The sequence below is a fragment of the Dromiciops gliroides genome, chromosome 6 (assembly GCF_019393635.1).
Source record: "Dromiciops gliroides isolate mDroGli1 chromosome 6, mDroGli1.pri, whole genome shotgun sequence".
Classification (NCBI taxonomy): Eukaryota; Metazoa; Chordata; class Mammalia; order Microbiotheria; family Microbiotheriidae; genus Dromiciops; species Dromiciops gliroides.
Window position 1 is genome coordinate 254,966,718 of NC_057866.1, and position 72,089 is coordinate 255,038,806.

The window sequence follows — 72,089 nt, forward strand, 5'->3', positions numbered from 1 at the left end:
TGACCTAAACGTTTTGTTTTGCTTTTTAACACTGGAAACCTATGACAGGATAGAAAACAATACTCAGTCCAATGAGGCAATCTTTTGCCTGGTTCAGTAAAGATGACTGATTGGCAAAGGGGCAGGGGGAGGGGACAGAAGTTGCTAAGATTCAAAGTATTGTTAGACTTTCCACAAACATTAATTGAATTGTTGACAGGTTAAAGTGCAAATTTGGTTCAATGGCCAGTTTGCTGATAAACTACTAGAAAAACTGCCCCATCCGTGTTAATAGCCTTCCTTTGACTAAAATTCAGAAGACAGAAGTCATACCTGAATAGGATGGTTAATAATAGTAGCTAGCCTTTATATAGTGCTTTAAGGTTTACAGAGTATGTTGCACATATCTCATTTTATCTCCATGACAACTCTGAAAGTCAGGTGCTATTATCATCCCCATTTTACAGATGAAGAAACTGAGGCACACAGAGTTGAAGTGACCGACTTGTGCAAAGTCACTCAAATGTCTGAGGTTGGTTTGGAAGTCATGCCTTTATGACTCCACAGGGCAGATGTGGGTAGTTTTCCACCTCAAAACTGTGTCTCTGGAAAGGCTAAAGAGGCAAAAATTCCAGGGGCGAAAAGCAACATATACTATTGGTTTGATTGGGTTATTTTTTTAATCACAATTGCTCTATCAGGTGGCTAGAGTGCTGACAGAAAAAGATAGACAGAGCAGAATGTGGAAGAACTGGTGGGTTCTTATCCCTTTCCTGGATCTTAATTCATCTGAGTGTGATTAGAACCTGTTTTTTTTAAGTGTTATCTTTTATTCTGCTCAAGACCTCATCTGACTGATATAGTCTTACTTAACATAAACACCTGTGGTTGATCCTTTCCTTCGCATCTCTTTCTGTCTTTTTGACCATGACACAACACTGGACACCTCTGGTCCTTGCTAGGAAAGGTGTCCTATGACCTAAGGTTCCCAGAAAAATTGTTTATTTTAGCCACCAATCTTGAACGATCTATCACACTAGACCTGGAATCACAACTGGAACACCTAGCGTGGTCCTCTAGATGATCCTCTTTGTGGATGACATTGTGCTATCTGCATGAGAGGTTGCCCAGGGTCTCACAGATAATAATTCTGAGGCAGAATTTGAATTCAGCTTATCATCCAGCTACAGGGGAAACTAGCAGAGCTGAACTGTCACTACATATACCTTAGATAGCCATTCTGGGCTGACTGAGTTAGACAGAGAAAGGAACGGGAGGAGAGTAGGTTGGGTTACATTTGGGAGATTGTGCGGTGATTTTTTTTTCTTTTTCTTTCTTTTCTTTTTTTTTTTTTTTTGGTTTTGTGTTTTGTTTTTGTTTTATTTTTGTGGGGCAATGGGCGTTAAGTGACTTGCCCAGGGTCATACAGCTAGTATGTGTCAAGTGTCTGAGGTCAGATTTGAACTCAGGTACTCCTGAATCCAGTGCTGGTGCTTTATCCACTGCACCACCTAGCTGCCCCTGTGCAGTGATTTTAATAGACCCCAAAGCTTCCCCATGAAGCAAAGACATTTTAAACAGCAATATTCTTCCAATGATGATTGTGAGTACACATGGATGTGATACAATGATCTTCAAAGAATTAAAAATGTGTCAGCCAAAGAGTGACATGAAGAGACACCTAGAAGAGGTGAACAGGCGAGGCATTGTCCCTGAGATATGTGACTGACAGATGGAAGGAAGGGTATCTTTCACATGTGATAAGTTTTGCTAATGGAAAAGAACAGAAAAAGTACGATTGTAAGAGAAACCCTGAGAAAGCAGCTCCACAGAGAAAAGACACCAATTCGGGATGGCCAAAGTATCCTGCTTCTCAACATCTAACCTGCATATAAGTTGCATAAGAGCCAATAGCTAGGAAATCTTGATTCCTATAACTGCTTGTCGACTACAGGATAAGCGTATATTGCCTAATTATTTTGGAGATAGAGAAAAATGAGAATTTTGGTTTATCAACTTGAGTTAGAAGGAAATCTTCTCTCTGAAAAGACACTTCTTTGAAGCAGTGAGATAGCTCAGGTTTCAAAGGGGATTCAGAACTCAAAAGAGCAAAGTTCAGAGAAGAGGTGACCTCAGGAATGACCTCCAGTGAGGTTGGAGAAAAGACTTCAATGCACTGAGGAAACCAAGGACCAGATACCTGCTGCTGGAGGAAGAAGAGTTTTCACTTTATTGTAACCTCCTACCTAACAGACAGAAACCCCTCAGGGCTCAGCCAATGAAGCTGACTTGGAAAAGTTTTGTAACTCCTAGACTCATGGTTTCTGGGTTTGGTATAACATAACCTCAAAACCCAAGCAAGGAAAAAGTCTCAGAAAAGCTGTCTAAAGGGGAAATGGGTAACAATCAATTGGAGGATAGTTAAATAAATTATGGCATATGAAGGAAATGGAATGTTATTGAAATGATTGATGATGCAGTTTCAGAGAAAACTGAAAAGACTCAAATGAACTGATGTACACTAAAGGGAGTAAAATCAGGAGAACAAGTTATACTCTGATAATAATGTGATATTGTGAGGGTTATTCCTCATAGGTAGCATATCATTGTTTAGCTCAAAGGGAGACAAAACCGATATCTCTGGTTTCTTCCCCCACTGTTCTCCAAGGGAGACTGCAATTCCTACCAGGAGGGAAAGCATGAGGTTGAGTTCAGAAGCCTGGCCACTCTATTCTCCTCAGAGAGAGGGGGTACAAGACTAGAATTATATCTATCTACTCCCTTACATACCATTAGTCTAGATGTGATTTTCAAGTTCGATAAAATGTCTGATCTGTTTTATAAAGCAAGGGAAAGCAGGATCCCAAGCTTTATAGACAAGAGGACTCCCTTCCCACCAAACACCAATTACACAATGAATATCTATAGCAGATAACAAACACATTGATTCCAGTTGAATAGCAAAAAAAAAAAGTGTCATGGGGAAATAGGGTAGGGGGTTTGGGTAGAGTTGGGGTTTGGGGTCCTTAGGAATTCCTCTTTAAAGAATTACATCCTCTTTCACACAAATCCAATAGAATAAGATAATAGTTTATTTAGGGGTTGGGGAAGGGAAACCAAGAGAGAAATCCTTGGACTTCTTGTCATGGGGAGAAAGGCATGGCATAGAGTGTAGCTCTGAGACATGTGGTAAAAATTATTTGTGGTAAAGAGTATTATTGCAATTTTAGCTGAATCATTTGGGAGGGGCCACACCTGGCACACCCCGAGGTTATGGATGCTACTGAGGTCAGAAGGAGAATTCTCCATAGACAGCTTTTGAAGGACCTCCCTTTTTGGGAGGGGAGGTTGAACACTCCCTGAAGGGAGACAGGCTACTTCCGCAATGCTAGGCATCTTCTGGAACTTGGTCCTTTTCCTTCTTGGCCCTTGCACTGGTGGCATGTTTGCTCTCTGTCTGGCAACTCTCCTTGTGGTGGTGTGCTGGCTGTTCTGGTGGTACGAGCAACTGTAGACTTTCAGGTTTGGTGAGCTAATTACAGAAAACCCTAAATTTCTTTGAACTAGCTTAATTCAGAACAGTCTGGGCAGTGAATAGGTTAAGCTTAGAGTTAAGAATATGTATCTGTATTTCTATTTTCCTATTTCCTTACCTTTGATTTTTTATTAGTTTCACCTTTGTTGTGTAATTAATTCCCAAGTAATAAAATCTGATCCTTTTGTGAACTCCTTTATTATTGGCCTGGGAGAAATATCTAAAAAGGTCAGTTCAGAGCAGAGGGAGAACCTAAAAGTTCGCTCATATTTCCGGGACCCCAACATTAAGGCGAGTCACCCAAATAATGCTCCATAGATCAAATTTTCGCCCTCACAGATACCAATCTCCTCAAGCAGGAGACAGGCAGATACTTTTATAGAAGTCCAATGGTGGTCCAATGAGGTGATCATCTGACTGTGGAAAGTTCCCCTATTGAGGGAGGACCAGCCCCACTGGTGGTGGCTGGAGGAGTTGGGTGGCTGCAGATCTCTCAAGCCATTTCTCTCTCCTCCACAAAGGCTGAGCAGCCACACCTAATCTTATCTCTCCAGGGGTGAGGGAGACTGAAATGAAGGGTGGTGGTCCTGGGGCTAGCTCAGTTCTGATCAGGTTCCATTTATCTCTTTAGGTTTGTCTGTCCTTTAGTCTAGTTAGAACTTCTGGGGTGCTCTGGGCCCATAACAAAATCATAAGAAGTGTACTTTGAAGAATAAATACTAGACAATACAGAGTGAAGGAACTCTCCCATTGGAAGAGAGGTAATTCAGCTGAAGCAAGGGAACCCTAACTCTTACCCAAGGGGAAATGGCCTGATTTTCTAATGGGATAAGGACAGAATGGAGACTGGCAATTCTTACGTTGTCTTCTTCCCAGAGTGTTTTCCTTCAACAACCTGAAGTGGAGTTGGCATCTTCTCTCTCAAAAGTGGAAGCCAAAAATGCCTGATGCCCCCAAAAGAAAGAAGAGTCCAAAGAAACTGTCAAGCTCAGAGAGAGAGAGAGAGAGAGCCTGGCCTCGCTCCTAGTCTTGTCCACTCTACCCACTCACAAGGGCACAGTGAGGAGAGACTCCCATGCCAATGCTTTGGGACTTGAGTAGTAGTAAAAAAAAAAAATCAACTTTGAAGAACTTAAGAAGTCCAAAGAACTGATGAAAAAACATATTACTCAACTTCTGACAGAGGGGTTATGGACTCATTGTTGGGGCTGAAATTTAATATATGAATCATTAATTGGGTGACTCACCAAAATATTGGGGTCCTGGAAATAATGATGGACCTCTAGGTTAAAAGCTTTCTCCCCTCCGAACTGCCCTTTTAGATATTTCTCCCAGGCCAATAAGAAAGGAGCCTTACAGCTTCTTTTTCACAAAAGGATCAGATTTTATTACTTGGGAATTAATTAAACAACCAAGGTGAAATTAATAAAAAATCAAAGATAGGGGGCAGCTAGATGGCGCAGTGGTTAAAGCACCGGCCCTGGATTCAGGAGTACCTGAGTTCAGGTCCGGCCTCAGACACTTGACACTAGCTGTGTGACTCTGGGCAAGTCACTTAACCCCCATTGCCTAAAAAAAAAAAAAAAAAAAAAAAATCAAAGATAAGGAAATAGGGAAAAAGAAATATAGATAAATCCTCTTAATTCTAACCTAAGTCTATACAATCCCCAGATTGTTTCCAATTAAGTTAATTCAAAGGAATGCAGGGTTTATTGTGTTCACTCACCACTCCTGGAAAGTCTGCTAGCTTTCTCACATCACCAGGAAACCAAGCAGAGAGAGAGCTGCCCAGCAGGAGAGTATTCTCAAGGTGACTCCTTTCCTCCCCTCAATGAACATTTCAATCTCCCTCCCCCAAAAGGAGAGGTCCTTCAAAAACTTCCTATGGAGAGTTCTCCTTCTGACCTCAGTAGCATAAGTAACTTCAGAGTGGGCCAGGTGTGGCCCCTCCCAAATGAGTCAGCTAAATTCCAATAATTTTTACCACAAATAATTTTTACCACATCATGGTAAAGAGTGAGCCATACATTTTTGTATATGGTAAAATTGATTATTAATTTGTTTTACTTGACTATGCTTATTAGTTGTAAGGATTATGGGTACTTTTCTTTTTTGTTGGGAGGACACAGCAGCAAGGGGTCATAGTAATTGGGTTTCAAAAAAAGTAAAAGAAAGAAAAGAGGGTTATTGAAGCACTTTTTAAATCCGCAGAAGAGAACTGAAGGAAGTTCAAAAGAAAACATCAAGAATCAGGATAAATTGTAATAAATTATAAATATATATGTCATATAGGTATATATTATATAAACTATACAGTATATAAAATATAATTATTTCTAAATTATGAGTGCATAATTATAATAAATTGTTATAGATAATGTGTGTATTATATATGTATGTGTGTTTCTTTAAACAATAATTGCTAACTTTTTCTGATCCAAAAAAAAGATCTTACCTATTGGTGAGCTACAATCCCTAGGATTTGCTAGTTTATGAAAGTCTGGTCAACTCAGGGAATAAGTTAATATAAAGGAGATACTTTCCAAAGACCATTTTTAAAAAATCACAGTAGGGGCAGCTAGGTGGTGCAGTGGATAAAACACCAGCCCTGGATTCAGGGAGAACTGAGTTCGAATTCGGGCTCAGACATTTGACACTTACTAGCTGTATGACCCTGGGCAAGTTGCTTAACCCTCACTGCCCCATCAAAAAAAAAAAAGTCACAGTAAATCTAATTGAGACATATGATCTAGAATAGAGCCCTGAGTTTAGGATCAGGAAAGACTTGCAGATAAATCCTGCTTTGACACATACTGGCTATGTGACCCTATGTAAGTCATTTAGTTCTCAGTGTTCCAGGTAACTCTTTTAGACACAAATTGCAGAGTGCTTCTGAATCAGTAGAAGTTTTATTATTGGGAAGTCCCTAAACCAATGAAGTCACTGTTCTGTATTAAAAACAACAACAAAACTAGCTGATTACTCTTCCCCAAATGCCATTTTTTAGCTATTGTTTAGCCTACCAAGAAATGTATGGAACTTTCAGAGAGTTGGGATTGATTTGGGAAAAAAACTTTCCCACAATTAGAATTAGCCAACATTATAATGAGCTGGAAGTCTTCAGGTTCTTGAATGGCTTAAAAAGGATATGTGTAGGGGCAGGTTAGTGGTACGGTGGATAGAGCACTTGCTCAGGAGGACCTGAGTTCAAATCTGGCCTCAGATACTTGATACTTACCAGCTGCGTGACCCTGGGCAAGTCACTTAACCCCAATTGACTCACCAAAAATTAAAAAAGGGATATGTATACAGGTACTAGTTGGACAGAGTATCTTCTAAAATCCCTTTTAAATCTAAGATTTTTTTAATATGTAAAATAAATGATTGACTATCCAAATGGATGGGGCATCTAGGTGATACAGTAGATAGTGCCAGGCCCAGAGTTTAACAACAGGGCTTCTAAAACTTTTTCCATTCATGACCATTTCACCCAAGAAATTTTTACATGACCCTTGGTATATAGGTATATAAAATAGGTATAGATAGCATTCTACTGTTGCCAAATTTTTCACAACCCCCACATTCAGTTATGTGACCCACAGTTTAAGAAGCTAGGGTCAAGAAGACTCATCTTCCTGAGTTTAGGTCCAGCCTTAGACACTTACAAACCTGTGTGACCCTGGGCAAAGTCATTTAACCCTTTTTACCTCAATTTCCTCATCTGTAAAATGGGCTAAAGAAGAAAATGGAATACCACTCCAGTGTTTTTGGCAAGAAAACCCCAAATAGGGTCACAAAGAGTCAGTCACGACTGAAAATGACTAAACAACAACAAATCCAAATGGACCTCTTTGCTGAACTCTCGAATGAGAGAATGATGGATAAAACAATGGTGAGAAAATCCAGGGATGGCCACTTTGGGTCAAAGGAAAAAACATTTTTTACTAAGTAGAACTATCTCAGCATCTTGCCTTAGGAAATAGCAAGTTTCCCCTCTTATTTAGATTGTACTAAATGGCCTCTGAAATGCCTTCTGTGATTCTGTTAAATGCCTGGGTTAAGACTAGGGGTGGGTAGGGGCACGATAGTTATTAAGTTATCCCTTGTTAATGGATAACTCTATTTAATATTTATGAATGAATCTTTCTGTATCTATTTTAATTACATCAGAATTTATCAGAGGGGGGACTGTTAGAGGATATCAATATTGATTTATGGGGTTCACGCTTATGGAGGGATTATTTAGAAGAGAGGAAAAATTGGGCTTCTGTACCAAAAGAGACATACCCCTCAGAGGACATCATGACATTATGATTGGGACAGAGGCACAAAATGACATGCCTTTGACAAGGCACAAACAGCTGTTTCACATCGTGTACAGAAGTTTTATTTGGCTGGCTTTGTCTTTCCTTCTTCCCTATGGGGAAGATCACTTCATGTTCAATGCCAAAGCAAGCTCCCTCATGACATTCTGAAATACTTGTCCTATTTTAACAGGAGCAGAGTCAGCACCTCATGGGCATATTGAGTTCCCCTTTTCCATCCTTTTTCATAAAGCACCAAAAATGGCTCCCAAGTCCAAAGACTCATTTGCAGAGCCTCTGCCTTGGGCTTGTGGAATAGGGTGTATTTGTTGGGAAAAAAATGGATAAACAAGACTCAAAAAGAAGAGAGAGACCCAAAATAATCTGGTTAAGCCACAGGCTAAAAACTAGAGGAAGTTTGGAATTATACTTCTCCCCTCCAAATCAAACTTCAGTGTTTAAATGAGCCTCATTCCCCATAATTCCATCTGCCTCCCACCTCTGCACATTACACACACAATCAGGGCCATGCATGCCCTATTAAATGCCTACCAGAGGGTGATTTAAGGCTGGTGTGAAATTAGTACCAAGCATAAACATAACTCCAATCTGTAACATCCAACATCCCTGAGCCCAGGAGACTTTTGTTTTTAAGATGTTATTATCACACTCTCTGAATCCCCTAATTGCCATTAAGGTGGTTCTATAGAGATTGTGCAATGTAGATGTATTTGCTTTGTCTATCTATCCATTAAAATTGACTAAGCACCCACTAGATGAATGGCACTACAATAGACAGTGTGTACTACAGCTCTCCAGACTCATTTTGTCTCCAAAGGCAAAGCCTATACAAGGTTTAGGCAGTTTTTAAAATACTTAACACTATTTAAATAGGAAAACTAGTGGGTGATAGTGGATAGCGTGCTAGATTTAGAATCAGGGAAACCTTCAAGTATGACTTCACTGCTGTGTGATTTTAAGAAGCGCAGCCTCTCTAACTCTGGGTTTGTTCTTCAACAAAATGGGGATAATAATTTCTGTGGTATCTAACAGGACTATCATGAGATTAAAAATACTTAAGCTCCGGGGAAACAAGGTGGTGCAGTGGATAAAGCACAGGCCCTGGAGTCAGGAGGACCTAAGTTCAAATCCAGTCTCAGACACTTGACCCTTACTAGCTATGTGGCCCTGGGCAAGTTACTTAACCCTCATTACCATGCAAAAATAAATAAATAGACAAAAACAAATAAATAGACAAATGAATGATTGGACAAATAAATAAAAATAAATAGACAAATGAATGAATGAATGAAAATACATAATCTCTGTAAAGTAACTAGCAAGTAAGCAATCATAAAGCATTTTTCACAATTTTATGAACTGGAAAATCACCAACAAACATGAACATTTAAAGGCATGCTGCCCAGTCAAAGGGTTTAGTGACTTTCCTCACGATTCCAAATTTCAGAATGGTCAGACCAATTCTAACTCTGCTAGAAGCATATTAGCAAGCCTGTAAACATATACAAAGAAGACATGAAAACTAGGATTGAACAGGAAATGGTAAATCTGTGACATAAAACTCACTTTTAAAAAATTATTTTAAACTTAATGTGGCCGTACCAACACAGCCCTGATTATCTGGGTTCCCTTCTGAACTTTTTGCTCTCTTTATGTATTTTTAAATATTTCCTTAACAACCCACCCCATTTTTGCATCACTATCATTACCCCTAATTCTCTTCCACAACTCTCTTTTCCTACTAAAATAAAGCCCTCCCTTGAAATAAATACACATCATCAAGGAAAATAAAATTGTGTCATACTGGATATCCCTGAAATTGTCTCATTCTGCACCTAAAGTCCATTCCCTCTCCACCAAAAGATGGAAGGTATATTCATCTTCACTTTTCTGGAATTGTGATTGTTCATTCCATTGACCAAGTTCTCAAGTTTCTCAATGTGGTCTTCCTTCAGACTGATGTAATAAGTGTATATTTTTTTTCTCCTGATTCTGCTTCCTTCCCATGCTTATCTCAATCCATCCTGCTCATTTTTCTTATGGGTCAGCAATATTCCATTACATTTAGATACCATAATTTTTTCAGCTATCTCATAATTGATAATTACCTCCCTTGTTTCCAGTTCTTTGCTACACAAAAAGCGCTGCTATAAATATTTCTGTACAAATGAATCTTTTCCCTCTGTCTTTGCTCTCCACAGAGTATTTGTCTAGTAGTAATATTGCTGAGTCAAAAGATATGTACAGTTTAGTGGTTCTTAGGGAATGATTTCAATCATTTTCCATAATGTCTGGGCCATTCATGGTGCACCAACAGTGCATTAGTGTTTCTGATCCTCCACCACTTTTTCAACAATTGTCCTTTTTCTTTTGTTTGGAATCTTTGTTAATCTGATGGGTGTGGGTAATCTGAGCTTCTGCTCAGAGGTTTTTTTAAATGTTTTTTATTCAGAACATATGTGCCAGGGCAGCTAGATGGCGCAGTGGATAGAACACCAGCCCTGGAGTCAGGATTACCTGAGTTCAAATCCGGCCTCAGACACTTAACACTTACAAGCTGTGTGAGCCTGGGCAAGTCACTTAACCCCAATTGCCTCACTAAAAAAAAAACAAAAAACACAAAAAAACAAAACAGAACATATGTGCCATAAAAAGAATATTTCCATATACATGGCAACACATACAGAATTACATATGAAATTATAACTCTCCATCCATACCACTTGCTTAAAAGAAAGATGATTCCATGCATGGCTTTCAAAACTGTCTTGTCTGTCATTAATTCTTTCTGAATTTCCTTGTTTTCCATTCTTGCATGTTTAAAAATCTCTTAGCTGCCCCCACTGGGGAGGACATCACTTAGAAACCAAAAGAAAGGAAACTCTTTTGACAAATAAGCATAGTCACGTGAAAGGAAGCCATATCCATTGGCCATATCCAAAAAAGTCACCACCTCTCTGACAGATGAGTAATATATTTCATCATTGGTCCTCTGGAGACATAGTTGGTTGTTCCTTTGATCATAGTTCTTAAGGGCTTCAAAGTTTTTATGCTTTGTTGTCCTTATATAAGTTGTATTCCTGATTCTGCTCACTTCAATCTGAATCGATTCATACTACCCAGAATTCTCCAAACTAATCTATTGTGCCATTCTTACAGCATGATAAAATTCCATTGCATTCATGCAACAAAATTTGTTCAGTTATTCCCCAATTGACAGGCAGATTTGTATTCTTGGTCTTTCCTTGTTTTCCTTTTACCTCCCTCCTTCCCTCCTCTTGCCCCTTTCAGGATCAGGGAATTTGCTTGTAGCTATTCCCTCTCTGGTATTTTTTTCCCTCTTAACACCATCACCACCACCCCCATCCTTATTTGTTTCCCTGTTGAATCTGAAGTATTTCTACATCAAAGTGTTTGTGCATGTCTGTTCAACTCTCTTCTGTCTATTTCTGATAAGACCGAGGTTGTTTTGAGATCTACTTCCCCTAGTTCTTCCTCTATGTTTGTATGTTCATGTCACATGCCACAATTATGAGAAATAGCAAGTTCTACCTTGTTTTTTTCTATCCTAGCCCTCCTTCTCTTCCTCCACTTAAAACCTTCAGAACAGAACTAATACCCATCAGGTCTGCTGTTTTCATATTGAAGTTCCTCAATACTCATTGAAGACATTAAATTTCTAAAGGGACAATTTTTCTCTATTAGACTGTTCTCTACATCATCATAATGCTTCTTCCAATTGCTCTAATAAATTTATATTTCTAGGTTTCTCTTGACTGGTATTTGTGATTCAAAGTTCCTACTCAACTCTAATCTTTTCATCAGAAATGTTAGAAAGAGTTCTGTTCAACAAAAGGTCCACTCTTTTCCCTGAAGTTTTATATTCGGGTTTGTGGAGTGAATTATTCTTGACCATAGGCCAAGATCTTTGGTCTTTTGGAAGACATTCCAATATCTTCTTCCATTTAAAGTAGGAGCTGCTAGAGTTTGTGTTTTCAGAGATCCCTTGGTAGTTCAGCTGCACCTTTCTGGATGCTTGCAATATTTTTCTCCTTTGATAGGAGAACTTTGATTTGCGGTAAGATATTCCTAGGACTTTTCTTTTTGTGGTTTCTTTCAGGAGATCATCAGTGGAGTCTCATCTTCACTTTCCTATCTGATTCTAATGGATATAGGCCACTTTCATTTATAAATTCTTGGAATACAATGACCATTTTTTATCATGGTTTTCAGGAAATCCAATGATTCTTAAATTATCTCTCCATAACCCAGTTTTAAGATTTTTAATATATCAAATATCTTATATTTTCCTTTTTTCCCACTCTTATGAATTCTTTCTAACTCATGAAATCATTGATTTCTATTTGGTCCATTCTAGTTCTTAGAGAGCTTGAGTATGGTTGACTACTTTCTCTTCAAAACTATCATTCTCCTTTCAATTCTTTCCTTCAGAGATTTTATTTAATTGTTTATTTCTTCATTTTATTCAAGATATTCTTGTAGGGAAGTTCAGTGACTTGTCCAGCATCACACAACTAGTAAACATCTGAGGATTTGAACCCATTCCCTTGACTCCATATACAGTACTCTATCCACTGCTATGCTGCCTCTAAAAAGTTAAAATTTTGGGATTAAATAATTAATTCCAATACGAAATCTAAACAATAAGTCCAAAAGCATTTTTTTCAAAAAAAGGTGTTCCTTTATTCTTGTAGAAAATCCATTTTTTTTCTTTAAGTCTCTGCTTTTATTTGTTATGGAATTATTCCTTTTAATGGCCTCTCGATCTACGTAATTTTTCATACTGACTGGGGTCTTCTTTGATTTTTTAAAAATTTCTCTGGCTTTCATTCCTGAGTTGGACCATTGCACCAGGACCATGTTCCACACTCTTCTGCACTTTTGGGTGGTGGTGGAAGGTGGTTCTGTTTGTTCTTATTTGGGGTCCACTGGCTGATATCACCCAACACTGGGGCCTTTTGAACTTTGAGATTCAAAGTGCTGGATCTTCACGGTCCTCTCTTTTGTCTCAGAACAATTTGTTGGGGACCTCTGAGCCTCAGTGTGCCTTGGCTGTCCCAGTTCAAATGTGGCTGTGCCACTCTGTGGGGTAACTGCTGCTTCCTGGGGCTCCCGAGGTCCCCACCCTTTGGCTTTGTGTCTTCCTTAGGTCTTTCTCAGGAGTCCTCTACTCTTGCTGCCTCCAGGCAGACAGCCTTACAAGCTGAACTATGCTGAAGGGTGTGGCTATTGATGATAAGGCTTGAAAGGTGAGCTTCCTCATCTTTTCAGTCCTTTGCTCATGGGCCCTTTGATTTATGGGTGACTTTATGTGTGGTTCTGGGATGACATAAGTCACTAACTGGTATTGCCCACTGGGTTTCTTGAAAAATCATTGGGTCTGGTATGAATATCAGGGTTTTAGGGGATAGGTATGAGGTAACTGGTTCTGTTTAGATAGACATCTTTGGAGTTTTTAAAATTACATTTTTCTTATTATTTAAAGCACTTTTACATATGGTAATTAAAACTTGGACATTTTTTCTTGAGAACTGTAAATTCCTTGACAATCTATTGGAGAATAGTTTTGGTCTTACATATTTGAATTGATTCCCTATATAATATGGATATTACTCTATCAAAGAAATTTATTGCAAAGATATTTTTTCCAAGTTTGTATAAAAGCCTTTTGAATTTTATTTAATTAGAATTGTTCATTTTATCTCTTGTGATTATCTCTATCCCCTTGTTTGGTCAAGACTTCTTCCTTTATCAATAATTGCAAACAGTAATTCTATCCCTTCTAATTTATTGATGATATGACCTTTTACATCTAGCTCATGAATCTGCTTGGAGTTTATTGTGGTATATGGTATGAGATATTGGTGTAAACCTAATTTCTCCCAGATTATTTTCTAAACTTTCAATAGCTTTAGTTGAATGGTGAATACTTATTCCAGTCATTCTGGTCCCTGGGTTTATTGAGTCCTATGCTACTGGTTTGTATGTGTAACCTGTTCCAGTGATTTTATTCTATTTTTAAGCAAGTACAGAATTAATTTTATAATGACTACTTTAAGGTAAATTTTGAAATTCATTGATTAGGCACCCTTCCTTCTCATTTTGTCTTATTACTTCCCTTGATATTTTTGACTTTTATTCCTTCAGATTAATTTTGTTATAATTTTGTTTAGGTCTATAAAGTAATCTCTCAGTTGTTTGATTAATATGGCACTAAACCAATATGTTAAATCAGGTACTATTGTAATTTTTATTATATTGCCCATGACCAACCATAAACAATGACTTCCTCACTAATTATTTGTCATCCTTTAATTCTTTAAGTAATGTTTTATAATTTTATTCATATACTTTCTCTTGGTAAGTGGACTTCTAGATATTTAGTATGTACAATAGTAATTTTAATAGAATTTCTTTTTCTATCTCTTTTTTTTTTTTTTGCGGGGAAATGGGGGTTAAGTAACTTGCCCAGGGTCACACAGCTAGTAAGTGTCAAGTGTCTGAGGCTGGATTTGAACTCAGGTCTTCCTGAATCCAGGGCCAGTGCTCTATCCACTGTGCCACCTAGCAGCCCCCTTTCTATCTCTTTTTATTTGTAAACCAGTTATATTGTTAGACTTTTTGATTTCTTGGTCTGTGAAGAGCTTGTAATTCCTCCGCCTCTGATGTATAATTCCTTTTTTGAGAGTTAGTGGAGACTGGAGACAAAATGAAGCACAGTCAAGTCATTGAACAATTAATTAAAGGAGGTTTATTTTTCCCAAACACAGCAATGATATGTGACAAGGATACATTGGCCCTTGGCTTTTCTGGGCATGGCCCCTGTCATCTTCATATGAAAATGCTTCTAGTCATCAGGATAGGATATGAGGAAGGACATGGATGGTGACTTGGGTGGTCTTCTGAAATCCACCTAACTCAACAGACAGGATTCACATGGCTGGGACTTTTATGCCCTTTAGGTGGCTGGGAAGCTGCACCAGGGAAGCCAAAGCCAATCAGGTCTTAGGGGCAGCTTTCTGTTCCCTTAGGTAAGACCTCCTCATGATGTAGATGGGAAGAAAGAAACTGAGTCAAGAAGACCCTGATCTTATAACAAACCCTTGTTTGCCTGATTCAGATAAGAATCAATTTCTTATCTGGGAGTTTCTCTCTTCATATTCTGTGGCTACTTTCCCAATCCCAATTCATACTAGCACATTTCACTCCCAGAACTTTGGCAGCTGCTTGTCCCTGGGAGAGTCTAGGGGTAGTCTGGTAGGGTTGGGGGCAAGGGAAATTTTCTGTTTTGTTGTGTTTTTGTTTTGTTTTTTGGTGAGGCAACTGGGGTTAAGTGACTGGCCCAAGGTCACACAGCTGGTACGTGTTAAGTGTCTGAGGTCAGATTTGAACTCAGGTCCTCCTGAATCCAGGGCCGGTACTCTATCCACTGTGCCACCTAGCTGCCCCCCCCCACAAGGCAAGTTTTCTAATGCTATTGATTACAAGCCCCAATAAGCACACAACATAAAGTCTAGATATAGCTCATGTCTAGTCTCTCCAAAAGATACCAAGAGAATCCCTTCAAAAAAAGTTAGGATGGGGTGGGAGGAAGTTATAAAAAAAAAAAGGAGAAAAAAAGAAATGTATATGATCATTTTGTTGTATATTTGAAAGAAATAACAGGTTGTACATAGTAGATTTGCTGTTTCATGTACAATTATCTTTTTTATTATACTGTGTTATAGAATTGCTTGTATTATTCCATAAACATGTATTTATGTCATAAAAATTAAAAGGGGAAAAAAAAGATGTCAAAAAAAGAAAGAAAAGTTATTCAATTTACAAAGTTGAGATTTTCTCTGGGATTCCAGGGTGGGAGCTCAGTGGATAAGAGAGTACAAGGAAGAAAAAAGGCTTACCCCATCTCTTTGGAAACAAGCATCCTAAACTAGGCTATACTCTGAGTGTAGAGCAAGACCCTCTTTGTATGCAAGGGACCCATGGGGTCACAAGTAACACATATGCATACACATATTCATAGATACAAATGGGCATACATATATATATATGTATAAATTTTCTGAAACTCAGTTTATTCAGCTGTAAAAAATGAGGATAATAATAGAACCTATCTCGTAGGGATCTTATAAGAATCAAATTATATATTATACGCATGTAATACATATATATACATGTGTCTTTTTATTTGTCCTACTATTATATTTATATATGATATATACAAAATATTCTCAAAGTCTTAGGGCAGTCTTAAACTAGTAAAGTTTTCAAACTTTAAAACTTCACTAAGACTTTGGGGACATCATAGTTTTGAACAATTATAACAACAAATGGAATATCTAATAAATATGGAAATGTCTGTCCTCTAAAAACCTGATTTACACAACAGTGCTCTCTCTCTCTCTCTTTCTTTCTCTCTCTATCTCTCTTTCTCTCTCAATACATACATATGTATGCACACACATAAAGGTTAGTTCTTATTATAATTATGTATAACCATAATCTAAGATTCTTTTTTCAAATAACACTGGAAGACAAGGTAGAATTTTCCTCAGATTACCCAAGGCCCAAATTTAGAAGCCAGGAGAGATGCCAACACAGCATGTTGTTATATAGAAAGAGAAGCTTGCCCTAATTGTATTTATTTGCAAATGATAATGTTCTTCTTTCATAAATATTATCAAATATGATATATTTCTCATTCTCTATCTGTCTCTGTAGCTCTCCCTCTCCATCTCTCTCTGCTATCTCTCTTATCTCTCCCCCCCTTTTCCTTACCTCTCCCTCTCTCATCCAGGATATCAGGCAGATAAGTGTTATCAGTAAAGGTCATCCCCAATTTCTGTACAGAAATGATCTGTCTCCGGTATGTAATAAACATTTATCCATGCCTTTATTAGCTATATTGGATCTGACAGTTCTGTTAAACCATTTTCTTTCATTTTGCCAGGTCATGACGGTTAATGCTGCTAAAAAATCTCATCACCGCTTTTGATCACTGTATTGTCTTCCCTGTATTATCAGGATTTTGTGAAGGTAAGCACTGGCTGGAATGACCTATTAAAGTTACAGCCCGTTGAGTCTCTGGTTTTTTTTTTCTTTGCCACAATAAAAAAGCAAAGGAGTGCAAAGCATAAATTCTACTTTTGGAGTTATATTTAGTTGGGTACTTGACATGTACAGTCAACTCTCAATTATCCATAATAATGGAGAACAGTATAGATAAAAGAAAAGTAGAGATTAACCAAAATCATCATTTTAGATTCACTATTCCCCCACTCATCTATTTCCTGGGGCATTAATAAGTAGCCAAAATGGATAATTTTGCTTTTACTTCCATTCTTTTCTGCAGCCTATCTCTATTAGCCAAGTAGTTGAAGTAGAAACAAAGAATCCACAGAGACTAAAAGATCATCTCCTGAAAGTTGTGAATTGATGCCAGTAAAGAAATCACTTTGGGTCAGCTTTTTATTCATGTGGAATGGAAGTCACAATATGAGAAATTTGCAACTGAAAATATGCTATTTGGCCACTTACATTCCTACTAAAGTGATCTCTGAGAAAAGCTGTAATTGTTTTTGGAACAAATCTGTGATTTCATTGGTATAGGAAATCCCTGTGAGGACTCTCTTTCTCTCTAACAAATGAAAATTGATGCCTATTCTGCATCAGGGACTTAGAGAAAGTTGCTTGGAAAGCACTGGGTTAAAGTAATTGGCTCAAGGTCATAGAGTCAATATACATCAGGGACACGACTCAAACTTCTATCTTCCCAGTTTTGACCATGACCCTCTATCAAGGGTGTGCTGGAGCCAGCTCAGACCAGCTGTGTGAGTCAGTAGTTAGATTTTCAGTGTGACCATTTACACCTCCAAAATTGGCAAAGACTGCAAATCAGGGCTTCATTTACTGTTTTGCTAATTGCCTAGACTTAAGAAAGTGTTGGAGAAAAGGTTAATAATGCAAATTAAGCTTAAAAGCTGTGTGTACATTTGTTTTCAGAGACTTAAGCAGTTACCAGCACACCCTCCTCTCTATCCACTAAGCCATGTTGGACCTCACCATTAATTTTTTTTAATTAAAAAAAAAAGCCATGAGAATTGTGTCTCAGTTTGTTCACTAGAGGAATTATGAAACGTACCAAATGAAGGCTATAGGTGCCTTCTAACAAGAGCCCTGGGACCACTGCAATCACTTTCTCCCCAGTCTCTCTGCCTCAAGTCTCTCCCAACTTCAATCTATCCTCTACTCTGCTTTATGGTGACTTTCTTAGTACTGAGATCTGGCAGTGTCAACCCCCAACTCAATGAGCTCCAGCGGCTCTCTATCACCTCCACGATCAATTACAAATTCCTCTGCTTAGCAATTAAAGTTCTTTATAACCTGCCCTCTTCCTACTTTTCCAGTCTTTCTCCCCTTCATTCAGGCTACACTGCTCTACTTATACTTTCTTTTTTGGTGTGTGTGTGTGGGGCAATGAAGGTTAAGTGACTTGCCCAGGGTCACACAGCTAGTAAGTGTCAAGTGTCTGAGGCCAGATTTGAACTCAGGTCCTCCTGAATCCAGGGCCAGTGCTTTATCTACTGTACCACCTACCTGCCCTACTTATACTTTCTTGAACATGTCATTCCATCTCCTCTTTCTGTGCCTTTGCATTAGTTGTTCACTGTATGCGGGATGCTCTGCCCTTAGGTTTCCTGGCTTCCTTCAAGACTCAACTCAACTCCCCTCTTTTACAGGAGGTTTTTCCTTATCCCCCACCCAAGCTGCTAATACATTCCATTTTCAGATTATTTTCATTTATTTTGTATATCTTTTATATGCACCCAGCAATTTACATGTTGTCTCCCCCACTGGAATTTATACCCTTTGAGGACAAGGATGTTTTTGTTCTATTTTGATATACTTTTTGCCTTTCTTATACCCATTCTCTGGTCCTGCCCTGAAGGAGCAGGAAATCCTTTGGAAAATGACTTAAAGCTCAGGTTTGGCTTGTTCCTGCGGCATCCCCAAAAGGGTTTAATAGGGTTTCTCCTATAAATGGACATGATATTTCAGGTGTAGGACAGCTCTTTGCTTAACTGAAAGTAAAATATTTAAAAACAAAAGGTCAACAACATATTTGAAAATATTAAAAGCATGATTCAAATATATAAGCCATGAAGAGGCATTCCACTTTCATGTCAGCCCTGTAGAATATCAACAAATCAGCAACAAAAGGTTCATATCTTCTGAAAAACCAGGACATGGCTTAGGCTGGTCATCTTGTTGGTAGTGATCTCCTCTGAAAGGTACTGTATTAGCTGCAAGAAGTACTTCCTTCACAGACTGAAGGACCCAGGAGTTCTAACCTTCCAAAATCAAGAAGTTACCACCAAGGCTAGAAACTCTTATCTTAGGATTGTTCTTCTGTCATCCATGTTCTGAGAAAGAAACACAAATCAAAAGGAGCCAGAATCTTGTGATGAGGTCTTATGCTCACTTAGATGAACATGTGTTCTCTCTGCTTTGTAAGTAGACGCCATAGCTGTTGGAAGTAAGTTCAAGAGAGAGAGCTATCCAAGTCCCAAGAGAGGAAGAAGAAAGGAAGAGCTGAAGCTGTTTCACCTTTTAAAGTCTACTGGGTAGACAACTCTTCTTCCTAAGTGTCCAATCCTTTTTGATGAAGTGCCTTCCCATGAGGTTGGTATGCCAAGCCACATGAGGACCAACCACAAGCCAAAGTTTATATTTTATTCTAGAAGCAATTGGAAACTAATGAAGTTTATTGAATAAAGGAGTTACATATCCATATCTTTGCCTAAGGAAAATCCCATTGGCAGCACTGAGGAGAATAAATTATAGTGGGGAGAGACTTGAGACAGAAAGACCAATTAAAAATCATTTAAATAATCCCAGTGAGAGGTGATGATGGCCTGAACTAAGTTGACGGCTCTATGAGTAGAGTTATGGAATCATATGAGAAAGATGTTATGGAGATTAAAATGTTAAGATTGGGGGAAGCTAGGTGGCGCAGTGGGGAAAGCACCAGCCCCTGGATTCAGGAGGACCTGAGTTCAAAGCTGGCCTCAGACACTTAACACTTACTAGCTGTGTGACCCTAGGCAAGTCACTTAACCCCCAATGCCTCTCAAAAAAAAATGTTAAGATTGGTCAGGTGATCTAATATATGAGTTGAGGTACAGTGAAGAGTTATACTATCAGTAACTGTTCACTGTCCTTCAACTCATATATCTAATTGTTGTCAAATAAGATTATTGGGGAGACTGAAAGGATGTCAGTGCCTTCCACAAAGGAGTGAAGTTTGGTTGGGTTTGGCAGAAAAGAAAATGATTTCTGTTTTGAACATGTTGATTTTGAAATGCCTGTAGGACATTTACGTTGAAATATCCAATTCACAGTTGTTAATGTGGAACTGGAGCTAAGGAGAAATGATAGATGATAGATAGATAGATATGATGTTGCTATTGTTGTTGTTTAGTTATTTCAGTCATGTCCAACTCTTTGTAATCCCATTTAGCAAAGGTACTGGAGTGGTTTGCCATTTCCAGCTCATTTTGCAGATGAAGAAACTGAGGCAAACAAGGTTAAGTGACTTACCCAGGGTCACACAGCTAATAAATGTCTGAGACCGAATTTGAACTCAGGTCTCTATATAGATCTAGACATTATTCTACATATGGATTTGTGGGTAATTTTCATAGAGGTGTTAATTAAATCCATGGGAGCTGATGTGGTTGCCAAAAGAGAGAGTATAGAGAAAGAAGAGAGTCAAGGACAGAGACTTGGGGTATACCTACTGTTAGGCATATAATAAGATGAAGTGTTAGCAAAAGAGTTTGAGAAGGAACAGTCAGAGGTATCAGAAGACTCAGGTATTGTGAAAACCCGAAGAGAAAATATACAAAGTGGTGAGCAGTGTCAATGCAGCATATAGAACAAAAAGAAAATAAACTGAGGAAAAGGTGATCAGGTTTTTAATTGAAGAAATTGTTGGTAACTTTGAAGAGAGCAAGAGTTGGGGAGTGGGAGGAAAGGGAAGTAGAGGCAACTGCTGTAGACAGCTTTCTCTAGGAGTTTGAGAAAGAGAGGAAGAATATAGAGTAAGCAATTGAAGGGATAATAGAGTCTGTAAGGAGCAGGTAGGTGGTGCAGTGGATAGAGCACTGGCCCTGGAGTCAAGAGGACCTTAGTTCAAATCTCATCTTACACACTTACTAGCTGTGTGACCATGGGCAACCCACTTAACCCCAATTATCTTAAGCGTCGGGGCCATCTCCAGTTGTCCTGATATATAGCTTGCCATTGGACTCAGTTGGCTCTGAAAGAGAGAGTGAAATTGGTGACCTTGCCTAGTTCTCCCTCACTTAAATCCAATGCAGTGCAAGTGATGATATCACCCTGATGTCATGGTCCTCTTCAAGAATGAAGGACAAACAATAACAACAGTAGAGTCTGTTGAAGATTCATTCAAGTTGGGAAAGATGTGGGCATAGCAAAGGAACCAACAGATAGACAGATTGAAGAGTAGTGCAAGAGACAGGATAATTTAAAGAGTGATCTGCCAGGGAAGACAGAAATGGATGGTGGGCACAAGTAGAAAGGATGGCCTTGTCAAGGAGAAGGCCATGTCATTGTCAGAGACTATGGGAAAGGCGGAAAGAATAGGGAGTGAAGTCAGGAGTTTCTAATATAAAGAGAAGCAGAGAAGAGGGTAATGGCCACTGTTAATGGCCTCAGTTTCCTTATCTCTATAATGAAGATAATAATAGTGACCCATCTTTACAGGGTTGTTGTGAGAATCAAATGAGATAACCCTAAATGCTTTATCATCAACATTCTCATTCAGTATCATTACATGACATATAATGTATAACCCAAAATATTTCAGAAAACCTGACTTTCTCTTATGGATTGTCACTTTTTTAAAAATTAAAAATAATTCAACATCATCATTTCAGTTATAAGAGCTGTAAAATAGGAATGATTTTTTACCAGTAGAAATTTAATAATAATGTGAGTTCCTAGAGGAAATTAATATGCATATATAATATGTTTTTACATGTGACATGCATATTATTTTAATCCGTCTTCATTCGTTTTCATGCATTTCAGATAGAAAAACTATCCCTAACCAGGGCTTCCCTTCATATGTGGGTGCTCAAATACACATTGGTATTGGATGGCAATTTATTGACAGTTTGGTATTTACCACTCTTGCTTATAAAATTATCAATACTTGGTTATCTGACTTTTTCCATCCATCTTGAACCTGATATTCATTTTTTTATGGCTTTCAGCATGTGTCTGAACTTGTTTTACTTATCTCTAAATATGCCCAAAGACCCAAGTTAGAAACCTTAGGCCTTGAAAAATAATAAATTATAAACACAATATGTGGGATTCCAAATGCCTATACGTCACCAAATTTTTAAAAAATGTTTTGCAGACATCTGCTAGTTGTGTGCTGGGAGATACAGCTACATGAGGTTTTGTTTCAAACTCAAATAAAAAAAAGAGGTGTTTTTTCTGTTCAGATGTTGCCTGCCTTGTGACTTAAGCTCACACACTCACTGACCCACACACGCCCACGATTTTCAACAAAGGATATAAAAGACGTTAACCTTGATGGCTGGCAATGTAACTCAAAGCTCATTCCCCCTAATGACAGTAGTAGCCCAGGCCTGATCTCCTAACAAGGGTCTTGGTACTCTTTGTGCTTCCCCCACTCGAATTTAATATCCCAATCACAATAACTCATGTTGGGTCTCCAAAGAGTCCAATGTGAAATGGAGGCTGAGCCACGCCTTACTCCTCCTTTCACCGCCCTCCATACTGATTCAAACAATAGTAACTGCTCTCTGACCTTGGTGATTTAGGCCACCAGGCTCCTAAACAAGGGTCAGGACCTCTGTGGTCATGGGAATATCCAACTGACTCAACTATAAAATGGGGTCCCTTAATAACCCTCCCCTAACATTTTCTTGCAATCTAGTCAAGATGCATGGCCCGAAAAAAAGTAACATCTGGGCTGACAGGTAAAGCTTTCTCCTTAACCTCCATCACCACCCATAATCAATTCAGTGATGGAAAAACTACGGTTGCTAAACTACCCACTCACTCTCTCGAGTTGCCAAGAGATATTTCACGTCAAGTATTTTCTGTGGGTTCTGCTCTTGGTTTTGCTCCCAATGCCCCAAAACAATAAACTCACAAAAATTTCTTCCTCAGTACACTGCCATTAGATGCATCCTTCATGATGAAGAAGTCATGGGCCCTTGTATAAAAGAAGATGCCTTAAAGAAAAGGGAGGTAAATGTGGAATATTGGAATAAGCCCTGGATTTGCAATCAGGAGATTTGTATTCAAATCTTGGTTCTGCCTCCTTGCTAATTATGTGTGACTATGTACATATTACAATTTTTCTCAGGTTCAGTTTCCTCATCTTTAAAATGGGTGTGATAATACCTATAATATGGAGCATTTTTTTAAGAAAGTGCTTTATAAACTTTGAAGTATTATGGAAAAAGGAATTATTATAGCTATAAATATGTAATTGTTTTACTCAAGGAGTCTATAATTCAAGGCTAGGCATTTTTTTTTATTCTGAACTTAAGAAATAAAACAAACATTTCCATAATATGGTAGAATAGAAAAAATGATTGCACATTAAACAGCAAATCTATTATGTACAACTAGTTATTCCTTTTATATATATATATATATATATATATATATATATATATTAAAGTTGTCCTATTTCATTCAATTATATGCCAATAAATTTAACAATTTAAGTGAACTAGAAGATGTACAAAAAACATAAACTGCCTAGATGAGCAGAAGAGGAAATAGAAAAATCTAAATAGATCCATTTTAGACGAAGAAATAGAACAGGATGTGAATGAGCTTCCCAAGAAAAAAGCACCAGGACCACATGGATTTACAAGTGAATTGTATAACATTTAAAGACCAACAAATTCCAATGTGAAAGCAATTATTTGGAATAATAGTTTAGGGGGTTTTCTTGTTGTTACTTAAAAAAAAAAGCACAGCTGTGATTTTATCAATGTAGAAAGCTCCCAGGGAGGGAACACTTTAAAGCACTACTCCAACTTATTATATTGGAGATCTGCCCCCAGCATCAAAAAGTTAAATTATTTGTTCAGGTTCAGACTGCATGTGTCCGAAGAGGGATTTGAACTCAAGTCTTCATGACTCCAGGGCCTGCTTTCTATTTCCTATTCCACGAAGCCAAAGTTATCCTTATATTCCCTCTGATAGACTATCTATTCAATGAAGGCAAAAACCATGTCTTAGCTAAACTTTGTATCTCTCTTTATATACAGGAAGTATCTATTAAATACTTTTTAGAATAAATAAGGATACTCATTCTCCTCCTGGCCCTGGCCCTGACTTTCTGGAATTCACAACTGATTCTCTACTGCTGTTAGCCTGGAATTTCCTCCAGCACCTGGGGCTTCCTGGTCCTGGAACCATCTCCCACTCCTGCAGCCGGATTTGCTCCCTTTTTCCACTGCTGAGTTCCTCCTGGAGCCTCCATTTTTTGGAGGCCTGCCTTCATTCTTCTCCCAAGCAGTGAAGCAGCTCAACGCCTAGAGTCAGGAAGACCTGAGTTCAAATCCAGCCTCAGACATTTGCCAGGTATGTGACCCTGGGTAAGTCACTTAACCTCTGTCTGCCTCAGTTGATTCAACTATAAAAGGGGGTGATAATATTACCTACCTTGTAGGGTTGTTGTGAGGATCAAATGAGACAATACTTCTAAAGCACTTAATTGTGCCTGGCATTTAGTAGGCCCAGTGTAAATGATTATTCCCTTCCATCTCCTCTTTCCTCCCAACCCTATTCCTGACTTTCTGAACTTTAAAACATGTGTTAAGGACGAATGAAGCCAGGTTCCCTCTACCCCCACTTTTCAGCTCTTTATTTTCTGTGTTGCCTTCCTCCATTAGAGTATAAGTTCCCTGAGGGCAGGGACTGCCTTTCTTTTTGCTTTATCTGTATCCCCAGAGCTTAACACAGTGACTGGTAGTGAACACAATATTTTTTTTCTGTCCTTCCTAGCTTCCTTTTTTTCCTTTTCTCCCTTCCTTCCTCCCCCCTTCCTGCCTTTCCTTTATTTCTCCCTTTGTTCCTTCCTTCTTTCCTTTCTTCTTCCTCTCCTTTATCCATTCTCTCCTTCCTTCCTTTCTTTCTCCCTCCCTTCTTACCTCCCTCTGATCCTTCCTTCCTCCCTCACCTTCCTTTTGTTCTCCTCACCCTCCATCCCTCTCTCCTTTCCTTCTTCCCTCCCTTCCTTCCTTCCTCCCTCATAAAAAAATAAATAAATAACCAGGTAGCTCCCAATGCCCCAAAACAATAAACTCACAAAAATTTCTAGGTATAATCATGGTATAAAATAAAGGTGATTGGACTTGAAATAAAACCCAGATTGGAGTCTCCACTCTAGCCTACTTAGTCTAATTGTTTAACCTCTCCACATGTCATTTCTGTCTTCTACAAAATGTAGTTAGTAATTACACAACCAACCTAACAGGATTATTTATAGAAAGGCACTTTGTAAATTATAAAACATTATGTAAATAGAAAGGTTTCTAATCACTTGATTTAGTAATCTTATCTAATTCTATTACTACCACCTTATTTTTGGGGGGTGGGGCAATGAGGGTTAAGTGACTTGCCCAGGATCACACAGGGACACAGAGTGTCTGAAGTCAGATTTGAACTTAGGTTGTCCTAAATCTAGTGCCAGTGCTTTATCCACTCTGCCACCTAGCTGCCCCCTATTTCTACCACCTTAGCCAATTGTCCAAAGAAGAGGTATCATTAATTACTGGGCCCCTTTCAGAAGTTTGAAATGTAATCTCCCTCTCACAACTGTGCTGGATATAAGAAGGTTATCATACCGAGGCTGCAGAGAGGGAAGCCTGTTGATTCTGGAGTTAAAAGACTGGGTAGGACTCAAATGTTAGTCCTAAATATGCCACTTATTTACTATTTGATCTCCCACAAATTATTTCATCTTTTTGACCTTTAGTTACACAGTCTGTAGCATAAAGAGGCTGAACGAGATGACCTCTAAGGTCCCTCTCTAATATGTCATGGCTCTAAGTTCTTTGATAGGCTTAAGTCCTTATTTTGAAAAAAAAAATCTTGGCTTATATTTCTTTTTTTTAGTTTTGTTTTCATTTTGTTTTGGAGGGTTGTTTGGGTTTTTTTTTTGGTTTTTTGCAGGGCAATGGGGGTTAAGTGACTTGCCCAGGGTCACACAGCTAGTAAGTGTCAAGTGTCTGAGGTTAGATTTGAACTCAGGTCCTCCTGAATCCAAGGCCAGTGCTTTATCCACTGCACCACCTAGCTGCCCCATGGCTTATATTTCTATAGACCATCATTGTTTACAAAGCATATTCCTTTTCTTTTCTTTTCTTTTTTGAGGCAATCAGGGTTAAGTGCCTTGCCCAGGGTTATACAAATAGTAAGTGTCTGAAGCTGGATGTGAACTCAGGTTCTTCTGATTCTAGAGCTGGTGCTCTATCCACTGAGCCACCAAGCTGCCCCAAAGCACATTCCATATAGAGTGGCCTTCTCTCCCCCCACCCTTCTCTCTCTCTCTCTCTCTCTCTCTCTCTCTCTCTCTCTCTCTCTCTCTCTCTCTCTCTCTGTCTCCCTCTGTCTCTCTCTCTGTCTCCCTCTGTCTCTCTCTCTGTCTCCCTCTCTCTGTCTCTCTCTGTCTCTGTCTTTCTGTCTGTCTGTCTCTATCTCTCTCTCTGCCTCTCTGTCTCTGTCTCTCTCTCTCTCTCTCATACACACACACACACACACACACACACACACACACACACACACACACACACACACGCATACAAGCAGCAGTGGTTCCAGACCTGTAGGGGAAGAAGAAAAGCAGTGACCACAGAGAGTGGGTGATACATTTTCAGCAGAGAAAAGTGATTACTGGAAGTTAAAAGGGCACAGGACAGCACTGCCGTTACTTGGTAGAGCTGGTTAGGGAGTCCACACACCTTGCTCCCAAGTTGGCTAGCCAAGTCCAGATTGGTTAGGAGTCAATGAGAGCAACAAGACAGCGGGACCAGGAAAAGTACTGACCTTCATGGGTTCCAATTTCCACCAAATGTTCCTTGCCTGCTTGTAAGCATGTGACTGGTAGACAAAATAAATTCCAACTGTGCATTTCCTAGAATTCTTGGGACTGAATTAACACTATATGCTGTCGGTCTAGAGACTGTGGTTTCTAGGAGAGCCATAAGTGTGCAGGCAAGCAGCAACTCAATAGATGTTTTATTATGCATTGTTTTCTTGTTATTATGTATAGCTCATTGCTTTTATTGTTCCTAGGCTAAGGGGAAATGCTGCTTACGGCACCTGAGCATGTTTGCGTGCTTCTTCAGAAAGTCATCTCGGTTTAGCCAAGGTTACATCACTAGGGTTCAGTGAAATACATCCAGGTCAAAGAGGAGATGGGGTTTGCCAGAAGTAGGATCTCGGACATGATTTCTGATTTGGTAAATCAATGAATTGAAATACTCTTTCTTTTGTTTTTTGGGGGGTTTTTTGCGGGGCAATGGGGGTTAAGTGACTTGCCCAGGGTCACACAGCTAGTAAGTGTCAAGTGTCTGAGGCCGGATTTGAACTCAGGTACTCCTGATTCCAGGGCCGGTGCTTTATCCACTGTGCCACCTAGCCCGCCCCCCCCTTGCCAAATACTCTTGGATAACAGGTTGAAACCACTCTCAAAAGAGGAGAGCTGGGTAACAGAAGGTTTCAGATTCTCAGGGAACCAAAGAAACCTTGGGATTTCCTCAGCACTCTACCCAGCAGGGAAATGCACAGAACTGTCAGGATAAAGCAAGTGGGTCACAATACCATCTCTGGTTAAAGACACATAACCCTCTGAGGCAAATAGTGGAAGCATTATTATCAGCATTTTACATATGAGTAAATTCAAGTGACTTTCCCAAGGTCTACTTATTGTGGCAAAGTCAGGCTTTCAAACTCCACATGATAGTTACGTGGTTGTTGTTCTTCATTCTGGAAGAGGACCAAAATGACACCACCATGCTAGAGTTGAGTTACCGTGTGTACAACTGATCACAATACTCTATTATAGGTCCAATGTCTTTTGATTTGTGCATGAATTTAAATGAGGCAGAGCTGCACAAAGTTATCGACCTCACTTTCTCTTCCAGAGTCATCCAGTGGCAGGAGAGTCAAGACGACTGGTGATAGTTCGGGATGCAATGGATGACCTTGGTATCTTCAAAATCTAACCCAGCTCTAAGTGCTCCACATGACAGTAGTTCTAGACAGGGATTCTTAACCTGTTTTGGATCATTGACCTTTTGGGGACAACGTCTGTTAAAGCCAATGGACTCCTCATAATAATGTTTTCGAATGCATAAAAAATACATGGGACTACAAAAGGAACCAATTATATTGAAATTGTTATTTTTTTTTTTTTACAAAAAGCCTTTTGTAAGTTCATGGAACCCAAGTTAGAACCCCTTGTTCTGATAAGCATTGTTTCAATGCATATACATTGGAAACACTCAAAAGGTTATTCTCCTTCCTTGGGCTTTGGCATTAGGGCACACAAAGAGGAAAAATCTCAGGATAGAACTTAATATGCCATTTTTTAAAGTGATGGCTTTAAATATAACCTAATGCTGTGCTAAATTTCACATCAATAAGTTCAATCCATTACCAAAAAAAACACACCACCATATCTAGTTACAAAGCACAAAGCTAGCAGGATAGGGGGACCAATGCATGGTGTCTCATATATAGTGAGTCTCTATTATTTAGTGGATGTGCCTTACCTATTTTTCTTCAGGAGACATGTAGTCAATGAGAGGAAGAAAAACTATTGATCTGCTAAAAACTTTAATGAAACCCTGAAATAAATTCTGTTCAAACCCTAGAAGGCTCACTCCATATAACAGTAGAATCACAGAGTCCTGGGCAAAACAAAACTCCTGCCCCGAGGCCATTAACAGCATGAGCCCTTATTTGAAGCCTTGCCGGCTGTTCCAGAGATGGCCCTGGTGGTTTGGCCAAAGAGAAACAACGCATCCAGTCGCTCTTTCTGGGCCAAGCAAAATGGAGTCTCCCAGTATGAAAATATTAAATTATCATGGCTTCAACAGGGGGCACAATTGTGAGTGGCCCCCTTCCACTTATGGCCTTGGTCTACTCTTCCCTGCAGTGAACACTCACTGTCACACCTCATATCTGCATGCTTTGATAATAATAAGATTGTCAAGATGATAGCAGGGAACTTTCAGGAAAAACTCAATTTTCAAAAACCAGCTGTGCACTCCCTGGATTGTGCTTCCTAAAAAAAGATGCCTTCAAAAAATGAAATTCAACTTAGCTCCTATTATATGGTAAACACATATGCACATTACCTAAGTCAACTTTTGTTCCAGTATGCTACAAAATTGATGATTGCAAAAATCAAGAGCCTTATGGAAGAAAGCAAACTAAAGAAAATTCCAAGTGAGATGTCAGAGAAAAGGAATGAAATCCTCTCTAATTTTTGATGTGTGTGTGTGTGTGTGTGTCTGTGTGTTTCCTGCAACCCCCCCCCCCCAAAAAAAAAAAAAAGAGCTGGGAAGGTTATAAATCAGGGAATGATTACCCCTGTAAGGTTTATTGATGGCCTCAGTCTAGCAGGAACAATTTGAGTTACTTTCTTCTTTCCTTTGCGTGACATTCAATTCAATAGCTCCAATGAAGTGCGGGGTAATGGGATTTTTAAAGAAGAATCGTAGCATTGTTAGGGTTCAAAATCTGTATTTATTAGGGTCCAATTCGGAAAAGTTACCCTTTTGTCCAAGTGAAAGAATGATTTTTTGGGAAACTTGACTCGCTTGCTTTCTTTACCTCTTTAAATTTCTATGGGTCTCCAGCATTTCAGATGAAAAATACTAATGGCCTAGAGAAAGCAGCTGGAGACAAAGGCACGACAGGTGGCCAGTGCTAAATACAGTATTGTAACTAGCTGGAATGAGCCCTCTTGAAGTTTTCTGAATATGGGTCAGAAGATGTGACAAATTCACATGCGGTTTTAAAGTGATAACAACCCTTACCTATATAGGGTTAGAAAGAAAATGCATGGGTAAAATCATTCGATATGTTTGTTCATATATAGATCATGCCACAAAATGCCATCACTCTTCAAGAATGAATGGTTGGCTCCTCTATCTCCTTATGTTCATCTGTGCCCGATAATGGATGTATAAGCAAGTTTGAAAAGCAAAAGAGAAAGGTTCTTTCTGTTTCATAGAAATGTCAAAGATATGAGTGCTCCAATGATTCTTTCTTAAAATAAAAGATTTATGAATATGAGTGCTATCTTGTCTGTAGAATCACTTGGGCTTCTGCAGAGGGAGACTACAAACCTACAAACCTAAACTAATGATTAAAGTAGGTCCCTTAGGATCACAGATTGAAATCTGGGCAGAGCCCCAGAGGAAATAGCATCTAAAGCTCTTATTTACATATGAGGAAACTGAGTCCCAGATAGGTTAAGTGATATGTCTAACATTACAAGGCAATAAATAGCAGAGTCAGGACTCAAATTCAATTATTTTGATTCCCAGTTTGGAACACTTTCTACCATATTACAATGTTTGTCATAGCATGTCTGCTATGAAGTCTCACTCCTCACCTCCCCATACCCACTAGCATGACTCATCCCATTCCCCTTCATACTCTATTGTTTGCCACCTCAGGAAGGGGGAAGGGGAGAGAGGGAAGGAGGGATAGAGATTGGAACAGAAAAATATAAATAAAAATGTTTAACCTGAAAAAAAGTACTTTCTGTATGTAGATTACATTGTATTAATTTATATTGTTATATATTTCTTCTTCAGAATGATTTTTTTGCATATTTGTCTCAAATGTACAATTAGAATGTAAGTTTTTTAAGGTCATGCACTAAATATCTTCTTATTTCTTTTGCAACTCCCCATAGCAGCGAATACAAAATTCTAAACAGAATGGATAGATGCTTAATACATGGAGTTTATAGAAATGGTTGACCCAATGTGAACAAGAAAAGCTCTCTGAAAGAGGGATCCCTTTTCCTAAATATCAGCTCTTACCTTGAATCCTTTGTCTCCAAAACGACTTGTGTTTGGTTAGTTAGCCAGTCGTGCAGCTAGGTTGCACAGTGTTAGCCTGGAATCAAGAAGATTCATCTTCCTGAGTTCAAATCTGGCCTCAGACACTTATTAGCTGTGGGACTCTAGGCAAGTCACTTAACTCTGTTTGCCTCAGTTTCCTCTACATTAAAATGAGCTGAAGAAGAAAATGGCAAACCACTCTAGGATCTTTGCCAAGAAAACCCTAAATGGGGACGCAAAGAGTTGGACACAACTGAAAAAAAAAAAAAGACTGAACAAGAACAAAGTTACCCACATTTAAGTGAGAAGCAAACAAGTAAGAAGGAAGCTATATGTATTGTTTCATTTAGAAAAATAAAGAGTAAGGTGGAGGTTACCTAGCCACAGAGTTAACATGGACAACTATAAAAAGGAAATGAGATTTCATTAGTGCTTCCTAAAAAGATATAGGACAATATCTCACTCCATCTCTCTCCAGTTCAAGTACTGGTACCAACAGATCTATGACACCCAGTTCTTCCTTACACTTAAACCTTAATTTGGGGATGCTGTTTTATCAATATCAGGAACAGTAGAAAAAAGGGGGGACTTTATTTATGCAGGTAGGAAATACTCATCAATAATCCTGAATTGCTCAGTCCCTCTTGACTAGACTTCAACCTAGGTCAATTGAAAGTAGTCGCAATGTACACCATTAGTTTATGTAATGTGCATGTTTGTTTTCATATAATAGAGAATGAGAATAATTATACCTATTGAAGGCATCTTCTTAGGGACATCAATGCACAGGGGGCTCTCTTGTATCTTTTGCCCTAGGCCCAATGGCACATAAAGGCCCTGTTGCCAGATGCTTCGCCTAGATTAATAAGTAATATGAGTCTAGATTTACATAGCTCTTTTCATTCCTGTGGAAGAAAAGTAGAGACTGGCTTCAAGAATTTCTGTTGGCTCCATGAATTAGGGAAGAAATGATGGTCCTGTGTGGCTATCAGCTAGCAGGTAAGTTAGAAAAGAGAAATTTTAAAGAAAAAGAGGGAGAAAAGAAATTAACAGGGCTAGAATCATGAAATAAGGGTTTAGTTGGCTGAAAGGGAAATAATTTTAAATAAAATGTATTTCTCAGTCATATCCAACTCTTCATGACCCCATTTGGGGTTTTCTTGGGCAAAGATATTGGAATGGCTTACCATTTCCTTTTCCAGCTCCTTCCTTTTACAGATGAGTAACTGAGGCAAACAGGGTTAAGTGACTTCCCCAGATTCACACAGCTAGTAAGCATCTGAGGACAGATTTGAACTCATGAAGACAAGTCTTCTTGAATCTAGGCTGGTACTTTATCCACTGCACAACCTACCTAACCTTAAATAGAATTCATCTTGTAAAGCATAAGCTTTGTGGTAGACCCTAAAGATACAAAGTAAAAAACAAAAGTCTCCAACTTTAAGAAGCTTGCTGTTGAGGCAGCTAGATGATGCAGTGGTTAAAGCAACAGCCTGGATTCAGGAGGACCTGAGTTCAAATCCGGCCTCAGACACTTACTAGCTGTGTAACCCTGGGCAAGTCACTTAACCCCCATTGCCTGCAAAAGAAGAAGAAGAAGAAGAAGAAGAAGAAGCTTGCTGTCTACTATTGATCCATTTGCTGTTGTTTGTTCTTCATTTTCAAAGAGAACCAATGACTCCACAGGGTGATGTTTTGACTCTGAGTGGCTTTTGATTTAAGTGAGGCAGATCTCACAAAGTCATCAGCCTCACTCTCTCTTCCACAGTCCTCAAAGTCCAATGGCAGGAAAAAATCCAAGATGATTGGCGATGGTCCAGAATGGAGTGGATGACCTTGGCATCTTCAGTGTCTGACCATGCTCTTAGTGCTCCACAATGCCTGCTTTAGCTGCCTTCATGGCCATTGGAACAAGTTCTCATCTGCCCATTCCAGTAAAGGAAGCCTTGTGACAGATATTCCCTAGCTCACTTATCAATTACTCTCACATTGATCTGGAGACTAGTGATGGATCTGAGAACCAGCAAGGAAAGACCAATGGTTGTATGAGTCAACTGATCATCAATAGAAGCCATGAACCACTGTCTGCCAAGAGAGTATTTAATGTCTAATCCACAACTGTATGTAGCTTCTGTAATGAGATGTCTCCCCACTGTAGAAAGGTAGTTTGAGCTTCTAACTGGCTGACAGAGTGCTCTGTGTCAAAGAGACCTTTTGGAAGATGACAAAAGGACCAGGTAAAAAGGAGAGCTGATTCTAGGGCACCATTTGTAAAGAATACCATCCTTTGTGACTTGCTGTCTTGCCACCATCTCTTTAACTCCCATGAGTAAAACAGAAAATCAGCCAGCACTAAGGTGGGACTTACCTAGCATTGTTTCTTTTACATCTCAATATCTAATTTGTTTTAAAGTAAATAAAATATAAGGACTAGTTGAGTTGATACATCAGTGGTATGGTGAAAAGAACATGGGATTTGAAATTAGAAGATCTGAGGGGGCAGCTAGGTGGCACAGTGGATAAAACACCGGCCCTGGATTCAGGAGGACCTGAGTTCAAATGTGGACTCAGACACTTGACACTTACTAGCTGTGTGACCCTGAGCAAGTCACTTAACCATCATTGCCCTGCAAAAAAAAAAAAAAAAAAAAGATCCAAGTTAGAAGACCCTAGAAAATTCAATGCAATTCAATGAACATCTCCTAAATATCTACTATGTATAACACATGTGGAAAGAGTCCTAATGCAACAACAAAAAAGAAACACCATTCCTCCCCTCAAGGAGATTATATTCTACTGGTTAGGCCTCATTTTGTCTATTATTGGTTTTGTCTAGATTATTTCAGGTTTACTTTTATAAGCTTTCTGCTGGTCATTTTCCTCATTCTTGCCTCTGATTCCTTGGAGGGATTTTTAATTTTAGCATTAGTTCTATCCATCATTTTTTTCTTTTTTTTTTGTTTTGGGGGGCAGGGCAATGAGGGTTAAATGACTTGTCCAGGATCACACAGCTAGTAAGTGTCAAGTGTGTGAGGCTGTATTTGAACTCAGGTCCTCCTGACTCCAGAGCCAGTGCTTTATCCACTGCGCCACCTAGCTGCCCCTATCCATCATTTTTGCTTTACTTTTTGTTTTCTACCAGCTTTTATTTGCTCTTTGTACTATCTTAGTAGTGTTAGTTTTTGTTTTCTTCCTTTAGTTATGTAATTTATCCATTTCAAAATGTCCTTTAGAATACTCTATATTGTTTCTTTTTCCATCTGCATTGTTTCAGTTTCTGTTTCAGTGACTATATAATTTTTTTAATCCTCTCAACCCTTTACTTTTGCTCATTTTGTTGTTTTGAATTGTTTTTTTCTGGTGTGTTTGTTTTTCTTCCCTTTGCTATTTTGGTGGGATCCCTTTGGTGTGACTCTCTTTAGTAAGGTTCATAGGGGTGTTGAATGAATGAAGGAAATAAGTTGAATGAATGAATGAAAAAAACATTTAGGAAGCCTTTACTGTGTGCCAAGAGCAGTACTGAATGCTAAGGGTACAGAGAGAAAAACAGAGATACTCCTTGCCCTCCAGGATCTTACATTCTAATGCAGGCAAGTAAGGGAGGAAGGAAGAGACTATATCTACACACACACACATATATATAGACATAGAGAAAGAGAGAGTTTGAGAGGAAGTTGCAACTAAAAGTCAAACAAAAAGACCTGAGGCTCCTTAGAGTGCAATAGCTAAGCAGATGGTAATGTATTTTTTAAATGTCATTTCCATTAATAAAACTGCATCAGTTGGTTTTTTTTATTTGTTGAACCATTGAACAGTGCCAAGGACTTAGGTGGCAAGGATTGTTTTTTTTCTTTTCTGGGACTGAAATAGCTGTTATTTCTAAGGAGTTGGGGGTGCTACACCTGCAAAAGACGTTGTCAAGTCTCATGTTCACAAAGGTTGCTTTCTTGAACTACAGCATTGGAGGTGAGTGGTTAGGGTGAAGGGGGGACGTGCTGCTGTTCTGGGTTCTTTAGGGTTTTCCGGCTCAGTGGTGGAAGTTGGTGGGTGGGTGTTGTTGCTGTAACGTCCTTTCTCCACAAGGGTTCTTTGCCTCAATAGCTACAAGGCCCCAGCTACAATCAGGGCCAGCGGTCTGGGGGACTCTGCTATTTTCAGGGCTCTTGGGCTCAGGACCAGAGCTATCTCTACCAGAGTCTAAGCAGAGGTGGTAGTTGAGATGACATGCCCCATCTTGTACATGCCATCTCCTATCTCTCCCTCAAAATGCCTTTCTGCTTCAGCTAAGCTAGCTAGTCTCCCTGTCAGTGGTAGCTGTTTGGGGAGTTACTGTTCGTGGGGATAGGAAGCCCCTTTTTCACAAAAGTTCAACAAAAATGAGTTCTTCGAAATATTTTTTTCTTTTTCCTAACCAGAAGTAGGAAGAGAGAAGGAAAGGCTTCCTAAAAAGGTAACATTAGACCTGGTCAAGTAGAGAGGAAAGAATGAGGAGGAGAGATGCAATGGCAGAAAGGAAAGAAAACATTTTCTTTTCTAAGGACTAGTAAGTAATCCAGTTAGGTGAACAAGAATAATAACAGGTAAGGTCAAAAAGGCATGTTGGGCCCAGATTCTAGAAGGCACCAGGAGGAAGGAAAGAGGGGGTGCATTTATTAATGCTTAATAGAAAAACACCTACTATGTGTCAGGCAGTATGTTGAACACTTTATAATTATCTCATTAGGTGTTCAGAATAACTCTGGGAGGTAGGTGCTATTATTATTACCATTTTACAGTTTAGGAAATTGAGGCAGAGGACAAGTGACCTCCCAGGGTCACATAGCTGATAAATGTCTTCCTGACACCACCTACTACACTGCTTGGCCTATATCATAGGATTCAGTTAGAAAAGCCCTTAGAAATCATCTGATCTAACTTCATTTTTCCAAAGAAGAAATGAGGCTCAGAGATATTAAATAACTCTTCTAAGGCCACTCAGTAAGTGGCAAAGATGTAGTCCAGACCTGGGGCTTCTTCTGAGTCAAAGTCCTTTGTTCTTTCTATTAAAGTAATGCCCTAAGCAGGCATCATGATGTAACTGGGCTGTCCATGGCCATCCCTTGAATGTGGTTTTAAAGGAGAGAGGAATAGGATTGCAGTTGTATATTAAGAAGATTAATCTTAATTGTGAGAGCTAAATTGGAGGAAAGACAGGCTAGATAGAAGTTGGGAGACCTAAATAGGAGGCTTTTGAAATAGTCCAAGCAAAAAAAAAGTATTGAGGAACAGAAAAAAAGATGACAGTAGAGATGGATAGAAAGGATTTTTTTTAAGGTGCAATAACAAAAATTCTATAAACTCCACTGGTGAAAACTCTGCTAAAAACAAATCTAGCCATGTGATCATGGGCAAGTCAAAAAAGAGAGAAAGAAAGAAAGAAAGAAAGGAAGGAAGGAAGGAAGGAAGGAAGGAAGGAAGGAAGGAAGGAAGGAAGGAAGGAAGGAAGGAAGGAAGGAAGGAAGGAAGGAAGAAAGGAAGAAAGAAAAAAGGAAAGAAAGAAGGAAAGGAAGGAGAAGGAAGGAAGGGAAGGAAGGAGGAAAGCAGGAAGGATGGAGAAAAAGAAGAAAAGAGAAAGAGAAAACAAGAGAGAAGGAAGGAAGGTAGAAGGAAGGAAAGAGGAAAGCAAGAAGTATGGAAAAAAGAAAAGAGAGAGCAGAAGGAAGGAAGGAAGGAAGGAAGGAAGGAAGGAAGGAAGGAAGGAAGGAAGGAAGGAAGGAAGGAAGGAAGGAAGGAAGGAAGGAAGGAAGGGGGAAAAGAAAGAAATTTAGGTGTGCACCAAAGGGAAATGTGAAAGATGGATGCTCACCTTAAGCAAATGAATGCCTTAGAGGGACTTTAAGTGACAACATAAAGCTGGCATGAACAAGGTAAATTAGTCGAGTATATTTCAGAGTGAAAGTTCCGGTTTCTCTGTCTCAGAAGTTGCTTGAGCTCACCTTCCTCAATGAAGGTGCATGACTTTCATTGAGTTCTTTGAGCTCAGTCCTAAAAAAGGTTTTTAAACAACGATTTAAGTAAACACATTAGTAGCTTTTAAAAAAAAAATCTGTGTCCATGTTTGGGTGCGTTCTTCCCTCTGCCTGAGTTTGTATTTCAGGAGACAATAGCAAATCAAACAGATCGTGTGAAAAAGAATCTCTCTGTGTCTCCGAGTAAATAAATGGATCGTGATTCTTAAGGGATGGATACAGCACAGGGGACTTTTCCAAACCCTCATCCTTGACGATCTACTTTAAAAATCACTATCTGAAGGCTCCCATCTTTTAAAAGGCATTTCCTTTCCTTCTCTAAAGTTTATCCTTCAGAGAGACGAGTCGCGGCTCAGCGTGCTCAGTGCAGTGTGGGACGGAGAAAGGGAAGGAGGAAAAAAAACCCCTCTTTTTCTTTACACTTGTGCTGCTCTGAATGTGGACCATCTGTGCCCCCAGCTGGAGTGCCGGCAATGGTCTGGCACTTGAACCACACCATATTTACAGATCTAAACACAAATGGCGAATGCCTGATTGTTTCATGATTCATTAGTCAGACAAGCTCTCCTCTCCCGCCAGCACAGCTGTTACAGAGTAAACCTTTGTCACTTAATAGGCCCGATTATTACTTTCCATCAAAGGTATTGATCTGTGTCACCTCTACTTAAGGTAAAGGGAAAGGGAAAAGGGGGAATCAAATGGAACAGGAAAACGGGAGCATGAAGAAGAAAGGAAAGGGACATGAGGTAGAATGTGTGGTCTTGGCAAACTCTCCCTGCCTCTCCCCCATTCCCTGTGCATCTATCTGTATTCATGTCTTCCTGCACTGCAGTGACCGACTTATTTGTGAAAGGAGAGGGGCCATCCCTCACTCACTGAGCGAGTCCTGGTGCTAGCCCAGGCTGGGGCAGTCACAGAACATGCCCATGCGTGTAATCGGTCAGCCTCATGTACGGAAGGAACTGAACCAGAAATGTGGACTGCTTCAGATGCCCAGCCAACAGAAGGAGAAAGTACTAAGTCTAGAGGGAATCATTTGATTGTGACTTTCATTATCTCCTTTTGTCTAACAAATAAAGGAAGCCAGTAACCATGGGCTGTTCCCGGCCTGGGTGCAAGCATTTATGCAGCTGGAGGGCTGCTCTACTAGCAGCCTGGATGGATGCCAAGAGGAGAAGCAAGTGCAGTAAGCACAGGACACATTCTCACAGGCGGCCTGATGCTTTTCCTAAACGTTGTTCTCTTCTCCTTCCTCCCCACCCCCACGAGGAGCTGTTCTTCCAGGGAGGAGGATAGCTAATGGTTAGAGAAAATTGGGTTTCCTAGTCAAATGCATCTAATGACGGGACACGGAGAGTTAAGGGACCTTAAGGGGAACCTTTACTCTGTCCTGGAATTCCCTAGCCCTCCTCCTCAGACCAACCTTTCCTTGCTAACTTGGGGGACACCAATTCACAGTTCCCTTCTTTTACAGGTAAGATGGTGAAACTGAAGCACAGAGAAGGGAAGTGATTTATCCAAGATCATATAACTAGTTAATAGAAGAGACCAGGTTCAGAACCCAGTTCTTTTGCTTCCTAGTACAATAACACTCTGCAATGAGATACTCCCTAATTGGAAACAAAAACAAAGACAGAGGGGCAGCTAGGTGGCACAGTGGATAGAGCACCGGCCCTGGATTCAGGAGTACCTGAGTTCAAATCTGGCCTCAGACAGTCACTTAACCCCAATTGCCTCAGAAAAAAAAAAAAAAAAACAGGTCAAAGATAGCAATTGCATACACATAAACACACATGCATACACATCAGAAACACGGATGGTGCTGTATACTAATGAGACTGCTGTGTGACTTGTAGTCCAACCCACTACCTTAAAGCCAAAACATTTGCACGTGGCCACCTATATGATGAGCTTCAGGATGGCTTAATGCAGAGGTACCCAACAGATAGCCAACAACACTTTGTATTTTATTTCATAGTGTGTCCTGAACCAGATGAAAATGTAATTCGGAGATATTTCAGAAAATAAATGATTCTACAACAGAACATAGATACGGTTAATATGTGGTTTTCTACATCATTGCACAGCCTCTAGGCATCCTTGCATAGAGTTTAGTTGTTTCTGATTCCATTGAGTTTGGTTTAATGGATAGAGGGCTATGTTAGGGGTCAGGAAGTCATGGCCCTACCATCTATTGGCTGAATGACCCTAGATAAGTCATTGCAAATCTCAGAGCCCAAGACAGTTCTCTAAGACCATAAGGCAGAGTATAGAGGCTAGCCTGCATCGTAGAAGGGTTTCCATAGTGGCTGTTCCCTGTAATGGTAATATTGTAAGTGTGGATCAAATGCTTATGGTACAAGGGGGTTCTATAAGGCTATCCCCTATAATGATACTATCACAAATCTGGACCAAAGGCATATGCCTGTTTTTGTGCATGTGTGTATTGGTGGTACAGTATGAACCAATGGGATTACAGTTCCAGCCCCCAAAAGAAAGACTGCTTACTTATATAATATAATATATACAATACATATGTACTTTATATAGACCACACACAAGCAAATGACATTCAGCCAGTTAAAAGAGGCCTTGTTCTTCCAGTGTCCTAGTGATACCATTCCCCAGAAGAGGCAGTAGTTGTCTCTCCTCCTTTTGTCTACATAACACTCACTGCAATCATTGTCTGACTCTAGTGTATCAATGAGACCTTTATTGTCCTTGTTTCCCCAGCTCCTTCCCTCTGCTCTTTACTGCATTGTGGTTATAGTTCAGGAGGGGTCAACAGCCTTCACTAAGTATATTACTGCTTTTTTATGGTGCTCAATGGAAGAGATAGATTGACAGCCTTAGACCCTGGGGTTTTCCATCTGTGCACAGACTGATGTCAATAGAGGCCACTGGTACAGCCCACCCTGATGACTTTAGCATTCCTGATTTGGAACCTCCTTCTCTATTCCCTCCAGCCAACCCTAGAATTAAAGGTAAAGTAGATCCCAGCTTATTTTCTGTTTTCTGACTCCAAAAGATTTCCAAGAAATATCCGTGGGAAATGCAGTAACAAAATGAGAGGCGGCCTCAGAGGGAGTGAACTCAATCATTTCATACTGATTTTATCACCAGTTGGCCACAGGCCAAGGAGGGTTGGATGCTAATGACTGGAGATCACTCCTGACTTGGACCAGATTTTAATAACCAATGAACCCCACTGTCCCATTTCCATGACTATAGTGCTCCTGGTGGTTTCATTGTTTTTCCCAGATACCCATGTCAAGTGTCATGCAGTCTGTCTCCTTCACTTCCCCTCTTCTTCCCTCACTCTGTGATACTCCACCCCTAAATGCCATTGGAAATGTTACCTTTTGTAGAGAAATGCTAATGAGCCATACAAAGTGTGTTTTCATGTCACTCAGTAGTATCCATTCTATTATCACCTCCTGGGTTGTTTAACCCAAAGCAGAATGCATATCTGGAAGCAGAGAGAATTCTACTGGCATGGAATTTCTAGCCATAGAATTTTCTGACCATCAGATTGAAAGCCCTCATGTTTTGATTTGTTTGTTTTTTCATGGTTGGCCTCTAAGTTGAGAAAAACAATATAGATACATAGATAGATAGATAGATATAGATAGATAGACAAACAGAGATTTAGGTAGATATATATATAGATATAGACATAGACATAGACATAGATGTAGACATACACATAGATATAGATATAGATATAGATATAGATATAGATATAGATATAGATATAGATATAGATATAGATATAGATATAGATATAGATATAGATATAGATATAGATATAGATATAGATATAGATATAGATATAGATATAGATATAATCAAGGGACAGTTAGCAAAAAGGACCCCTAAATCATAGTATATTGCATATAAGCTTTACACAAAAAGAAAATTGGCATAGTGATAATTCATGGAAATTTTTTTTAATTGTTCTTATCCAGAATAAAAAAAACAACTTATAATCATTTATAATTAACAAAAATAAATAAGATTTCAATAACTCGCATGGAAGAAATGGAAGTTTGATTTGTACTGTTTATATCATATAATGATTATTTTTAATTCTGCCATCTCTTCTCCACAAAACTCAGGCATTGCCTAAATATTCAAGGATCTCAGGATAAAACTCACTAGAAAAGATTCTGAGCTATCTTCCTGTTTAAAAATAAAAGTAAAAGCTACTTAAAGGACAGATTTTTAAGCCTTAAAAGATTCTTCAAAGACAGGCAGGAAGGAGGCATAGTGACTATTTCCATTTTACAAAGCAGCTCCAGGGGAAAGACATCTGATGGTAACCAATGTTTCTGGATGACCCATAGCTTTGGGAACTCCATCTGGAATGCAGTGTTATCTCCTGGCCATGCCCCAAGGAAAACCTATCAAATACCACAAATGAAAAGGAAAACAAAATCAAAATCATTCCATTAGGAAAGTGTGGCTCATAATGGACCAGGCGCATCTTTGGGGTCAGTCTGAGACAAAACCCATTTGCTGCCATCCAGTGGTGGTCAGAAGATTCCAAAGTAACTATATCACTGGACCACAGAACAGGCCCCTGACTCTGGATGTTAAAGTAATGCAAACTATTGTATACTGTACATGACACATACTTATTTTTAAGTATATTAGTCAATGAAATATGCAGCAGTATAGAACACAGGATAAAAAATTTTTTGTCATTTCATGTAAATAACACGTTTCAATGCACGTTTAATAAATACTCATGGGATAAATTAAGAATGGTACTCACAGGGGCAAGTAGGTGGCACAGTGGATAAAGCACTGGCCCTGGATTCAGGAAGACCTGAGTTCAAATCCAGCCTCAGACACTTGACACTAGCTGTGTGACCTTGGGCAAGTCACTTAACCCTAATTGCCCCACCAAAAAAAATTAAAAAAAAAAAAAAAGGAATGGTCCTCACTCTCAAAAGCATCCCCTCAAAAATCTATTCCAAACAAGTGTTCTACTTTAAACAATGAACCTTTATTTCCTGGAATCTCAGTTGCAATAGAAATGAAGAAATACTTTGCACAATCTGCTTTATTTTATAACGCTAATCATGTAAGGAAGGGGGGAAACATTCCCAACTCAAGATTAATTATCCTTTGAAGAAAAATAAAAGATAATAATAGAGATGAAAAGAGTTGAAGGTGCTGAATCTGACCCCTCCTCCCAAAGAGAATTAGGGAAATCTGAAAAATGATGAGAATATGAACAGGAGGAGTTGGGTTTTGTTTGGGGGAGGGTTGAGGGGGTAAAGACAAAAGCATTCCAGAGCTGTTTAATGGAAGCAGGGGAGTGGAAAAAGGGAGATAATTGTAGGTTCAGATTATGCCAGCTTTTAGGATGTCCCTTCTAAGAATGCCATCCCTCTCCCTCAAAATCACAAACATTTTTAACACCACTCTACCCACTTGCAGTAAGAGAGGAAAAAATGCTTTTATCTTTGATATCAAGGGTTGGACAGTAAGCATTGACACTCAGCCATGCCATGTGCCATGCCAAGGGACAGAGCTTTCTCCCATGCCAAGGAATCAGATATTCAGCAAGCAGATAAAATAGCAGAAACAGCATGCACAGAAGCAAAGGGGATCTGAGCAACACAGAAAGTTGCGAAAAAGGAGGCAGAAAAAGAATATGAAAATCTAAGTTGAGCCGGTCAGACCACTATTGAGTATGATAGCAGAGCCTAGTTCTGATGTTTCAAAAGAATAACTGTTATTTTAGCAACCAACCAACATGCAGACATCATTCCCTATTCCCTCACCCCAAACCCTCAAGGAAAATGATCAAAGCTATCTCAAGCATGAGATTCTCCAAAGAGGACCGGGGAAAGCTTTGAGAAATAACGCATTAGGAATGACCAGGGACTCCAAGTCATACAAGGCAGGATTTCAGTCTAGGATCTATCTATGTCCACATATATCTGTGGACTGATGTGGGAACAGTCGTACAATTTGGACCCAACATGTAATTTTCATTAATATAAACATCTCCCAAAGAGGAAATTCCTTCTAAAATTGGAGATAAACACCTTCTCTGCATCTTATTACCTCTAGGATCAAGAATAAAATCCTCTGTGTGAATTTAAAATTCCTTCCCCCTTCCCACATTGCCAGTTTTCATACTTCGTACCCCCACCCACTCACCCACATGCTCTTTGATTCAGTTATGCTGGCTTGTTATTCCCCAAACCCAAGATGCATCTCCCAGTACCACCATTTTCACTGGCTATACCTAAGATGTAATGCTCTCCCATCTTGTCTCTGCCTTTGGTCTTCCCTGGCTTCCTTCAAGCCTCAGATAGAATCTTTCTTTCTCCAAGAAGTCTTTCCCAGTTCTGCTTAATCTTAGCACCTTTTCTCTGATGTTATCTCCAACTTATCCTATATATTGTATATATCTTGTTTGTACATGTTCTGTGCATGTTCTCTCCCCACTATACTATGAACTCCTTGAGGACAGAATTCTTTTTTGTCTTTTTGTATCCCCATCACTTGGCACACTGGCTGGCACATGGTGGACACTTAATGAATGCCCACTGGCTTGACTTAAAGAATCTTCTGAGGCATTGAGAAATTAAGTGACTTGTGTAAGGTCACACAACTCAGATGATGACAATGATGGAGAATAAATTGAGACACAGATAAAAAGATCCATCAAAAGATCTATATATTGATATGTGTATATGTAGAAAGAGATATATGTATGTTTGTGTGTTTGAGTGTATGTGTGTATTGTGTTTGTTGTGTGTGTGAATAATCAGGGTACTTGAACCCAGGTCTTTCTGACCCTGAGGCCAGTTCTTTAGCCTTGACTAGGTTATTGCCTTTAGAGAATTCAGCCCTGAATTCAGATCTGACCTCTGACACTTACACTAGCTATGGGACCCTGGGTAAATTACATAACCTCTGTCTGCCTCAATTTCCTCAATTGTAAAATAGGGATAATAATATCATCTTCCTCCCAGAGTTGTCGGGAGGATATGAGATAATATTTGTAAAGTGCTTTGCAAAACTTTAAGTACTCTGTGTAAATGCCATTTACACACATATGCATACACACATACATACACACAGAGAGAGGTATGATAATCATAGATATATAGATAAATAGATATATGATAGAGATGATAGATAGATGACAGATAGATTAGAGATATATATAGAGAGAGATGATAGATGGAAAGATGGATGATAGAGATGATAGAGAGATAGATGATAGATAGATAGATAGATAGATAGATAGATAGATAGATAGATAGATAGATAGATAGATAGATAGATAGATGGATGGATGGATGGATGGATAAATAAATTTGGAGCACTACAGTGATGGGTAGTCATTTTCCAGTGGTCTTCTTCTCCAGAATTGTCTCTTGAGATACCAGAGGGAGAAACAGTCCTGGCAATAGGGTAGCTATCAATTTGCTGCAGTCTGGTGTCAGGTCCCTTCTGTGGGCTTCGTGAAGAACTGCTCTTTACATCTGAACTGTGTCCTTAGCTCGGCTATTTTCTCATCAAGAAAAAAGAGACGGCTCAGGTCAAACAATTGATTATGGTTTTGAACTACAGGGGGCTATTGATTTTTCATTGAGCCTCATGTGCTGCTCAGAAAGAGCAGGCTCGAGCAGGGAAAGTAATTCACTGATCAGAGCCGAGGGCTGTGTTCATTTATTGGCTTCCTGCCACATCCCATTAGTCCCAGTTCTAAATGTATATTGAAGTCAGTTTATTTTCATCATTGCCTCCTGTCACCAGAAATGTCTCCCAGTAACTATTAGTTTAATCATCCCTTTCTCGTGATGGTAATGAGGGATAATCTTCAACATTAGGGTGGATTCATGGATAGCCTCCCTGGTCCTCCAGTGGGGTATGTTATCATGCTCCAGTTAAGGTTCTGACAGTACTTTCGTTACAAACCTGGGATTTTCTGGGGAGTCTTACTTGGGGAAAATAAGTGGAGGTTGAGCATAATATGGAGGGCATGTTCTCATAAATAAATAGTTTCTCTTTTCTAACATGTTTAGACTTAAGATCAGTTGCACTTCCCCCCCCCCATCCTTCATGCAAAAAGCAGGGGTCGGAGACCCCCTGACAAAGATTTTTTTTCCTGAAGCCCCATTATCTTAGGATAAAAATGGAGCCACTTGGAGTCAGGGGCCAGTTTGAACCAAATGTTACATCTTGGAACACACAGAATGGCCAAAGGAGAAGTTGGTAGCACAAAACAGAAAGGAGACCGACAAGTATTCAGTCTTGTTCCTCAAATCTCATTCTCATTTCCTCAAGGAAAATACACTTCACATGATCCATAATTGCTTACCACCTCACCTCTCCCACATTTGTAAATAACTTCATAAATTCATGTGGTTGTTGTTTTTCTTTTTTTTCAGGTTAAACATTTTTATTTATATTTTTTCTGCTCTAATCTCTATCCCTCCTTCCCTCCCCTCCCCCCTTCCTGAGGTGGCAAACAATCTGATATGGGTTATACATATATGATCATGCAAAATATCACCACACTTCTCACTTAATGAAGGAATGTGAAAAATAGCCTGCTGCAGTCTGTTCCATCAATATCAGTTCTTTCTTTGGAGGTGGATAGTATGTTTCACCAATATTCTTTTGGGATTGTCTTGGATCATTAATAGTCAAGTCATTCACAGTTCTTCATTGAACAATATTGCCATCTCTGTGTACAGTGTTCTCTTGGTTCTGCTCACTTCCCAATACATCATTTCATACATGTCTTTACAAGTTTTTTTGAAGTCATCCTATTCATCATTTCTTATTGTACAGTAGTATTCCATTATCATCATATACCACCGTTTGTTTAGCCATTCCCCAATTGATGGGCACTCCTTTGATTTCCAATTTTTCGCCACCACCAAAAGAGCTGCTATAAATATTTTTGTACAAATAGGTCTTTTTCTCTTTTTGGAGATGTCTTTGGGATAGAAACCAAGTAGTGGGATTGCTGGATCAAAGGGTATGCACAGTTCTAGAGTTATTTTTCGTACACAGAAAGCCAAAGAGCCACCGTTATCATCTCTAGGCCTGGTACTGGAGATGAAACAGCGTAGTATAGGGTGGAGAGTTGAATTCAGGCTTAGAGATATGTGAGGAAATGTTTAGCAACTCATTCTCTAAGGGTGGAAAATGTACCCAGAATACACCTATAAGTTTTAACTGCATTGTTAACATTTTCTCCACAACTTTCTTAAGTCTAGATAACTAAAAAAACAAGTCAAGCCCTGATTTTTTAGTGGTTGCTGACTTCTTACTGGAAGTTTAACTATCAGTTGTCACCATTAATTAGGAGTTAGCTCCAAGTCATCCCAGATGCATAATCCTTATGTATGATCTTTAATACATCACTAAATTTCTCATTGCTCCAAAAAACTAGCCATGACTGGTTATTTTAGCAAAGTTGACCAATACCAACACTTGTATTAAAGAAATCACAGATCTAATCTTTAAAAATAAGTGGCAGCTGGGGCAGCTAGGTGGCGCAGTGGATAGAGCACCGGCCCTGGGGTCAGGAGTACCTGGGTTCAAATCCGGCCTCAGACACTTAACACTTACTAGCTGTGTGACCCTGGGCAAGTCACTTAACCCCCATTGCCTCACGAAAAAATAAATAAATAAAAATAAGTGGCGGCAGCAGGAGAAATAGTTAAAAGAAAAAGTGGAGAGTTCATTGGCAGAAAAGCTGACAGGTTGTCTTTTACTTTTCTACATTTAACTCTAAGTTTATTCACCTAAATAAACCCCATATTTGCTTTAATTAAAAGAGGCATTTTAATTCTTTTTTTCTTATCAGTCTGAGAGGCAGTAGAGGAAGGAACAGGTCCTTGCAGACTGGTCAAAACAGCTAATATCCAGCTATAGCTTTACCAGCTAAATGCAGTCAGCCAGCCAGTCAAAAGTCAACAGATTAGGCCCCCCCAAGCTAGTTAAAATATTTTTACAATATACAGTGACCAAAATAACATGAATGAAAAGACACCCAAAGATATCAGAATTCAGATTTATGTGATTCCAGAGAACTGATGATTAAGCAAAAATCTGCCTTTTCTTGGTAGAGAATGGTGGACTGTAGGTGCAAAGTGCTGAAGATGCTGTTAGACATGGGTTATGTGTTGATTTCTTTGCTTAACTGTTCCTCTTTGTTACAGGAAAGGATTTATTATCTCAGGAGTAGAGGCTATGAAGAAATGACAGTGATGCAAAAAAAGTGTCAATACAAAAAAAAAAAAAAAGGATTGGCTTTGAAGGAAAGGATCAAAGATGATACGTTAGCCATAATTCTAGCAATATTTTATTCCAAATTGCCATCAATTTTCAGACCTGACCTGTGTCCAAATTTCTCACTGCTGGCTTGGGAATTTGTTAAGGCCAACAAACAAAACAACCACTTGTGAGCTGAAATCTAAAATATTTGTGGATAAAATAAGGGCTCCTTCTATGGTCCTTATTTCATGTAACTTCATAGGGAAGAAACAACTATACAATGAGGGTGAATGAATAAAATAAACAAAAGGAAACAGTCCCTAGGTGCACATGCAATGTTCCTCTTTTTATTGAAAAAGATTTCTTCCCAATACCCCACCTGAGTCACAACGCCTTTGATCAGAAGCACTTTTATTCATAAGGAGTTCTTTTTACAAGCCATGGTTTTTCTTTATTTTCAGCTCCAATAAAACCATGAGACCACAAATATATGTGTATTTGTTCATGCTAACACCCCAAATAGTTAAAAGTCTTAGAAATATAAATCCAGGGACAGTTGTGTCTCAGAGTTCAAGGTAAGCAAGAATGGCTGATGTAAATCATGTCCCCAAGGGTACTACCAACATAAACCACCAGGTTGCCATGTGTCACAACCTAACTTCAAGATTTTACAGACATTTTGATATGAGAAATACTATCAACACCAATCACTTTAGAAGATAAAATGCAGTTTAAATGGGAATCATTTCAACACCCCCAGAAAATATTCATTTTCTTACTCTCCCCCACATATGCTCTTAATATTGAGTAATATGAACAAAATGTAAAATAAATCATACTCCAAGAAAATAATAATTTCTGTATTTAGCCTTAGATATTAATGTTGCTTCTTCCCCTTTTATAGAGAATATTCGTACTAGTAAGGCAATTTCAGAAAGCTTTGTGTAACCACATATTTCCTCGATGCCATGGATTCCTTTCAATTCAGCAGGACTTTCTTGTTCAAAGCAAAACAGGAGAGAAGCCAGTTACCTTGTCCTATCTGAACTGTATGTTTCTCCAGCAGCTCTTCATGAAGTAGGTGCTTAAATAAATTCAATTCCATTTCACTCAACAAGCATTTATTAAGTAGCTCCCACTTGCAAGTCATTGTTCTATGCTGTATGGATATAAAGATTTTTTAAAAAGAAACCACCTCCACAGTTCCTGCCCTGAGGGGGACTTATAACGTAATAGATGGTTATTGATTTCAATTTTAACCAAAAATGTCCCCCCAAATTACTGCAACCTTGTCTTTTCTGGTGTCAAGTTGAGGCATGGTTATGACTTGGGTTTACCAAAGGCTATAACAATGAAAGACAAACCTTGGAAGCTCCTATTAAGCCACACCCAGCAATGGACATCTAGAGGACCAGTCAGGCAGTGTTATATCTCCAATAAGTTGTCCAACGAGTGATAAATTTTATCAGTAACAACTCATGGAGACGATCAATTAAGATGTGGAATGGTTTAATCTATGAGGACCCACAACCGTGAAATTATAGGTCCTTCAAGTTTTGGAGAAAAATAATAGCTAAAATTTATGTAGCACCTTAAGGTTTGAAATTGCTTTGTATGTCTTATCCTCAAAACAATCCATGAGATAGTTGCTATTATTTTCCCCATTTCACAGTTGAGGAAACTGAGGCTGAGAAAAGTTAAGTGATTTGCCCAGGGCCACAGAGCTTATATAGTTCCTGAAGCAAGTTTAGAATTCAGAATTGTCATGATTTCAGGTCTATGATTTTAACCAGTACACCTTCCCTAATGCTAAGCCTTCATTTCTACAACTGAGAAAACTTTTCATGTCTACAATCATGAAAACATTCCATAACCTGCAATAAATTGCAAGGCTGAAATTTTTCTTCCTGGTTTAACTTGTGTGAGAGAAGTAGTATATTTCACAAACTGTAGTACATAATTCAAAATTGAAATACTTCTAAAAGTGAAATACAAAATGTATAGATAAGTTCGATGGTTATCCAACCACTGTAGTTAAGAATCACATTCAATTACAAGCGAGTACAACCTAATGTTAGAAGGTCAGAAATTTTCTCCAATACTGAGATTTATATACTTGCACAAAAATACAATTTTCAACAGCTTGAAAAATTCAGACCTGTTTTTCTAATGTTACCCAATGTCATCATTCATGCCCACACAGAGCAAAATTTGGAATGACTGAAATTTAATTCAACTTAATAACTACATGTAGTAAGGACTTATTGTATATAAATTACTGTGCTATGGACTGATGATGCAAAAACAGAAATTTTTTAAAAACCCTGTCCTCAAAGAGCTTCCATTCTACTTTGGAGATATGCAAATTGATAAGTAAATACAAGATTATTTGAGAAGGAAGAGAGCAGTAATAACTGGGGAGGGAAGGGTATGTCCACATGTGTACAATAATATCTTCCAGCATGAAAAAAAAAACCACATATGCAGTCAATTGCAAAAGTGCTCTGTCTCATTTGGTTGGGGCAGCTAGGTGACACTAGGCTAGAACAATGGGCCTGGAGTCAGGAAAACCTGAGTTCAAATCTGGCCTCAGACATTGACTAGCTGTGTGACCCTGGGCAAGTCACTTAATCCTGTTTGCCTCAGTTTTCTTATCTGTAAAATGAGCTGGAGAAGGAAATGGCAAACTGCTCCAGCATCTTTGCCAAGCAAACCCCAAATGGGGTCAAGAAGAGTAAGTAGAACACAAGTAAACATCACATTTGGTCCTCATAACAACCACCCTAGGAGGTAGGTTCTTATCTTACCCATTTTATAGATAAGGGAGCTGACAGGTCAAGATAAACTTCCCCAGTTTCACACAGCTAATAACTAACCATATGGGGCATGTTTTGAATCCAGGCCATTTGGATTAAAACCAGTTCTCTTTTCACTATTGCACAGTGTTTCTCAGGGGTCAGAAAGTTTTCATCAAGGAGGTGAAGGAAATTAATGGTTCTCAGAGGCAAACATGGGAAGCAAGTATATCAGAGTGCAGTTGAACGCTGGAGAAAAACAAGAGAGGAAAAAGAAAGTGGAAAGAATTTTAGGAAATACCTAGTAGGCAAATTTTGCTGGACTAGAGAGTGCGTGAAAAAACCTGAAAGAGGAAGTCAATATGCTTCCCGGCATTCCATTAAGATGAGAGTGATAAGGGTGCCATTTCCAAGTACCAGACCCTCAGGGAGGCATAGATATGGGTATCAGCCAATCTAACCCCTTAAATCCTTTGTGCCATGGGCCATGTTGTTAGATAGAAACAGCAACAGACACATTACTTTTTTTTTTTTTAAGTGAGGCAATTGGGGTTAAGTGACTTGCCCAGGGTCACACAGCTAGTAAGTGTTAAGTGTCTGAGGCCAGATTTGAACTCAGGTCCTCCTGACTCGAGGGCCGGTGCTCTATCCACTGCGCCACCTAGCTGCCCCAACAGACACATTACTTTTAAAGCCAGTGAATATGAAACTCCCAAAGCAGCCCTGGGCTAGTGATTATTATGAGCAACATTCCCCAGATGTATTTTTCATATTTATTCTTACTCCAAGCCTTCTTATTATTGGTCTTGTTCATTTGCAGGATTTGCTTTCCATTCTGATTGGCTTTCATAACTAAGCAATGTGTCACAATTCCATAGAATTCGAGGGAAAAGAGGGGACTTGGAAGAAATGTACTTCAGAAGAACATGACATGTCATGAAAGGTTAAGAAGAAATCCCTAAAGGCTAGACTTTTTGTCTACCTTATTGAATCCCCTGGGTTGAAAAATTGTAGATTCCTAGCTAAGGAGTGGAAAGGAATCTAAAAAGCTATATAGACCAGGGAGATCCTGGAACCAGCTCCCGACAACTGATTTTTTAATTTTCTAGTGTGAGCACTGAAACCTCAGAATTCATCAAATGTGACAAATCAGGGCTTGATGTAGTCTTTTATTGATCTCTAAGATTAAGAAACCGATGAAGAAAATGTGAATAACACAGATTAAACTCAAACGTGTGTTCAGTGAACATTTTCTCACAAGGGATAGTTGTTAAATATTTACCAGCACACCCCTTATCTAGATCAATGCCTTCATTTTATAGGTGAGAAAACTGAGGCCTCAGCAGGTTAAGTTACTTGCCCAAGGTCACATAGTTAGAGGAAAGAGGTATTATCATTTTAAAAGGAGCATTTCGGACCATTCCACTGATTCGGGGAATAAATGCCTCTCGACAGATGTCCAGATATATGAGCCAGGTTCTTTCCTCATGCTAGCTAAACCAAGGATTTGTAAGCAGAGCAAGGGCAAAGAGTTACTTGCCAATAGTCACCCAACCAATCACTGTCACCAGTGGGAACTCTCCATGGGATTTTTAATGCCTCCATATATGACTGGGCCCAATTTGAATGTTTTAACCAGTACAATAAAATACTCTCCCATAATCTTCCAAGTCATGAAATTTGTCATTCATCTCCAGAAAAAGCTGTTACACTATCTGTAAAGAAATCTCAGAATAAATATTATAGCGTCCATCTTCACATTTCATAAAATGGTGATGGGGATGTCTGTTTACTAGATAAAAAATATCTGTCTTTTTCATCACTTACAATTCTTTGGAAAGAAATATCCATCAAACTGTGCTTTTCAGATACTTTACTGTCTCTCACTTTCAGTTTCTAGCTTTAATGATAGACTGTAGACTCATATTTTTTAGGTTGTATCTTAACTAAATGCCAAATATAAGTCTATACCATATAAACATGGTATGTGTTATTAAAGATATTTTATGTTGAATACCTATATCTTTTGGAAAAGCTTTGCAAGTTCTCAATAAAGATTTTTTTCCTAAAAAGAACTATGTCGCAGAAGTAAGGTAAAATAAAATGTAAAGTAAGTCAAATCTTCTTCCATTATTTTCAAGTTCTTTCCCTTCCATTTTTGTCTTCATTTTTACTTTTAATCCTAGATTTGTTGAAAGTAATCACTGTTATGTGTTAAGTGCCAGTGATGACCATGAATGTATAAAGTTTTTAAAAGCTAAAATGACTCATCATTAAAAGTCACTCAAATTTATTTTATGTTGATGTGACAATTTGAGACAAAAATAAATTGTAATACCCATGTGCTAATTCAAATTGTGAAATATGTCTTCCATTATTTGTAAATTGCTTTATCATATTTATGGATGAAAAAATGGAAAAGAATTCTATCTGACAGAGGATGAGTTCCATTCAGAGTGCATAGAAGGGGTAAGCCCCTTCAGCTTTGAGTGAATCACTGTGCACATAATTTGGGGGGGGGCTAGAAATAGTTTTAGAAATGTTTTACACACAAAGAAACCGAGGTACAAATCAGCTAAGTGGCTTGTCCAAAGTCACAGTCATCTATTATTGGAAGGGAAGGATATGAGGATATGGTCCCAGAGATGATAGAGGCAAGAGGCAGTGGCAGAACAAGGGGAATTCCTGAACCAACCTGGGTACCACAAGAGATTTAGAAGCAGTAGAATGGAAAGGTAAGAGCCGCTAAGGGTTTTCTGGACATGTAGAGGAATCCCAGGACCAAACCTCCTGGAAACAATAGAAGAATTCCTTGACAAAACCAACCAAGTTCCTGTACCAAGTTGCCCTAAAGCAAAGGAGCAGCATTCTACAGAGGTACAATGTGGAAGAGCAGACCCAGACCTTGCCTCCTGTGTACATGTCCAGGAAAAAGGAACTGACTCTAGAAATTCCACTTCTTTCCCCTGTGAGAAGTCTTGGGAACCTTATGGGTTCCTGAGTAAAGCAAACACTCACTACTGAAAAATAATAATAGGGGCAGCTAGGTGGCGCAGTGGATAGAGCACTGGCCCTCGAGTCAGGAGGACCTGAGTTCAAATTTGACCTCAGACACTTAACACTTACTAGCTGTGTGACCCTGGGCAAGTCACTTAACTCCAATTGCCTCACCAAAAAAAGAAAGAAAGAAAGAAAAATAATAATAGCATTTTTATAGTGCCTATTATGTGTGAGGCACTGTGCTAAGGCACTTTACAAATGATTATTTCATTTAATACTCACAACAGCCAAACAAGGTAGTTGCTATTAGTATTCCATTTTAGAGATGAGGAATTTGAAGCTAACAGAGGTTAAGTGACTTGCCTGGGATGCCATTGTTAGTAAGTGTCTGAGGCTGGATTTGAAATCAGGTCTTCCTGACTCTAAGCCCAGAAGTCTATCCACTGCATAACCTAGCTGCCCTTAAAGTACCATTTAGACATGTGTTTGAAGCAGTTCTAATTTGTCAATGTTAAAATTTCAGTGTGAGCATTTAAACCTCAGAAATCAGTGATAACTATATATCAGGGATTGATTAATTGTTTTGTTGATGGTCTAGACTTAAGAAAATGTAAATAATGCGAAGTAGGTTTAAAAGTGTATGTGTAGGGGCAGCTAGGTGTCGCAGTGGATAGAGCACCGGCCCTGGATTCAGGAGTACCTGAGTTCAAATCCAACCTCAGAGACTTAACACTTACTAGCTGTGTGACCCTGGGCAAGTCGCTTAACCCTAATTGCCTCACTAAAAAAAAAAAAAAAGAATGAAAAGTGTATACATTTCTTCCTCCCTCCACCAACCTGGTGGTTAAACCTTTACCAGCACACCCTGCATTGCTCTATAAACACTGCCTGATCTCAGTAATAGTGCAGTAGGAGGTTCAGGTACAGGAAGAGAAGGGGGAGGAGGAGGAGGAGGAGGAGGAGGAGGAGGAGGAGGAGGAGGAGGAGGAGGAGGAGAAGGAGAAGGAGAAGGAGAAGGAGAAGGAGAAGGAGAAGGAGAAGGAGAAGGAGAAGGAGAAGGAGAAGGAGAAGGAGAAGGAGAAGGAGAAGGAGAAGGAGAAGGAGAAGGAGAAAAGGAGAAGGTAGAGAGGAGAAAAGGAGAAGGTAGAAGAGGAGAAGGTGAAGGAGGAGGAAGAGGTGGAGGAAGAGGAGGAGAAGAGGAAGAAGAAGAAGAAGAAGAAGAAGAAGAAGAAGAAGAAGAAGAAGAAGAAGAAGCATTTATGTAATGCTTTGCTGTTGCAAAGTACTTTACATCCATTATCTCATTTGGGAAGAAGAGTTGTTTTGATTGTGGATGGCAAAGATGAAAAATGAAGCTGAAAAAAATTAAAATATAATTGGAAAATATTTAACAATAAAAATGTAATAAAACATAGTTAACATTACATTTTAAAACTAAATCAATATAAGGGCCACACGGATCTTTGTGTATAGATTAATGGCCCCATTTCGATTTGAGTTTTATGAGATTAGTGAGGAATCTTTTCTGTGTTTTCTGTTTGTAAGGGAAGAGGTCTCCATCCTACCTAAAGTAAGTGATAAATTGCTATGCTCTGGTGCCCTAACTAGGTGGGAATGCATTTCAATCAATCAATTAAAGGTATTCCAACTAAGTGTGGGAAAGCCTTGATCAATTTAGAGATCACCAGTGATCCAATTTGGAGATCATTCCAATGAGCGATAGTAAGAACTGATAAATAGGAGTATGAATTGTGGGCTTTTTAATTATTTAAGCTACAACTATGTTTTCTAATTAATTGCTATTGTACCAGTTTTGACAGTAAGCCTTTATTATTAAGTTTTATACACACACACACACACACACCACTAAAGAAGTGACTGAATGGCAGTTATCATGAGCAGAAGAAGAGCCCCAGAAGACCTAGGCTGTCTCTCAGCACAGACAGCACATGGTCTCAAGGAGAGTTCAGCATACCTACAAAACCTGCACTGTCCTAAGAGGGAGAATACTTGCCAGGAGAGAGCCAAGAGCCAGCCAAGAGAGAGCTAGTCTGTGATGTCCTCCAATTTTTATCCTCTTTTGATAGAGACAGGTCATTATACATTGATGAAAGCTATTTGGTTAGCATCATTCAATTCTATTGATTAACATGACTTGAGGGTGGTCTAAATTTAAATGATTTCTACAGATGACATCAGGGAGAAGACCCTCACTCAAGTTGCCCAAGGCAAAGTCCATTATCTAAGTGTAGTCCTTCACTGAGCTAGACAAGAGTCCATCTCCATTTCTTTTGTTCCTTTGGGTTTATCCCAGACAAAATATGAACTTTCTGGGAGGGGGAAGACTGAGGAACTGATGTCTGCCCCCCCCCATGAAATCCATCATTAATAATTATTTTCTCACAATATGGAATAATTTTTACATAAATATCTATTTTTGTCTAATGGTAGCCATCTCTGGGGGATGGGAGAGAAAGGAAAGGAAAAAAAATTACAGGATAATTTTGTACATTTGAAAGGAATAGCAAGTTATGCATAGAAGATTTGAGGTTTCATGTGCAATCATTTTTATTGTACTATTTTATAGAAATGCTTGCTTTATTCCACAAATTAAAAATAAAATTAAAAAAAAATTATTGATTTGATCAGTTATGGTTTTTAATGTTGTTTTTCTTTATTCTGTTGTCATTCAAATGGTTGTCTTGGTACTGATCACTTCAATACATAAGCTCCTGTTTGCTGTGATTCTCTGAAATTATCTCTTTCATTTCTTGTAATGAAATGATATTCCATTACACCACAATGTTTTCAGCCATTCCCCAACTGATGGGTATCCTCTTGAAGAAAGGAAGACTTTAGGAAAATATGATAACTCAACAAGTGCTTTTAAAACTGTCATATAGAAAAGTGATTACAAATAGTTTGCTTGTCCCCACAGTCTAGAACCAAAGACTGCAAGGAGAAAACCAGGAAAAGTTTCCTCACAATGAAAGCTAATCCCCAGAGGAAGGGGCTGCCTCAGGAGGTGGTGAATTCCCTGTCCTTGGAGATGTTCAAACACAAACTGGTTAACTGCTTGTCTTGTGTGTTTGGTAGGAGACTTTTATGAGGCTGGGGGTTGAATTCAGAAGGCTCTCTGAAACCCATTCCAATGAAAGATTTTGTGATTTCTGTGATTTTGAAGTGTTGGGTAATTGCAAATCATCTATACTATGAACATTGCCTTTGGACACTACAGGAGCCATTGTTTTTGCTTTTGATTTTTCTTAGGACTATGTCAGCTCACTGTCATTTCCTCCTGGGACCCTCTTACTGAACAGAAGCAACAGTTGTTGTTTCACTGAACTTCTAATTCTAGGCCATTTCAACATTGTTGTTGTGGATTACTGCAGTACCATTGTGTGCTCAGTGTAAGTACTGACATTTGCTGCTTTGCTTTGTACATTGGGAGTTATAATCTCACCATCCTTAATCCAGTCCCTGAAACACAGGCAGAGGTATAGAATTGAGATTGGATCTTCACATATGCATATAACTTTAGGCCTGTTTACTATAGGAAAAGAAAAGGAAAAACCTCTTCAAAGGACCTCATAGAATCAGAATCAAATAATTCGAGAGTTCAAAGGGACTTCTGGGGTCCCCTAGTCCAACCTATCCACCAAAGGAACCCCCACTATAACATACCCAACAAGTGGTCTCTATTAAAACACTACCTAGGAAGGGGGAACACACCACCTTGAAACAACCCACCCCACCATTGGACAGTTTGAATCAGTAGGAAGATCTTCCTGACACCAGTCTTAAATTGACTCCTTAGAAAATCCTTGTTCCTGGTCCTGTCCTCTGAGGACAAACTGCACAAGTCTAATCTCTCACAAATACTTGAAGATAACAATCATGCCCCCCCCCCCAATCTCCTTTTGTACAGGGTAGATGTGTCCACCTCTTTCAACCCATACAGTTTATTAATGTTTTTCTTAAACTATGGGACCCAGGATTCAACATAATATTCTGGGTGAAGTCTGATAAGGTATCTTTGGGTTTCTTTGGGGCTATCATCACCCCATTCCTGAAAGCTATACCCTCTTGTTCTTGTTGTTGTTCTTCAATCATTCAGTCACGTCTGAATCTTCATGACCCTGTTGACCAATTGTCCATGAGGTTTTCTTGGCAAAAATAACTGGAGTGACTAGAGGTTTTCTGACTCAGCTACCGGAACTTCCCTGATTCTGCTTCCTCCCTGCCCATCCAAGCTGATTGGCCCCAGCTTCCATGATACAGCTTCCTGGTCTGGGGGTACCAAAGGTCCCAGCTCCCTGTAGTTGGTGCCTCTCAGACTCTCAGCCAAGATGGGTGCTTGGAACTACTGAGTCACCATACCCTGATGGCTTACTTACCATTCTCAGTTTCTAGAGAGCAAGGGGAGCTGCAGAAGAGGGGCTAAGAGCCACTGTCTCCTTGCTGTGTTTGGCCAAAGTAAACCTCGTCTTTTGTTAAATGTTTAGTGACTTGCGAATGCCTCATTGCATTCCAATATTGAACTTGAACTGAGAGGGCATTGGTTTTAGAGTTATGCCTACCACACAATCCTTAACAGACATAGAATATGCTTAGAAATGGGTGTCAATTCTACATAAGCCTTACCAGAAAAAGTATCACATAAGTACATTAAAAACATATACAGGGGCAGCTAGGTGGCACAGTGGATAAAGCACTGGCCCTGAATTCAGTTCAAAGCTGGCCTCAGATACTTGACACTTACTAGCTGTGTGACCTTGGGCAAGTCACTTTAGCCTCATTGACCCACACACCCAAAAAGAAAAAAAAAAGAAAAAAACATATACCAAAGCCAATTAGAGTGAAAAGTATTAGTAGCAGAGGAATATGAAAAGGCTTATGTTGGAGGTGCCACTTGGATGGAGATTTTCAGGTCACCAGGGATACAAAGAAATGGAGAAAGGAGGGAGAGACATGGAGTTTGCCAAGCCAAGGAGACAGGAGACAATATCAAGTGTGAGGAAGAGTAAAGCTAGTGTGACTAGACCATAGAGAATGTGAAGGCAAATAATGTGTAAGTTTGAGAAGGTAGATTGAACCAAGTTATGAAAAGCTTTAAATGCCAGAGGAATTTGGGTTTGATCCTATAGACAATAGGGAGTCATTTCAGTCTCCTGAGTAAGGGAGTGCCCTGATCAGAGTTCTGGTGGCTTTTCGTAATCCATAGCACCCTATGTCTAATGATTCTCTTTCCTGGGGGGTTGAGACCTCTAGTAGCAGAGAACTGGTATTAGAGAGTGCTTTGCAAACACTAAGATGCTAAATGTAAATGTGAAATATTATTGCATCTCTTGAACCATGTGGCCACCTAGAAGTAAATAAATTGATAAAAGAAAAGGAGTTACTGATGAAACTTGCATGGTGCTCATTGTGGCCATGCTATAACAAATGGTATAGGCTTAACAATCTTGTGCTAGATCAGCTGTTGCCATGATAAAAAACCCAGCAGCCGAGGGAAGAATCTTAAAAAACATAATCAAAATTTCACACTTCCTTTCCACTGTGCATAGACTTGGCTAATGGTGAAGTGCACACAGCCTTCTCTGATTATATATTCTGTTTGGAATTGGTGTGGGTCTTGTTTATGTTATCAACCTCTTCCCACCAAACCTTCCTCTCCACGCCAACTTGAGCTCTCTCCCACAAGATTTTGTGCAGAATCCATTCAGGAGCCCTCAAATTGATGGCAGCCATCAGTTTGTTTATTTCTTTCTTATCACTTTTAATTCCTAGCCTGTGGTAGAGCTGCCAAAAACCACAACACTCTCCAAAAAGAGGAGTAGATGACACAAAGATATACTATCAACAATTCAGCACCCAAATCAGCAGACTGTACCTTCTTTCAGCAGGGATCCCCATCTTTCCCAGTTGGGTTTAATGTGCTTGCTTCGGCATTAAGAGCTGCTTCCTAAAGAATGTGTCTGTTGCATTTAGACATAATAGGTTAGGCTGTAATTAGAAAGCGTATGACCTCATCAGATTTAATTGGGGATGCCTTCCTGCGAAGTGCTTCCCGGATGATCGAAGACAACCTGCATTAAAGGAGAAGTTCTGAGTGTCAATTGGAAGAATGTGAATAATACCTGCATCATGGCAACCCATCCATCATCAGCCCTTTCTTCTCGATGACTGTCAACTAGTCATTGAGGTAGCACCTTATATACAAACACAGAAGACAGATGCGAAAACAGAAAAAAAAAATGGTGTTTGTGGCAGGATGGGAGGGGCAAGCAAATGTCACTTCTAAACTGAATACCAAGAAGCTTATCCCCCATAATATCTCACTATCCAGAAAACCATATTCCTAAAGTTCTTACGAGAAGGAATGAATAAGGAGACATTTTGTACTGCTGCAACTCTTGATGTGATTTTTGTTTAGTGGATGCCACCATATGTGTGTATACACATGTGTGTATATGCATATGTGTGTATATGCATATGTGTATATATATACACAAATACATATAAATATATGAGTATGTTTATACATATGTGTATATACACACAAATGCCTGTATACACATATCATATGTGTTGTATATGGACATACATAAAATACATGCACACATCTACACACTCATATACCTATCACCCACATATATGTGTTTATATATACATGTATATATGTATTTATCTCTGTGAAAGAAATCTCAGTATATGAACATCACATTTGCAAAGCAGATAAAGTTAGTATCTTGATTCTCATCATAATAACATCTGCCCCCCTAAGAGTAGATTCAAGTCAAGATCTAATATTCTCCCTAGTCGAGTTCAGGCTCTGCAGGGGTGGAAAACTGACCCCAGGGAATCAAAATGGCTGAATATAGGGCCCCTGTGTCCCAAACCTTGCGTGTTCATCTGCCAGTCCATTTTAAATGTACCATGAGGCCTCTGGCACTGCCTTTTCACATTTTAGCCATTTAAGACATTCCACGGGCAAGAAAACCAAGAGAAAACAATCCCTTTTTGGTGACTGAGTACGTTTAAATCAAGTTCTGATTGCACCAAATGTTAAATGCCAAAGATAAACATTCAGAGAATTAAAGCCCTAGACCTGTATGGATTTTACATCACAGCATGACAAATGGTAAAGGGTTGGAGTATTGACTGCAATTTCTTAGAGCGAGAGGAGCAGTAAGTGAAATCCTGCAGTTGTTTAGTCACCAATCCTTCTTTAAATTATCCCAGTTTTTTCTCTTTTTACTCACTTTTAAAAATGTATTATACATTTTTCTCATAACAGGTCATTAGGGCATTTGAGTTCTCTCTCACAATATTTTGTTCAGAATCCATTGTTTGTGATTCCTCTTTGTCTTCCAGGGGGGAAAAAATAAAATAGCTGAATCTGACCTGTCAGAGGCTGTCCAGTCTGAAAACGGAAAGAATTAAAAAATTGATAATGCCTCCTTGATAATAAGGAATATATATGTTTATAATAAAATAGAATAAAAACTAAATTAATTAAATAAATTTCATGTTTCATTTCCATCCATAAATATGTATTTTTTAAATTTTGACATAGTTTGTTTTTAGTAGTTTCTAAAACTAAATAGAGTAATTAAAGACTATTCAACGATCTGAAATTTTGACAGTGACTGATAAGAGTTCGTGGTTTTAAAGACAGAGAAAACAAGGCACAGAGAGTTGCTATGACTTGTTCAGGGACATAGCATTAATACAGATGAGCAAACAGAGGCAAACTGTGTTAAATGACTTGCCCAGGATCACTAGTAAGTGTCTGAAGTCAGATTTGGACTCAGGTTTTCCTGACTCCAAGGCCTGGTTCTCTATCCACTGTGTCATTTAGCTGCCCCTGCCCAAATTTATGTTACACACAACCTCAACTGGGTCATCACTACTGTTAGGCAATTCTGTTATGCCCCTCTTATAAACTCATTATCTCCCTTTCCAAGTAGCTCTTCCAAACCTCTTCATCCCTCCTCAAACCGTTCATGGCTTTCCCTCCCCTCACTGTCTCAGCTGAGAACCTTGCCTCATTCACCATGACCTCCCTTGTCTATCCTCTTCCTCACCTCCTGTCATTCAGGTGCCCTCTGCCACCCTCTCTTCTTTCACTTCTGTCTCACATGATGAACATGCCTTTCTCCCTACCAAAGCTCACCCTTCTGCTTGAATGATCCCATTCCATCCGATCTCCTCCAACAGACTTCCTCCTCTATAATCCCCACTTTGTTTTTTACTTATTTTCAAACTCTTCCTGTCTACTGACTCATTTTCTAGTGCCCACAAACACTCCTATGTCTTCTCCATCTTAAGAAAAGCCTCATTTAATCCTTTGATCCTCGCTAACTATTGTCCTCTATCTCTTCTGACCTTTGCTGTGAAACTCCTTCAAATGGTCTTCTACAATAGGTGCCTCCACTTTTTCTTCTCATTCTCTTCTAACCCTTCACAATGCAGCTTCCAAACTTATCCCACTGAAATTGCTCTCTTCAAAGTTACTAATGATTTCTTAGTTGCCATATGTAACGGCCTTGTCTTAATCCTCATTCCTCTTGGCCTGTATTGATCACTCTTTCCTCCTTCATACTCTCTTCTCTCTAGGTTTTCCAGATACTGCCTCTCTCCCTACCTTTCTCTCTTACTGTAGAGGGCAATACCATCCCCCATCAACTTGGGTTCTCAATTAGGAGTTATCCTGAATTCCTCACTATCCCTCACCCCTTATCCCTAATACCCAGTCTGCTGGGGGCAGCTGGGTGGCGCAGTGGATAGAGCACTGGCCCTGGAGTCAGGAGTACCTCAGTTCAAATCCGGCCTCAGACACTTAACACTTACTAGCTGTGTGACCCTGGGCAAGTCACTTAACCCCAATTGCCTCACTAAAAAAAAAATTAATGTTGTTTGGCAGCTAGGTGGCACAGTGGATAGAGCACTGGCGCTGGAGTCAGGAGGACCTGAATTCAAATCCGGCCTCAGACACTTAACGCTTACTAGCTGTGTGACCCTAGGCAAGTCACTTAACCCCAATTGCCTCACACACACGCAAAAAATATCCAGTCTGCTGCCAAAACCTGTCTCTTTCACCTTTACAATATCTCTAGAATACATCCCCCTCTCTCCTCTGACACTGTCACCACTCTAGTACACGCCCCATCGCTCCATGTTGGGACTATTATAGTAGCCTAGTGATGGGTCTGCCTGCTTCAAGTCTCTCCCCATGGAAATCCATCTGCAATTCAGCCATTAAAGTGATTTTCCTATAGCACAGGTCTGATCATGTCACATGTACAGCCTCAATCAATAAATTCCCTATTGCCTCAAGGAGCAAATACAAAAATGTTCTCTTTGGCATTCAAATCTCTTCATAACGTAACCTCCTCTTTCCTTTCCAATCTTCTTACACTCTTCAATTCAGTGACACTGGCATCCTGGCTATTTCACCAAAATGACACTCCATCTCTGGGTTCCAGACATTTTTGGGGGGCAGGGCAATGAAGGTTAAGTGACTTGCCCAGGGTCACACAGTTAGTGTCAAGTGCCTGAGGCACTTGAACTCAGGTCCTCCTGAATCCAGGGCCGGTGCTTTATCCACTACACCACCTAGCTGTCCCCAGTGCCAGGCATTTTCTCTGGCGGTCCCCCATGTGTGGAATGTTCTCCTTTCTCTACTCTAACTACTGCTCTCCCTGACTTCTTTTAAGTCCCATCTAAAATCTCACCTTCTACAAGAAGTCTTTTCTAACCCCTCTTAATTCCAGTGCATTCCCTCTTTTATTTCCTATTTATCTTGTATCTAGCATGCTTTGTATATATGTTGTCTCATATATATAATATATATGTGTGTATATGTAGGTATATATTTATATGTATATATGTAAACATGTATGTATGTGTATACATGTGTGTGGTGTTTTGTGTATATACATACACACATACATGTGTGTTGTCTCCTCATAAACTCCATGAGTGCAGGGTTTTGTCTTTTGCCCTTTTTTTTAACCACAGAGCTTAGCACAGTACCTGACACATAGTAGGCACTTCATACTTATTGATCACAAGATATACTGTAGTCTATGTTTCTAGCTTTTTGCTAATAAAAAGTGCTTCTATTAGTATCTCAATGTATAACCAAGAAATAATCCCCATCCATATGTATATGCATAGTATATTCTGAGAAGATAATCCATATGGCTAATAGGAAGATAAAAAAAACTTTGAATTGTCTGATAATTCAGAACTGGATACTCATTTAAGTAACCAAAGTGAGTCTCTACCTTCCTCTCATTCTAGCTTGACTGTCATTCAAGAAAGATGATGAGATACAGAGGACCACTAGAGGAGGAAGGGTCCTTGGGTCCTCCCTTACCTGGAACTATCATGGAACCAAGAGCACATGACCTTGCTAATGCTTCTGTCTCCATAATGTCTATTCTTTCTGCTTTTAGGTGAAGGAGATTTGAAGATGGCTATGATCCTGTGAACTTTGAGATATCAGGAGAGGGGCAGCTAGGTGGCGCAGTGGATAGAGCACCAGCCTTGGAGTCAGGAGTACCTGAGTTCAAGTCTGATCTCAGACACTTGACACTTACTAGCTGTGTGACCCTGGGCAAGTCACTTAACCCCAATTGCCTCACTATAAATAAATAAATGAATGAATGAATGAATGAATGAATGAATGAATAAATAAATAAATAAATAAATAAATAAATAAATAAATAAATAAATAAAAAAGGAGATATCAGGAGAGCAAGTCACCCAAAGTCCAGTAGCTGGAATCCATGCTGGGATTTCTTAGAAGCCAGACAGTGGGGAGTGAGGTCCCAAGCAGCCTGTCTGGCTCAGTCCAACAGAAGCAGATAAGCACTCATCCATCAATCGGCTATGCTGAATTTGGATGACAATCTGGTGGGATATATGCTATGTAGAAACTGCATTAAATATGATCCCACTTTCCCCAAAGACCAAGATGGTATGGTGAGCATATTCCCAGGTGTTGGAGATAGGGGGAGGAGGAGAATATTTGTAACTTGGGATCCCACTATATATGATTGTAATAAATATCCCTTTGTTAAGACTAATTGACACTAATTATTAGTCCACTAGGCATTTATTAAGAGCCTACTATATGGTTAAATGGAACTAGGGTACTCATTACTGGTGGCTAACAAAAGTGTTTACAAAGTTTTAATCCAGCCAAGACAATGAATGGTATAGGTAAATAAAGGACAAGAGAGAGACAAAGATAGACAGAGACAGAGAAAGATAGAAAGATAATTATGTTCAAACCTGTACTCACTCCTAGACCACTTGAGCCCACTACCTAGTAAGCCCAGTAGCAGGAACAAATGAGAGGAAGCTGGGAGAGGAATTATGGGACATTACCTTGCTCCAGGCCCCTCTACTCCTGGTATTTAACCTTTGATCAGTGCAAGAAAGCCACATGAGCCTTCAGTCATGTGGAGAAGCCCAGGCTTCATGATATATGTTTTCAAAGATATCAATTTGCATTCAAGGAATAATAAAGGCACCTACAATTATTGTAGTATTATCAATGTCTCTTTGATATTTCATTTACAGTAGCTGTCCCTTTAAGAATTTTGAGTCTATGCTTTGTGATACATATTTATATTTAATAATACTATTGTACCATTGTAGGTGTGCTTTATCTCTATTGGCAAATCAATTTTTGCTGTTGTCCAATTTGAAAGCATGCTGACCGCTCATCTTTTTTTTTTTTATTTTGGAATCTTCTGAAACATCATAAATTGTTTTCTTCAGTTTCTTTCTTTTTTCCTTTTTTTTGTTCACTTTATATATACCTTTTTTAAAAAATTTCATATTTATTTCTGAAAGCATTCCTCCTGTTTCCAGGGAATCTGGAATCTTGTAATCAAGATTTTAAAAGAAAAAAATAGTGGAGTGGAACCAACTGATATTTTAGCTTTGTCTGTTAGTATATCATCCTACTCCCCCACCAATACCCCCACCCTTATGAAAGGAGGCAGGTGCATTTTTTCAATGCTACTCTGGTCATTGTGCTTATACAGCATTCGGTTTTATCTTACCATTCTTTCCATTTACGTTGTTATAATTCTTATATATTTGCAGAACATAGGCAGATACTCTCTGCCTTCTTCCAAAGGTTATATAGAAGTCTTGTGGAGCAGCTAGGTGGCCCAGTGGATAGAGCACCAGCCCTGTATTCAGGAGGACCTGAGTTCAAATCCGGCCTCAGATACTTTACACTTACTAGCTGTGTGATCCTAGGCAAGTCACTTAACCCCAATTGCCTCACCAAAAAAAAAAAAAAAGTCTTGTGGCTGCTTCCAACCATGTGGTAACCACTGCTAAAAGGATTGGGCATTTTAGTATTATGTTGAAGAGAGAGACAGAGAAAATGACAGAGATAATCACACACATAAAATCACATGGAGAAAGAGACAGACAGACAGAGATAATAGAATCATATAGATTATAGACAGACAGACAGATAGAGAGAGAGAGAGAGAGAGATGATAGATGGATGGATGGATGGATGTGGAAGGAGAGAATTAGAGGATTTATTAGCTATGTGCCAGACATTATGCTAAGCAGTGGGGATAGAAATACAAGCAAACAAGACAATCCTTGCCCTCAGGAAGCTTACTTTGTATCTTAGACCCCTAGATGTGGCTCGCCAGGTGACAAGATGTAACTCCAATAAGGAGGAAAAGACAGGGTTCTTCTCAACCTCACATCATGGTGATCCCTCCCTTGTGGCATGTAGGACTGGAGGACACATCCACATGAGCAGGTATCTGGGTCCCTGAAAGGTCCTGATTTTTTTGTGTGTTTCCTTCCTCAGTTAATTGGCATTATAAATTCAGAAGGCCTTAGGATCTCCAAGTGAGGCAGAAGCATACACTGGTGTAAAGATTAGCTATGATTGCAGCAGCTGGGGCAAGGGAGTAACAGGCAAGAAGTCAATAGGAAGCTCCTGCTTTTTTGTGGGCAATGAGGGCTAAGTGACTTGCCCAGGGTCACATAGCTAGCAAGTATCAAGTGGCTGAGGTCAGATTTGAACTCAGGTCCTCCTGAATCCAGGGCCAGTACTTTATCCACTGCACCATCTAGCTGCCCCTTGCTTCTTTTAATAGATACAGCACCCTATCTCCTCCTTGCCCCATCTTTCACTAGCACAAGGGTAAGATGGGAAGCAGGAGACTTCTCAAGGATTTCCACATCATCCTAAAATGCCAAGTCCTTTCAACAACAGGTCACCACAAGGTCAGAAGTATCCCCCAAAGTTCCTCCATGCCTGACTGGAAGCAAGCAGACAGTCAGGGTGCTGGCTTGGAAGTCAGAAAAGACATGGGTTCAAACCCTGCCTCAGATATTTACTATCTCCGTCTTCCTTAGCAAATTCTATGAGCCTCATTTTCCCCATCTTTAAAATAAAGGGGGCAGCTAAGTGGCAGAGTGGATAAAGCACTGACCCAGGATTCAGGAGGACCTGAGTTCAAATGCAGCCTCAGACACTTTACACTTACTAGCTGTGTGACCCTGGGCAAGCCACTTAACCCTCATTGCCCACAAAACAAATACATAAAATAAAATAAAACAAAGGAAGTGACTCAAAATGCTCTAAGATACTTCAAGAATTCCCTAAAACATAGGTGACAGAAGAACCATAAAACTGGTTTTCCTGTTCAAGTACTATAAATCAAATGGAAGAGCACCCTATAAGCAAGGATCAAAACTAAGATACTTCCACCAGAAAAGCCTTTCCAATAGGAATTCCCTGATGATCTGAGTCTTTATTAATCTCTCCCTTTGACTCCAATGGCCCCTATTGTCTGACCTGCACAATGAGCACTTTATCATCGACTGTCCTATTCTGTGACTGCCTGTACCACGTAATTTAGCACTCTATCATAAGCATACAACCCTCCACAAACATTTATTAAGCACTGATTATGTGTATGGCATTGAGCTAAGGAATTCGTCACACAGTGTTTTTTTCTGTTACCAAGCCATTTCCCTTGACAAGAAAACACAGCTTTTAAAATGCTGCAGAATTAACGATCAGATATGAATTTCTTCCCGGTGGTGGTGGTGGTGGTGATATTTAATAGCAATTTAAGCAAATACTACTTCACTTGATCCTCACAACAACCTCGAGAGGTGGGTGCTATTTTTAATCCCCATTTGAGGAAACTGAGATATGCATAGGTTAAGTGACTTCCCCAGGCTCACCCACCTGATTGGTATCTGAGGCAAAATTTGGACTCAGGCATTCCTGACTCCTGGTCCAGCACTCTATCCACTGTGCCACCTAGCTCACAACACCTTAAAACACCTCACGATCAAAGGCGTGGACCAAAGAACTAAGATGTCTACAGTCAGTTCATCTTCTATTCATAATGAATATGTGGGAAATACCTACTCCTGCTTTAGAGATATATCTAGCCCAATGAGAGAGAGGGTGGGCCAAGGGCAGCTCCCTATAGATATAAAATATGATTCTAAAGTGAGCTAAACTGCTTCTAATAAAGACCGACTATTAATATCCACTCAGCTTTTGATGGATCACATAAGTGGGACAAATAAAAAGATAGATGGCTGTGAGCAGGATGGTTTCTCTCCCTTCCTTGGCATCAAAAAGGAGGTACGCCCCTCCCCACTTCCACCCTCCCTTCTTGTACCAGCCCCCTTTCAACTGGGCAAGGGCCTTCAGGGTCTCCGAAACAATTAAATCTTAGTCTGCTCTCGCAGGAGGGGAGGCCTGGCTTCCTTGTGTCCCGGGAAAGCCCGCGGGCATGGCAAGCTTCTCCCTACATGCAGTGAACTGGCACAGCCCACTACTCCATGACATTGCTGGGTAGAGGACAAAAAGCAGAGCCTTATTCAGGCCCGGCCTTCCTTCTTTCTCATCTCCCTTTGAATCCCCTTCCCCCTCCTACTTCCACTTTAAAAAAAAGAAGGAAGGGACAGGGGATGAAGATAAGACCAACCCTGAGCCTGCATAGATGACTGTGGCCAAAAAGAGACCATCATTTCTTTAAGCTCATCTCACATTCAGCCAGCTGCATATAAATTTCCCTCTATCTCATCAAGCTCTTACTGTTTGGCCTCCTCTGACTGATATTGGCTCATCATACTTAATCTAGGGTGAAATTTCCTCGTCTGAGCTAAATTACTCGCAGCCATCAAGGGAAGCGATATTTATTTTTCGTGGGGCTAATGACCTGTCCCCCGGACCCACCCACTGATGGTTATTTACTAGGGCCCAGATGCTTGAGCTCAAGATGAGTGCTAATGTCAGCAGGTGCCATCTCTCATTCAGCTCCATGATTGAATTGGAGCGATCCCATTGACATTGACTCGGTGACTTTTAAGGCCATTACCCTCAGCCAGAGATGAACCAACCTCTCATCATTGCCACGGCACTGACAGCTGATTTGCAACAAATTACAAGCCAGAAGATGTGAAGACTTCGTTGGGCATGAGCAGAAGGAAGAGGTAAGGGGGAAAGCAAGGGAAGAAGGCACAGGGCAAAGGAGAAGAGAGAATATGAACTCCACAGAAAGGATGTCAGGGAGAGACAGAATACATTTTCTCCTTAGTTTGTGTTTTGATTACCACATGCATGCATTCATGCATACACACATGCACATGTGCATGTATGTATATGTGAAGTTTATATGTGTGTGCATACATGTTTGTGTGTGTCTATCTGGAGAGAGAGAGTTTTCTTCAGTCATTCCCTATTCTCTGTAATGTCATCCATGATTTTCTTAACAAAGATACTGGAGTGGTTTGCCAATTCCTTCTCCAGCTCATTTTACAGATGAGGAACTACGGCAAACAGGGTTAAATGACTTGGCCAGGGTCACACAAACTAGCCAGTATATGAGGCCAGATTTGAACTCAAATCCTCCTGACTCCAGGGCCAGCACTCAATCCACTATGCCACCTAGCTGATAGAGATAGAGATGATAGAGAGATAGAGATGGAGAAAGATAGAGATAGAGATAGAGATAGAGAGATAGAGATGAAGAGAGATAGAGATAGAAACAAATACAGATACAGATATGGATATATATACACCTACATTTATATATATATGTATATATAAATGTTTTGAATCAATGTGCAAATACACAAACTATTTTTATAATACCTATGCACACACATCTATAAGATAAATAACTAACCCTTGTGAAAACTGACTTCCTCTCATGTCCTGAGAATTTATTTTCTCTATAGAAGAGATACAGAACTAATAAGTAGGTCATTGCAGCCCATCACCAATAATTGTGTTTATCTTAAAATCTAATGATAGATGCTTGTTAACAGGTTTTGTTTTTCTTGCTTTCTCAATGAGTGGTAGAGAGAGGTGGGAGGGATGCAATTCAGAACTGAAAATAAATCAAATTGGAGTTAAACAAAACTAAACAAAAGCAAAATTAATGAATTAATGAATTTCCTCAACAGAGCAGACACTTCCCAACCACAAATATCCACTCTTCTTCAGGTATGTTTCCTAAAAATGGTTAAGGAAAATTGTCTGAGCGGGATTGTAACTAATATTACATGGCAAGTCTCATTTCATAAACCACTGATTATGAAGAGAAAGATGTATTCTTTAGTGTTAATAATTTGGCACCAATATTGTCTATGACCTTTGTCTTATAGTCTCTGAGGATTGTTTTTATTTATACTATTCTGGTCACCAGACAGTACTTTTCATTTCATTAAACAAGAAAAACACTGTTTCTCAAACAGTCCTTTTTTACTTTTAAAGAAAATTTTTGAAATTTTATCTGAAATCTGTTCCATATTCTGGGCATGTTCAGCAAGACAGAAAATGGAGTCAAATAACAACTAGACGAATCATATCTCCCTTGACCCCATTTTTGTTATGTTAACAAACCTGGTCTGTGCTGCCTGAAGGCTACGTAGGTTATATTTCACCCTTCCCCAGTCTTTGCCAGTACCTTTAAGGGCATTTAGGGTATCTAGGGTCTCTGCAAATGTCTTCAATCCCCACACATGGTGTTCCCCTGAATGTAAGAGCAGGGTCCCTCTCACCCAGGTATTACTTAACTGCTAACATCCAGATTAGATTTTACAAGGAAACATTCACTTCATAATCACAAATATACAAATTTTCCCTCCAATAAGTGGGGCATAATCCTCTTTCCCTCCTTGCCCCTTAGTCTCTGGAGAAGGGCATTAGGTTTATAGCTTAGCTCAGTTCCTATAGAGTACACAGTTCCAATTTCAAGTCCAAAGCTTCCCTTAGGCCCAAATCCCAAGCATTCTGGGCTTCTTGGGGCTTCCCTGCCTGGTTAGTTGGCTGCACCATTACCCCTGGGATCCTGGCCTCCAAAGTCACTATAAGTCTACCTCATGGTCTGATGGGGATCCCTACCTGTACCTAGAAACTGAGAAAGACAACGAGAACAGAACAGAACAGAACAGAAAATAAAAGCGAAAATAGAACAGAAACAAATACCCCCCAGGGCAATTTCTCAGAGATGTGGCAAAAAGGGGGATGGGTAGTGTGGCATTTAAAATTATATGGGGTTGCCCTATTTCTGTCCCTAGCTTAGGGAAAATTAGCTGGGGTTTCTAATATATATATATATATATATATATATATATATATATATATATATACACTTAGAAATTAGAGGCTACTGCACCAGTTTGGGGCATTAAGCATTTATTAAAGCATATTAAATATTAGTAAAGAGAGGGAGCACATGGCTCAGAAAGTTCAGAAGCCCTATGTACCTAGGATAGAAGACTGGAAGCTTCCTGCGGGTCAGCAGGAGAGGCGGCCCTCCCACACTGCTCAAAGCTAATTGGCTAGCATCATTCAAATCTATTGGTTTACTGGACATGAGGGTGGTCCATGAGCAGTACGCGCTGATATCAGAGTTCGGAATCCTCGGAGGGAAAAAAGCCTTCAGGTAGGTGTGGTTTTTTAATGAGGTAAACGTCAATTGTCTGTATTCACAGTCCAAAGTCTGACTACATTTCCTTGAATTTCTTCTGACTCTGGGCTGGCCTTAAGAAAGGTCTGGTCCAGCTCTCTGGGTCTCATAGAACCCCATTATTTTCTCCCAGTAGGAAGGTAAGGTATGATCTCTCCAGGTTCAGCTTATGGTGCCGATGGTGTGAGTGAACTGTGTGTGATCTTCACCCTTTGCGTATAGCAGGAAAAGAGAAGAGAATGAGACAGCCCATCTTACAGTTGGAAGAACGCAGCCTCTTCTGGCTATAAAGTCAATCCAAAGAGGTTTATACCCACCCACTAGGTAGGAAAACAAAGGATGAAGGTGCCTCCATGTCAGGGGATCTGGGCATGGTCAGGCCAAGCCCTTTACATGATCAAATGTGGAGAGATGCCATGGGAAGTTATTAGCATTTCCAACACTCTTCCTTTACCTTCTTTGAATACAGCATTATGTTAGACACTGTGTAGAGGGAGATATAAAGGTTTCCCCTATCCATTTTACTTCTCTTCTCCCAAACCTAATAACTCTAACACGATACCTCCTAGACACATGGTCCCATCCACTCTCAATGTATCTGGATGCCAAGGTTTGGGGTTTTTTTAATTAGTTTTACTTTTAAATGTGTGATAAATTCATTTCCTTGAATTTCTAGAAAGCTAGGTGGCACAGTGGATAGGACCTGAACCTGGACACAGGAAGATTTAGTTCAAATCCACACTCAGATACTCACTAGCTAGATGACCGTAGGCAAGTCATATAATCTCTATCTGCCACAATTTTCTCATCTGTAAAATGAGGATAATAATAGCACCTTGTGAGAAAATTATTAATAGTGGGGTTTGGGGGGACTCCCAGGGCCCCCCCCCTGCTGAGAGGGAGGGGGGAAGTGGGGCTCAGACCTTTCTTAAGGTCAGCCCAGAGTCAGGAAGTTACCTCATTCAAAATCACACCTACCTGAAAGCC